The 62,287-nt window shown below is 46.1% G+C and overlaps 1 protein-coding gene across 1 annotated transcript; it reads right to left on the bottom strand.

The window, feature by feature from the left end:
• Positions 1–2,135: 2,135 nt before the first annotated feature.
• Positions 2,136–47,568, bottom strand: PLCD1 (phospholipase C delta 1). The gene is made up of 15 exons (XM_026072288.1): positions 47,469–47,568; positions 42,176–42,340; positions 30,134–30,362; positions 26,073–26,202; positions 22,525–22,753; positions 21,184–21,385; positions 19,260–19,404; positions 18,023–18,172; positions 10,475–10,642; positions 8,488–8,644; positions 8,061–8,177; positions 6,061–6,239; positions 5,381–5,513; positions 2,981–3,130; positions 2,136–2,567 (listed from the first exon to the last, which is right to left on the bottom strand). Exons 1-15 carry the CDS (start codon positions 47,566–47,568, stop codon positions 2,476–2,478), a joined length of 2,346 nt encoding a protein of 781 aa, XP_025928073.1. The 3' UTR covers positions 2,136–2,475.
• Between the last annotated feature and the right edge of the window lie 14,719 nt (positions 47,569–62,287).

The following is a 62,287-nucleotide window of genomic DNA, read 5'->3' as shown; positions in this document are numbered from 1 at the left end:
ATGCACAGAGCATCCTTTCAGCAGGGACCAAACTCAGTCTGTCCCCTTCCAACCGGTGTGCCCTGCTTCGGGCTGCAGAGCCATTACGTGACTTCTGGTCCCATTGCACTCCTACTCTCAGGTCACTGAACGATCCCCAGCAGGAGCTGACCAACTGCATGCCCTGCTGTAATTTGTCAATAAATGCCCTTCCCTTTAGAGCCAGGAGCAGTGGGCTCATCTCTGGTTAAGCCTCTCCCTGCCTGGACAAGTGCTGTAACCATTAGGCTATGGTAAAGAAGATGAGAGTTGCAGTTAGGAAACCCCTGGGCTTAGCGGGATAGCCAATTTCTGCATCTCAGTGCACTTTGATGGGAGGTAGGACCCTGATCATATGACGTGGGGCTGAGCGCAGAAGCAATGATGTGTGGACATTTGGGAGACAACTCTGGGGACACCATCACCCAGCTCCAGCATCCAGGGTAACAGGCTTTGGTTAAAACTCAGTTTTGTAGTTAAGCTGAGCAGAGACACATTTCAGCCCTCCTCTGAAAGACTTCCCCTGGGGAGCAGGGCATTAGCACTCCTCATACTTACTGTACAAAAATCGCATCTTTCCCAGAGGCCAGCTGTGCCTCAGCCACACGGGGATGCTGCAAAACCCGGGGAGGCAGTGAGGGAGCAAGAATAACAGCTAAGGCCCTGCACATAGGAGCATCACCAGRTGGGACCTTCACGGCAATATGAGCGTGCATGTGACCATATGACACTGCATGTGYGATATGATGACTGGGTGACAGTATGACACTCAGTATGTCAAGAATGCTCCAACCTTGGCTTTCGTGTGTGATGATTGATGCATGATGCATCAATCACAATTGCTCAATGATGCATCATGATGCAACCTGCCCCATCTTAGAGGTGAGCTGAGAGACAGCCCATGTCACTGCAGGACAGCTGTTTCTGCCTTGGTAATGTCTGCAGCTCTTGAGCTCTTTTAACCACTGGTAATTAATTCAGTTTGACCCTCTGAGGTGTGGATATAATTCACATTTAATCTGGCAATGGTTTACAACATCATACAGTATTTTAGTGAGGAGGAAAAGTCAATATGTCCAGCAGTGATTACTGCAGCATGACAGACTCTGAGTTGGACTAAATGAAGCCCAGTTTACAGTGTGCCCAAGGGTTACTAAATCCAGGCTATTTTGGACTAGGAAAAAGATGGGGGAGGGAGCAGGCTGGAATTTATTCAAAAGGACATTAACCTCTTTGGTAGCAGCATGCCAGTCCTCTCCACCATTAGGCTTTAGAGAAATTAAGCAGGTCTATCTCCACATTCATGTGTGTTGCATTCAAGTAAGCCAAGGAGGCAAGTAGCGACAAGTAACTGGACTTTTTCAATTTTTTTCTATTTTTAATAGTCTAACATATTGTTAGTATCACAGCTGGCACTTTGAAAATATATTATTTTATTTCAACAATATTCCCTTAACTCTGCAGTTGTACTTTGAAAAAAAAAGATCTTTTCCCATAAATACTGGATTACTGTTCAAAACACTTCAGTCTGCTTGTGCTAAGTTACGCCTATAGTGCAACCGGGACCAGACTAACATTTAAAATGGTTTCTACTGCCACTTCCTCCATGGTTAAAAAAGACATTTTTTTTTTCTATAAAAACACAAACAAAAAAGATTTACGGCATTAAAAAAAAAGCCCTACTGTCAGTTCAGTGTATTTATTTCCACTGTCATCTGCAAAAGACATTCTCTGAGGTCTCTTTGAGTGGGTTTCACTTCGGGTTAGAGGGAAATCTGCCATTCGGTGGCCTCTTTCTCCTTCACAGACTCCGAGCCAGGCTTTGAATGCACAGGGACCTGGCTGAGAGCCAGGCACACAGGCAGAGTAGTGTTCATGTATTTTTTATTATAATACAAAAGGAATGTCAAGTTATATAACATGGGCCTGTGTAGTGCAGCTTTCTTTTTTAATCTGTAACAGATAAGAGGAGAATTTTTGTCCCTGTTTGGGACTTTATATAGTAAAGGATGACTGACATCTGAAGTAGTGTGAAGTCAACTGGTATCTGATCACTGGGTTTCAGGGTGTTCTTTTTTGCACAGGTGTTGGGTATTTTGTCCAGATGTCTGCCCAAACCCAATCCAAAAGCTGTAATTTGCTATCCCTATGCTCTCACTAAAAGCAGAATTAAAAATCACATGAATTAAAGTGAACTAAAAACATGCCTGGATTGGCGGAACAGGTACAAAACAATTAATCTCAACAACCCCATTAGGATGTTTCCAGAACACAAGACGGGAGAGGTTCGATGGCTATTTCACACCATGGGCCCTATGGGGCACCATGTGCTGCTCCGGAGAAGGCAATGGGGATTTGACGGGATCCTGTTGTAGGCAGATGTCGCACGAGATGCCACACGCTGAGGTCCTTCTAGGTCTGTAACGGGATTCACTGCGCCCAGAAAGAGTTGAGCCACTAATCACAGTCCTGGATATCAATATACACAAAGAGGGTGGAAGAGGAGTATGGGTCCCCATTCTTAGTTAGAAGATGGATGTGGCGGTAACCTGGAAGGAGAGACATAGATGGAAAGCAGCCTTTAGCCCTGTTGGGAAAACGTTTGCTAACATTTGCCAAGGCCCTGCAATAACATTTCCCATTTCTGTAGCTGCTGTCACCCCTGAGCGTTTTGCTCCTGGTGCCTCACAGAAAAGGTAGGTCAGACAGGCACATCTTCAGGCACCAGGAACATAACATGCCCAAGGCCACTGGCAATGGGAGATCCCCTTCCCTTGTTAGCTGCTGCTTCCCCAGAGACAGTGTTCAACAGATGCTCAATAAGCCATTTACCATCTTGTCCAGGCCACAGAGAGAGGGTCTCTTGAGACCTGCAGTGCAATGGGCTCTAAACAACTCAACTAGGACACAGGAGCTTTTTGAAGGGCTCAGGGGGTGCAAGAAACTGGGAGCAGGGCCTTACCTTGCTTCAGACTAGTGAAGGGGAGGGTGTACTGCCCGATGAAGTCATTCTTGGTTGACATGTCGAAGTCTTCCACCACAAACCGGACTAGGGCAAGCTCGGGGATCTCTATGTCAAACGTAAACTCTTCATCCCACTTCGGGTTAAAGCCTGAGCGACATAGACAAGGATGGAGATCAGAGCTGGTCGCAGACAAGGATGGAGGTTAGAGATGCTTTCAAACTGATGTAGCCTTTGCTTGACTACCAGTTCAAGCTGATTCATGCCAAAGGTCATGCAGGCGGTGCTGAGACCCTTGTTCCCAGCTCTGACACTGATTTGCTACCTGGTCTTAATAAAGCTTTCAGCTTAGGCTGCAGCACATCCTAACTTGCAGCAGACGAATCATGTGCCCACTGTGGACCTCAGCACTCGGGTCTCACCAGCTGCTACACAAGGGCATCTCAAGTAGCCATTGGACCAGCAACAAATTTTTACAGCCCCAGGCCAGGGGAGAACAGAGGGGAGAGCTGGGCCTTTATACTGTGATGGCCTTCTAGCATCTGCAAGTTTATGCCTCATTGACTGCTCGAGGTACACCCATCCATTACTACTCTGTGCCTCGGTTCCCCTGTCTGCAAAAAGGGTTAATGATGACGAGCGTCTATCTGTGAAAAACACCATCAYCTATGCGAACAAGATGCTTTACCTCTCCCCGTATAAGGGCAGTGTCTGAGAGAGCCAGACTCACTCCATTTCTGCTATGGATAAGGAACACGCAATCCAGACTTACAAAGCAAACAAAGCTAAGACTGTCAGAGGAGAGGCAAAGCGCAAGCGCTGTGCACTCTCTCTCCAGGCCACAGCGAGCGCTTTCTGAAGTTTCAATAAACCACTCCCCAGAAACACACAGGAGAAGAGGACATCCTGTTCGAAACCCTGCTGCCATCAGCATAGCCTGTCTGGAATGACAGTCCGAGGACAGCAAAACATCAGGCCAAGCCTGCTGGTCATGGAGGGTCTGTCGACGATTTGACAGGAGGCAGGGTCTTTCAGATCACCTGAAGGTGCTGAGATGGGTTCATGGAAACACCAGCTCTGAGCTGGAGCATTTTATTCTGCCATTCACAGAATTAGATCCATTGGACTGTTCAGATAACACACATCTATCCCTGAATCCCTTTATTCTTGGAAAAAAATTGCTTATCCCAAGAAGCAGGAATCATGAAATCAGCTTAAAAATTATATTTTAAATTATATTTAAAAAAAAAAGAATCAGCAGTAAGGCTTTTTTTGCCTTTTCTTTCTTAACCTTTAAGGTGCACACAGGACCCAGTCATAGGAGGGAAGCCACAGCTGTGTTTGACTGACAAGAAAGGGTCCATGGGGAGGTGAAGTATCTGAGAGATCTCTGAGAAGGTCAGTGCTGGGTAAGACTGGAGCCTGGCTCCTGAAGCCACAGCCTTGCACCCTCACCTGCCATGCTATTCTGGTATGAGTGAATTTAGCACCAATGCCACTTTGGCCGAGAGGATGCGCAAATGCAGTGTTCCTGCCTCACGCAGGGGCTGTGAGCTATGCAAAAGGTTCTCCCTTTGCACGGACCACGTTACATATGAGGAGAGGCTGGGTTTGTTCAGCCAGGAGAAGCCTAAGGGGTTGTTATTGCCATCTTCCAATACCTGCTTACAGAAAAGGAGCCGGGCTCTTCTTAGAGATGTGCAGCAAAAGCATGAGGGGTAATGGGCACAAGTTGTGACAAAGGAAATTCTGATTAATTCTGACTCTTTTTTTCATGGGGGCATTCAAAGACTGGATCAGCTGCCCAGAGAAGATGGCGAATCTCCATCCTTTGAGATATTCAAAACTCAACTGGGCAATACCCTCTGCAACTTGACAAGTGAGGCTGGTCCTGCTCTGAGCAGGGGCTGGACAAGCCACCTCCAAGGTCCCTTCCAACTTCAAACTTTTGTGAGTCTGTGACTGTTTCAGGATAAAAATCAGCCTTATAAGAAGCTTTATTTGAGTAGACCTTAGTGAGGACCAGTGCATCCCAGAGCAAAGCCAGGTGCATAGGGGTAAAGCTCTGACTCTGCAGTTTTGACAGCCAATATAAAAACAACTCAGATGGCTCAGGCTGATGTTGTTTTGTAGGGCATTTCTGCATCCAAACATCTTGGATGGACAAAAGGTGGATGAACCCCTGAAGGAGATGACCTGGAGGGACATGAATCTGTTGAGCTAGTTAATACCACTGGCAGTCTATAACCAGGGTCCCTGAACTCAAACAGGCCTACAGCATCTCATGTATCCCTTCAGTGTGGGTAGGCTTGGATGCACCCAGGGCAGCAGGTCTTGGTGAGGAACACACTGCCATGTGTGATCCTCCAAGGGAGCTCAGCATGGAAGAAATTCCCTTACCATTGTTTTCAATGACTTTGGTCTGTTTCTTGTTGTTGTCCTGTTGAATGCCATGGATCTCAACTGTTACCTTAGGATCAACGATGGAGTTTTTGCTTTTGTTCACCTTGGGCAGCTGCTGACCAGAGATGATCTGCAGAGGAAACAGAGAAAAAGGGCAGGCTGTCAGAAGGAGGGTGGCTCCCTGGCCAAACTTTCCTCTCCTTCTGCAGGAGTGTAGGACCTGTTGTGACTGGTTAGTGCTGATGTTTTAGGGTCAGCATTGTGACATCCTTCAGAGGAAGTTGTAATAAGCCAAAGCACCTAATGACCATTTCTTCAGCCCAACAGGCTGGGCATGGGACAGGGAACAAGGAATTTCTCCAACTCTTCCCTGAAATGATCAGAGGATACTTGGAAATAGCAGAGGCGACTGTTTGCTGACTGCATGTCTGTAAGATGCCTGTGTCTTCCCGTACAGTGGATACTGTCATTGACCTCTCCTGGTGTCAAACACTAAACACGTGAATGAGTCCCTAGAGGATGGAAGCCCATATAGGACTGAAGCAGAGACTCTGACTGTTGGAAATCAGTGGGGTCAGGATAACGTTGCCCAGATGGGACCAGCAGAAAGAGAAGGTACAACCTGCAGCCCCCCAGGGTGGATGCTAGTGATACAATTTTCCAAATTCTATTCTTACTTTAAGCAGAAGCTTCTTCCTTGTCCCCCATGTTCCTTCTGTGATGGATTTTGGATTGAATTTGGTTTGCTCATCCCGGAGGAATTCCGGCTTTAAGACATACCCAGAAAACCCATTGTCCTGGAACCGACCCTGGTAGACATCCATTTCTGTGCCTGCTGTCTGGAAATTTAGGGCAACTGCAACATAAATTAAAAAAACCAGTCACTTTCAAGTAAATCAATGGGAGTCTTTTTATACTCATTCTGTTCACCCAAAATGGCACTGCATGGATGTAAACATTGGCTTCTCCATCTGCACAGAGCAGTGATACACTCCAACCCTCACAGCCTGCTTCCCCGAGGATTTCTCACATTCAGCACTGTTAGAGGCAAAAGGAGCCAACACAGCCATCCCAGTCGTCCTCCCACCTGCCACTGGGTCAAAGAGCATCCTGCATTGAATTTGTATCATCCATTGAACAACCTCATCTTTCAAATAAACCCATTCATTTCTGTGCTGAAGGAATTATCTCCTGCAGTGAATTCAGACAATCCCTCTCAGATTGTTTCTCTGCTGGCTTAGCCTCACTAGGAAACCTCCTTTCCAGTCCAAACATAGTGACCTCCTTTTGCCATCCTTATGGCCATCAATGCCTCTGCTGGTTAGACTGGAGAGCGCTTCACTATCTGAACTCTTCATTCAGGAGTACAGAAACTGTGATCAGATGACATTTTTATTATCACTTGCCCAAAATAGATCAAGCCTCACTGACGTCCTAACACCAAGCAGATTTCTTGTACCTTTTCCAATTTGTCAACATCCTTTTAAAAGCATGGATGTCAAAACTGGATTCAGGCTCTGGGAATGATCTCACTAATGTCACATAGGGAGAGATATGGACTCCAGTGCCTACTCCATACTCCGCTGACATCTCAAGTGCAGTGATAACCTCTTTAGCCACCTCAAAGAAGGCTCCAGGACAGCTGACAATCTATCTTGGTCCTGGGGCCTAGGCACCCTACAGTACTTGAAGGCCATAAGCATTTTCAGCCACTCCTCTACTTCTGCACACGCTTTAGTAACTGCAGTATACTGATTTTTCTGCAAGTACTCAGGGCTTCTGAAAAAATCTTATTTTGGGTGCCCATATATAGGATTCAGGTGCCTGGTTTAAGGCATATAGATCTGGCCTCAGTGTATCCCGAAAGATGCAACATCATCTGCCAGGGACTCTCCTGAGGTCAGACTCCTTGCTGGGGGACAGGTCCATAGGTGCTACCCACAGGGCCTGCAGTACCCCACTGATTCACGCACTACCAGGCACATCCAGCCCATGCAGGTCCACATGGACGGGGGAGAGGGAGCCCTACATCTGCAGCTTCTCTCGTCCATCGGGACAGTATAGGCACAGCTGGGAGGCCTCCAGCATCCACACAGAAGAGAGCCCAGCATGCCAGCCGCTAGCCTGGCCCTTTTCACTGCACCAGGTTTCCTGGATGAGAGCTGCAACATGCTTCACTTAACAGACATCTTGGAGATATCTATATGCTGTCGGGGTTTCAATGTCCCAGGAGCAGACAAGACATGCTGCTTTGACTACAGGAAACATCTCAGACTGCAGCTTGCCCCTTATGGTTATGGTCCTGCCCTAGGGCTTGAGAGATTTAACTTTCATTTCCAGCCCTGCCACAGATTTCTGCATGCTCTTGGATAAGTCACTGTATCTCCTGGCTCCCCCCCTGCCCCTTCCATGTTACATGGCAATAACTGTGCTTCCACAGGGATGCGCTCATTAATTTGCACAAAAGGTTCTTCTAACAGTAATGAGGTAGGCCAGAAAATGGCCTATGTAAAGTCAGCGAGAACTGACTGAAGAGCTGATTTCTCCTGGTGACCACTGAGCCTCTCTGCCAGCAAGTGGCTTGAGATCACACATCTACCTCAGTTGAGGCCCCACCACACCAGGTCATGAGTGTCCTGGCTAGGTTCACCCTCTCACAGCCCCCCATTGCACCCACCGATCTGGCATCCGACGTTCCACAAATCGACAGGGTTATAGTTGGAGGAATCTGTCCTCCAGCCTGCAGGGTAGATCCGACTCAGGTGCCTGATGTTGTGATGAATAAAACTGTTTCCTATAGAAAAAAGAAGAAAATGTCCCTTTCAGTGACGAGGACTACATTTCTCTCTTCTTAATGCCGTATATACTGCTCCTTTGCCTGGCGGGTCTGGCTGTATGTGAGCTGCCTGTGTAAAATGCCCTTCTTGGTAATAGTTTCTACAACATAAAGTTATTCCCTGTTTCTCATCATGACATGCCTGGTCAAAGAGACTATGACCTATATCTTTGGGGATGCCATCTCCCCATGCTTGACTACTGCTAGCTGTCGCTTTATGGGGGACTGGGACAAAGGACAGCCTTTTGCCAGGACAGAACGTACATACCAGACTCCTGAGCTAGCTTCAGAGCTTTGCTCTCTGAGAACGATGACATCTCACAGAAAGCCCGGGGGTGACTGCGGTCTCCGAAGCCATTGAAATGAACACTCTTGCAGTAGACAACTGTGTCTGACAGCTCCTTGGCCAGCTTCAAGGTGTCACTCTAAAAACAGGAAAGCAAGAGGTCTGTGGGAAGTTTCTACAGTCCCGCTCAGAAATGCTCATCATGTCATGTCTGGGATTCCTGGGGCTTCTCTTCTCCAGCCTCTCCAGCTGAAAAGGATGCCCAGTATCAACACTCAGCAGCACCCCTGCGCAGAGGAACAGCAGAAAAGGGGCAGGCTGCCCTTGCCATATCCCTTTCCTTCCATGGAAATTGTTAATCCCTCCACTTGGAGCATCAGTTGGGAATACCACTGGCACGTTTCACCAGTCCATATATTAACCTGTCCGATGATAACACCAGCTTCCCAAGTGTTACCATCCAGAATATTTCACTGCATCTAGGTCATCATTCCTTCTGCAGTTATTTACATGTTGTTACGTGAATGGCTATTACAGCTTGGCTATTGGAGCTCACAAGTGATTAGGGCTGCAAATGTGGGAATAACCCATCTGGCCTGTATTGGTGAGCTAAGAATGGATTTCACACAGCAGATGCTTTGCTGTTCCAACGCCCTTGTTGCATGATGTCCTCTAGATGGATTTTCTCACTGTGTTGGTGGGACACCCTTTCTAGTGCTTTCTGCACAATCACTTGTATTTCAGCACCAATGGCTTCCTCCAGTAGCTAAGTTTTACAACCGAGCTTTAGCAATGACTTCCCATACTGTCACGGTGCCAAGCATGCAGACCTGAAAATAAGGGTAAGGGAATGATGCTTGGGCCTCCGTAGAGCTTGGGCCTGTTTGCCTTCAATGAAGAAGACCCAAGTTGTTTTCACAATGCTCTGGTTCCTGCTACTCCACTGCCACATTCATTCATGCAAGGATTAAGCAAGAGCTGCCAGCTCCCATCAGACAAGGAAAGAAAATAACAAACTTCAAAATAATACACGCTGTTGACTACAGATCAAAGAATGAAATAAACCCTTCAAAGAACAAGTGAGTCAGCAAGGGAAATCATAGAGCAGACCGGATCTGGAGGCAATGTCAACCAGCTTTGGCATCAGTGGGACTGAATGCATTTATGCCACCTATGAATCTGGCATATGCCATAAGGTATATGGCTTTCACAGTGACGTGCAGGCTGAAAAAATGAGCGTCCTCACATGGGGAAGTGAAACACCGGTGTGAAGGCCAGCCTTTCCCCCAAATAGTCATCCCAATTGTTTTGGTAACCTTTCACCCTTTCCTCATAGCTCTGTAGCTCTTTCCCCCACACAGGGCCAGTAAAACATGACCAGTGAGCACGCAGGTATCTCCCAAAGTGTGAGCAAATAAACACCTGCTTCTGGTAGGGAACAATATCATGATGATGCCCTGACATACGGATGTCTGAAAATGAGACAGAGATGGAGCACACATCTTCTCCCCCATTGCTTCCATAAATACTACAGGGTCCACCCCAGGCAAACAATCCTTCCACCTTGTTTCAGGACAAGAAACCAACCTTCATGCTTGGATGGCTCTGTGAGATCTCTGTGCTTGTTTCTGGGACAGAGATCGTTAAGCTGAGCAAGGACCAGGACCCTTAGCTCCAGTGCTTTCAGTGATTTGCTCTACCCTATTCCCAACTGAGGGGCTGAAACCATGCTGGAAACTGGCTTAAATGGGACCAGATTTAAAGTATATTTCAATTAATTCTTTTTTCTTAGATCATGGCACAAAGCCCACCTAGAAAGTGGTTTGCCACCATAAGGCATGAAATAGGCAAACAGGTGGGATTTCCCCAGAACTTCAAACCTTCTGCAACAGGCAAAAATCCAGTTTATAGCTCTTTCTCCCTTTCCAGGTCTCCAAAATTCAGGAACTCAGTTATGTCTTTGACTCACCTTCCCCTTCTGCTCTACTTCGGTCTTTACAGATTCATCTTCCATTTCAGCCGCTTCATCTTCATCAGAGACATCCTCAGCCTCCAGGTTATTGTTCCCATTTGTTCCAGTGGGATCCTCTTGCCTGCTCAGCTTCTTCCCTTTCACAAGGATCTTCCCTTTTAATTGCTGCACCAGGAAACATTGACAAAACAGCTGGCAGTTAGAAAAGATTCTGACCTGCTCTGAAGGAGCAAGGGATAACAACTCCTGAGCTGTAATCAGGGCCAGGGCCCTTTGGAGTTTCATCTGTCCCTGATTATTTTCCACAGATACAGGTAAAAAGTAGTTCTGTTCTTCTGCTGAAGCTTTGCCCTGCCTCTGTCCAGCCCCTGAGACCACAGCCATGAATTTGAAAACCCCAGATAGCTCATTGATCCCCCTCTGGTACAGACGGTCCATCCCATCAACACAATGACCTAAACATCAGTGCTACTAAAGGCCAGAAAAATATCTTTTTTTTTTTCAAAATTGAATGTGGCCCAGTGAACAGGGGCAAATCTGGAGGTCTGGACTCATGGGAGCTATTCATGGCACCGTTACTGACTCTTCTGTATGGATACAAATCAGCCTCTGCAATGTATGAATATAAACACTACACAACTTGGGAAGCTGTGAGATCCATGCAGGGACTGAAGCAGTACAGCCCTGTGCATCACTAGGCTGTTTAATGGGGATAGGTCCATTAAGTTCTGGACAGGTGCCTTGTACCTAGCACACAAGGCATTTTAATATGTATGGGAGCTTGTAGGTAAAATCTGAGAGTGTTGACAACCTAAGGAAACATTCCCAAACCAGACCCCTCCCAAAGATAACTCCTCTTCTGTGAGGGACTCCTCCATCACTGCTACCATGGTGTGACACAAACAATAACCCTGACAACACTTAGGGGCTTAAAAGGCATTTTAGAAGCAACGGTCCTGGAGATCAGCTGCTGAGAAGTGGTATTAAGCCGTAAGCAACAGGAGGCCTGTGAGCGAGTGTGAATCCCTGGTACCCTACTGGAGAGGAGCTGCAGGGGATTCACTTTCTCCTCGCCCACTTCCATAAGTTCAAGGGTAGCACTGAAGCTTTTGCACAGCTCGGCCAGGCTGCCTTTAAACAAAACAAAACCTTGGGTGGTGGGTGCTCAGCCTGCATAGATCAGCATATGCCAGTGTAACACAGCTGGCTGCTTGCCTAATCCAAGGAGCACATTTCTTGTGCTGAATCAGCTCTCTCCAGCCTCTTTCAATATCTACATGAAACCTCCAGGTGAAGTGGAAAAACAGCATGACTCCAGTGCCAGGAACATGCTGATAGCACATGATGCTCTCATACAAACATACCACCACCGTGACCCAGCACTTGCACCAGATCTGACTGCTGAAGCAAGGCTGAACCCTTGAGAGGGCTGACTCTGAACCCAAATGAGGCAGCAGGGAGCAATATTGAAAAGGGTGACTGCCCAGAGGCTGTCTCCAGGGGAATGAGGTATGCCTCAAAACCAGTTAATTCAGCCCAGGAGCCCTCCTTCAGCTTCCTGTGATTCCCACTGGCACATGGATACTTTTGGTACTCCTGGCTATGGACAGTGTTGCTTACTCCAGCAAAATGCAATCTCAGAATTAGCCAATACAATCCCTCAGTCTATATGTAACACGTTCTCCCTTCTCTCAGTGACATCCTATATTTGCCCCTTCCACCGCAGCAAAAGAAACAGGCCTCATTGTTCTCAAATGACAGGGCTGTGGAAAACCAAGGATCTTCGTTAAAGCAACACAGATTTTTGAAGAACGCTATTCCCTCTTGGCGTGTGCAAGCAAACGGCATCATGTCTCAGCAGATCAGCCTGACTCCTCACTGCCCAGCCAAGCTATGCATAAAGTTTGGTTTGGGCTGAAATCTGACCCTGGCACCTGCAGAAGCAGCCAAGAGCATTTTCCTTCAGTTACCACAAATGATGTGTTTACATTGGGGCACTTTCCCTGTCACTCAAAAGCTGCACAAAGGCATCTGGGARGAGGCTACCCATTACTGGACAATGACTGACTGGAAGAAAAGGTCAAAAGCATTCAGAGTATAGCAGTGTCCTCCTCCCCACATCCAGGCAATCCTCAGCCAGCCCAACTCCTCAGCCCTCTTCTAAGCAGAGTTTTGCCTTGCTTTTTCACATGCACAGATGGGAGATATAATGGCTCATCTTCAAGTTTCACTTCAAAACTGCCAGTCTGTGGATTGCATCCACATCCCATCTTTCCTGCTCTCAGGATCCAGCTCTTCTCTGTCCTTCCACAACACCCACTGGCAGCCAGTGAAATCCAGCTCTCTGCAAATTTCCAGGCTCCATTCAACACTTTGGGTAGACTGGCCTGGGGGGGCTGAGTTGGTGGGGGGACGCAGAGAAGCACTGCTACTCCTTTATGGGCTGTAGACAGCACCATGCTATACATTATTATTCTCTGCTTCTGCTTTCTAATGTCCCCTAAGGGGTTTCAATAACTTTACCAGTCTTCATTTCACAGTCCAGCACTAGAAAACTAGGGATAAAAGGTGTTTGGGGCAGGTTGTTTGATTCACTATTACCAAATGGAATACTAACCCTTTTTAAGCTATTACAATTTAGGACAGACTATCTGTCCAGCAAGTGGGAGGTGTAATTTCTGGCACAGACCTACCCTAGGTGGCTGAGTAACATCAGCAGGGACGGCACAGCAAGGTGGCCTTCACCTCGGCCCCTAACCACAGCCCATACCAGGACTGCCAGCAGTGGGTCTGTTGTCCCAAATCACTCAGATAACAGGTCCTCAGTGCTGCTCTTACCCACGGACACCGGTCAGCCTGGGCTGTTAGACAGGATGCTCAATATGGTGATTACAGTGGTCCCCTCTGGCCTTGAAACCTAAGGCAGTCCTGTTGCATCGCAAAGGTTTAATATACCCTAGTGCAGGTGACTTCCACCATGCCTATGAGGGAGAGCAGTCCATGTGCCACCAGACCCAAGATAAGATGCATTAGCTTACTGGTTCCCATGCAATCTCCTTTCAGAGGGGTGAGATTCACCCCAAAACAGATTGTTTTCATCTCCATTTCCTGCAGAAGGTGCTGTTCTATAGCAGCATTGCACCAAATTCACCCTGCAGAAGCTGCCAGTGCTAAGCATTATCCTCCCTCATTTAATAGGGGTAGCAGGAAGCAAAGTCCTAAATTTCAGAGCTTATCTCCTTTAACGAGGTTTTAAATCAATAAATATACACAGGCAGAAGCACACACACACACACTCATTTTAGCTCTCTTGGTTTTCCTTCATGTGATATTAAGTACTTCTGGCCTAACTTAGCCTGAGGGGAAAGACAGTCAGTTCATCAGTTCAGCTCTGTTGAGCAGATCCTTTGTCTCAGGGAGAAGCACGAGCATTCCCGAAGTACTCAGCAAATATTCTCCAAGTAGACCATAAAGCTATTCCAACTGCCTGTGGCAAGCACTAGGTCAAATACAACCTAAGACAATGGTAATGGCTACAAGGACACTGAACCAGGAACGTATAGTATGGTCGTTGCTGGAACAGGGGCATCTCTTGCCCTTTCTTATATGGCCTGTAAGTCTTATTGCCTTAGTTCTCCGCAAGCAAAGCTCCCTTGCTTGCCCACCTGCTCACCAAGCAAGCTCAGCTCTGCAAGGGCAATGATTCTGACACCTGGCTTTGCTCCCTTTGGGAGTCTGGGATTTGAGGCATGGCAACCATCTTAAATCAAAACTCTGTTTATTTTATCAGAAGCAGCAAAGCTGCTACGAGCAGAGTATTTTAAAAGATCTGCACACATGTGTTTCTCCTACCTGAAAGTATCTGACCCCTAGCAGCAACCTGTAAGCCATGTTCCCATGGCAAGGCCCTGATTTCCAACTTTAATCTTGGTGGGAGTGGAGGTTTGTTTGTTAAAGGGATCCACCTCATCAAACTTTCTGTTCTTTCAACACCTCCTTTAGAGTCAACAGACAGAACTAAATACTTCTGGGGTGTGATTCATCTGGCCTATTTAGACAACCACTTAGGAGGAGGTGAATCACACCTCAGACTCCCCTGGTTATATTAACTAGTTCTCAAAGGGATCCCAAAGTGACTTGCTCAAGTACAGGGATATACAGGGTCTGAGCAGTGCTACCTTACACCCCACTCTCAGGAAAAAAAAATACGTCTCCCTAGATTTCAGAGAAGCTGTGAGGATTAACAAGTTCATGTTCATAAGGAGATATGTAGACCAGATGCATAATTCATACCACAGCTCTATCAGCTCTAGGCCTGAAAGCCACACTCTGAACGAGGACAGCATATGTCTTACTGGGGGGGTTCCACTCAACAGCCTCAGTCTATGGTGTAAAAGTAGACTGGGTATATGGCTCTTGGGGCCAGCTGCTGACTTAGAGACCTGCTGCTGAAGCTGGCTGGGACTTTGCTGAACCAAATCTAGAGGCATTTGCTCCACTGCCATGAGCGCAGTGCAGGGCAGGGCACCAACCCGGTATTCAGGTCAGTTGTGCCGAGCCCTGTGATGCCACTGCTACACTGGAAATAGCTCAAAGATAAGTGGCTCAAAGCGATGCTGAATGGGGGCACCAGAAGCAGCAATGGACATGATCAATGGGACGGCTGGTGGGATGGTGGAGGTATGGGATGGCGGAGTCTGCAGCCACAAGCCTTTCTACAGGGGGATGGGGAGACAGAGCCCTTCTGAGGTCACTGCACTGGGGTTCCAGAGTGGGGAGCTCAAGGTCGCCCTACCAAAGCAAGTCTGTTAAGTCCAAGAGCCACCCTCATTGTGAACAAGGAAGTCCAACACAAAGAGTATAGAGGGCTCTTGGACTTCCATTGTGCTGGAAGCTGCATGCAATGCTGGCAGCTGTTTTAATCTCATTCCAGTGTTGTTTTCTGTCTCATTTCTAGCTAGAAGGCAAGGATGTGGGGAAAGGGCCCTGGCAGACCTCTGTGCAGAGCAGGGATGGGCAGAAGGACCTGCAACAAGCAGTCAGCAGCAGAGATCGGAGCAGCTCTCCCCCAGGACCCTGGTGCTGCCCCAAAGCTTTCCTGTAGCTTTTCTGTGGCTTTTGATCTTTCATCATATAGGTCTCAAATTTGTTATTGGGACTTAAAGACAGTGATTTAAGGGGGATATTTAGATATCTCTGTGTAGCCCAGCCATCTGTTCATGCACAGACCCTAATAAATCAGATGCCTGCCCTGGGCTGCAGTGAGAGTCATTAGTGTGAATACAAACTGTGTCGATCTTCCTTTAATTACTGATACTGTCCTGCTAACATACTCTGCAGCAATGCTTTGCCTGCTTCTATTTACAGCTTTATAGCCCTCTTCCCAGTGGCAGATCCCACCCTTTTTCTAAAAAAAAAAAAAAAAWWTWMMWTYYYYYMRKYYTYYYCCMWKSCMRSYTTWMMARGRARKKGRAAAMCCMARRRKTTTTTTKTTGTTTTTTTTTCCATAGTGTTTCAGGTTCAAAGTACTTTCCACAAACAGTCAGCAATTTAACCCTTCACACTCTTCTGCTTCACATGGCAGTCAGGCAGAGGAAAAGTACCAGAGGAAAAAGTATTGTTCACTGCATTGGCAACTCTTCTCTTTTTAAACTAAATGGATCAATCCCTCCACTGGAGCATATTAGCCCAGATCCATTCACTAAGGTAGATCCAGGCCCTTTTGTTCCAGCTGGAGCCACATGTCCATCTGGGCAAGCAGAGCAGCAGGTTAGTTGAGCACAAGAATGAGAAAAACATCTTTGGGAGGCTGGGGTCATTCCTGTACACACATCACACGTTTCTCTTTGATGTTTTTCTCCTTTCTTTTTTTATATTAYTCCCCTGACCTACAAAGCATTAACAGTGCATTGAAAAGTTGTCAGCAGCTTTCCTGCACTTATCCTGCACTGAGGATAAATAACAAGCCAGGAAGTGACACTTAATGCTTTGATTTTCCAACTCAGTAATAGCCTGCAGAGACCTGTCTCCATGCTGGGTGTATCCTCACCCTGGGACAATCACTGCTTAAAAGGAGGCAACTTGTCTGTGTCAGTGTAAAGCTCCTGCTGAAGCAACAGCATCAAAAATTATGATTCATCCTATTTATTGCACTGGTGCCTAGGGACCAACACAGATCAGCTKCCCTCTGTGCTAGGCATTGTATCAAGTGGGGTGCAACACTCCCAAACAAAAGGGGAAAGTCAGAAAGGGAAAAGAGAAAAAGGGAGAGGGAGAACAGGCTGTTTTCCCTCCCTTTTCTCCCCTGCTGACTGCCAGCTTTATCCCACCCACAAACTCCTTCCAGCTCCAGCTAAGCATTCTTGTCTATTTTTTGGCAAATCATTTCTCTAATAAAGAAATGCAATTTAAAGGGAACCGCAACTACTTTCACACAAGCCTGATTCTGCAAAGTGCCTAGGAGAGAACAAAGGAAAAAAAAAAAAAGGGTGGAAACAGGCACACAGTACATTGTGGGGTTTTTTTTAAACAATTGTTTTTTCATATCAAGATTCCATTTCCAATTTCTCTCTAATTGTCAGGYAATAATTTTATAGTGGTGGAACCCTGTTGAGGGCTATATCTCTCCTTCCACCCGCAGGGTCCGAGCTCGGCTTCTCAGCTTCATGGCCACCCTGGTTCACCGGGATCATGGGGGCATCTGACCTCCATGCAACCTCCTGCCTCCCCTTGTCCTCCAAGGACATCTCCACAGGCAGCACAGCTCTGCTGCCATACCCACCACTGTCCCACTCCAGGCCATTCTCAGTGGGATGATGTTCTGCTCTTGATGCAGTTTGAGACCACCTGTGTTTTTTTCCCTKGGGCTTTGAGGGACAAGCAATCATAGCTGTCCTTGCACTCCTTACCGCTCCCTAATTACCAGTCCGGGTCTTCACAGCAGAGTATCCAAGGCATTAAAGGAAGAGGGGAGCATATGCTGCGTCCATTAGCACAGAGCAAAACTGCTCACCCACCAGGGAATCAGGCAGTGTCCAGTCTCATCACATCAGAAACACAGAGACAACTTGTATCCACTTAGGTTGTATCCACAGTTAATCTTCCCTGCACGTGCAGTAACCTAACCGTGCTTCAGATGATTAGCCTGAAGAAGGTCCTATTCAGCTTTGTGGTGATCCAAGACAGATCCTCAGTACTCAGCTGCCCTGGGACAACCCACAAAAGCAACCTCCTCAAGGGACTAAGTGCATTGCCTGGCCTCGGTAAATGGACCAGAAATGTCCTCAGTCCCTCAGGGATGTCTCCTCTGAAACCTTATACAGCAAGCAAAGAGCAACATGGCTTGATGTGTGCCAGCTATTTCTAGATACTCCTATTTCTTGTTCCACTGCTACCCTCAGCAAGCTTTGTTCTTCTGCAAGGGCACCTCCCTCCAGCCTCAGGCATATTCTCCCCAACTTGGTGACCCAAAGGCCCAGCAAGAAGATGTACCTGTCTCTTGTCCCACCCTCAGCAGGCAGAAAGTGCTAGAGYGGCCTCGCTCACCTCTGGGGAGGGGAAGTGGGATTTGTTTCCATCAACTGGTGCGACCAAGAGCATGTCCTGCAGGATTGTCGTCATGTGCTGAGCCATGACCTTCTGCTGGTCAAGGCTGCAGTGGTTCTCCAGGGAGATGATGACAGGGTATGGAGAGGTCTAGAACAAGACAGCAACATCCACCATCAGTGAAATCTGCAATTTCATCAATCTATAGCAATTGTTATAAACCCCAGTGCTTCTAGAAGTTTTAAAAGGTACATTTTCTCTGGAAAAGTGTCAATAGCAGTGTCTAGAATTCTGCTAAAATGAGCATTTATTAAAAATGATATATTTAGCTGCAGTGTAGCTACTCAGATCTCTGTTGATGCCTTCCAAAAATGACAATCTTACGGACAGGGCAGTGGGTTGGGATGAGCTGCCTGCCACAGACTTCCCAGGGCACTTTGACGAAGCTCCCTGTGCCACCGTTCTCCACCTGCACCACGGATATGAGCACCTCCCTACCTCAGAGCAAGGACTGGAAGGGAGGCTTTGTAAATCACTAGGTTTGCTCAGATCCTTAGGTGGCCAAGATTTCACTCCACTGAATCCTTCCTCCTTTCATGCATAGGCCTGATCTAGTTCCCTGTAACCCCCTAGACATTTGCTGAAGACATTGTCATTGTCATTGCAGCCCTGAAGGAAACTTGGTGTAGGTCTCAACTCAATTGTACTGAAGAAAAATAGCAGAAAACCCAGAGAGTCTGGGCAGACCCAAAGTTTTGTGAAGGCTGCCACCCAGCGCTGCCATATAAGACTCCAGGCCTGCTTGTTTATTTTAATGCAGGATAGAAGCAGTCATTCATATCTATCCCTCCAATGAAGATGCACCTAAACTAGGGACATACTCTGAGATATAAAARCCAAGCAAACCACAGGCCTGTTTGCACTTCCCACCACATAAGTAGTTGTTCAAGATATTGGGCATTATTTTCATTGCTGTGGGGTCCAGGGTCCAGCTAGTGCTGGTACAGATTCACACTCAGACCCAGACAATGCGCTGCCTAACCAGTAACTCCCAGAAATGGATCTCCGAAGAAGGCAGAACATGGATGCCCAGACAGGACACATCTTCTACCCATGAGAAATGCTAAGGTGCAGACTTATTTTTTTATGGTCTCTGCTTCAAGGGCAGAGACATGCTATCAGTCTTGAACAGTGCAACATGAGAAATCTTAGAGGGTCTGAGTTCCCTCATCCTTACTTTGAAAGCATAGTTCTTGATGGCCTTAATGACATCACTGAAGAGGATCTTGGAGGTGAGAGTGTAGCCATGATAAATGATGGGCTCTGAGTTAGGGCCGTCCCAGCAATCCAGTTCCACACAGCGGCAGCCTTTGGTGAGGGCTCTGGAAACAAAGAACGGAAGTGGTTGGGTTTTAAACCTTCCCCTCCRTTTCAAAATGAGACTGTATCGGCAGAGGTATTTCCTGGGAAGCCTGACGAGGAGCTTGGGGATCCAGGGAGAAAAGAGGAGCTTGGAAAAATGGAAAAGCAGATGGAGAAAGGGTGGAATCAGGAGAGTTCAGAGTCAGTGAAGAGAGCTCAAGGCCAAGCAAGGAAAGCATACAAGGGATCTGAGAACAGAGGTCATGGAAGTCCAAGGTAATTGGCAGTGAAGGAGACATAGTGAGTGCCAGGTGAGAAAGGACACTCATATCTGTGCTCAAAGACTGTGCCCAAAGATCATGAAGAGAAAATGAAGAAATGATGCATTGGAAGAAAGACAGCAGGTCAAAGTCAGCCTTAGAAGCCAGCTCAAAGAGCCTGGATGATGTGCCTTCTTCATCTAGATCTGATAAGACATGGGGGATGAATCCTCGGAGCTGTCAGGGAGGGAGCTGTGGGAATTCTGCAATGACACCTGGGAAGATTGCTGAGAGCCAGTGTGCTGAATTGAGTCTACAGACTGAATTTCCCTTTGGAAAGTCCTGCCTGTAAATATCCACACTTGCATTTTCATTTCCTTTCAAATGTAATTCCCCCTATATGGACCTCTCTCTCTAGAAGGTCATTTTGTCTCTTTTACAGCAACTCCTTGTACATTTCAGATAACACATCTCCTTTGACTCATTGCAATAAGAGTCATGGGATCTTTTTTTATAGCCAAAACATAATTCCATAATTTTCAGATACTGCAAGATGAATTCATACAGCTAACGAAAAAGCAACTGGTGTCAGATTTCACTCTCTATTCTTTAAGCTTATGACTCTAGATAGTCGTCATTTCCTGAGAATCAGATAAGTAATAAGCAAAGGAAGAACTGCAGTCACCAGCTTGCTTATAAGGAAACTTTGTCTCACTAAATAACAGTGAAGAGTATAGATCATAGCAGTAGGAAGATAAGGTAGTTGCGCAAGTTAATGGAAGCCACCGCAAACCTCTGGCCACAAGTTGTCAGACACAGCATTCATCATTAAGGTCAGAAGTAGGCAACACCTAATATTCTGTCCAGGGATGCTGTGGGAGCATCTAAACTGCTAAAGAGGAATCATGCAGGAGCTTCTTGATCACCCACACTGTCTCATTAGCTCACATCCCAGCCCTTTTTGTGGACCACTCCAGCTAGTTTTCTCCAAGATAAACCTCAGCAGGGTTCTAGGGATGGTTCATGCCAGGAACTACTCCCAAAAGGCAATATGGATCATTAACATTATAGTAGTATGCATCATTTTTGGCTCCTTCCATTCCCTACACAGTCCTCCAGCTCTATCCCAGAAGTCTTTGCATCCTATAAACCCTTAGCACACATGATCTCATGCCATATTCTGTGGCATACAATAGACTCCCTCAGCTTCACACTTGGAAAACACCACGCTACAGGGCTGCAATCCAACCCCCATATTATTGCAGATATTTTAAAATGAAAAAAAAAAAGACACAAAGAATGTAGTAATTGTATGCTTTATAGTCAGGACACCACATGGGGCCCAGCAGAGATGTAAGATAAAGTGTTATGTAATGCAGACATGGCCAACCTGGTCTAGAAACAGCTCACTCTAATATGAACACAAACCAGTGTACACTGCTTCATCTCAGGGTTAGAGATTGCTTCTTGGTCCTCTTGCACCTATAGTATAATTGCATCTTGTGTCCACACACATACACACACACACACACACGTTACCTGATATAGGCTTCTGTGCTGCTTGGACCTGTCAGCTGGTCTTCCATGAGATAGGTATTGTGTGAGGATGACACCAAGTAGTGACTGAGAGGTTGAGTCATGTCCTGGTAAACTTTACTGTGAGACGAGTTGAATATATTCCCATCATCGGACAGCAGGTACATCAGGAAACCATCCTTGGTCATGGCATTACCTCTCTTGGCTGCCAGATAAATAGACACAAACCCCACAATGAAAATCTGACACCTCCAGGTTGTGCCATCTTCACCAGGTTTATAACTCTGCCTACAAATGCCTGTTGATCTCCAGAGGACCTCAGAGGCAAAATGTGCTCCCTAGACATTCAGCTGTTACTAAAGATGTTGATGCTGTTCAGGTGATGATGACAGCTTCATCAGACTGAAAATGCTTTTAAAACCCCTTTACAAGCATAGCTCTTTATGACACTTACTATCCTTGATAAGACCTAAAAAATGCCAAGAACAGCACTTACCCAAACCATCTCTAGAGATCTACAGTACAAACATCTCATTTTGAGCACCTCGAGTTCCCTTCATGTCCACACAGAGAAATTGTCAGATGTCTAAACACTGCCAGATAAATCACATCTAGATCCAATGAATATATGTTTTGCAAAGAGTAAATGCTAAAATGAACCCATTTTGAGGGGAAAGTGGAGTATTCCCATCTTGAGGGATGGAACTAGATCCCAGTCCAGTCTCCATATCTGACATCTATAAAGCAGCATTGTCCCTCTCCTGAAGTTGTATTAGGACAATACAGAAAGAACCTATGATCGTGGGATCATTTCTTGAACATGTCCTCCAACGTTCTTCACACTGGCTACTCAATTTTTGAGCACAAAGACAGTTCTGTGTTTGTTCTCCTAAACAGAAGTCACTTTCTCGGCCATCTACACAGAGACCTCAGCACCTGACAGCTTTTAGGTGTTCGCATTCAGAAAGACTGGCCTCCATTCCTGCTTCTGGAGAACAGAAACATTGCTATCTACTTAACCTTGCAAAGCCATCTGAGATCTTGGCTTTTAAATAGGTCATCAGAACCTTTCCCACAGGAATTTCAGTGCCCTCTAACCATCTCCTTATCAACCCCTTTCCTGCTGATCAATGTACCTAAGCTGAAGGAGAACAGAGAAATTTCCTTGGCTTTCCTGTGCACCCCTCTTCTGGAGCTGCTAATGTTTCCCTRTAAGACTGGTGTTTCAGAAACAGCTTCTAGCAGAGAAAGATACAAGGCTGCAGAAGAAAGCAACAGGAAAGCAATTCAGAGCTCATCAAGCAAGTAAGTTTTTGACTCAAGCCAGGCAGGGTTCCAGCCTACCTCTTTCATTGGGCTCGTATCTCTGAATTAAGGCAGGGGCAGCAACAACAGCGTCTTCTTCTTGCTGCGTCTCATAGAGGAACCTTACCAGATTCTGGCAGGACATGAACCCTTCAGCATCTGCGTATTTTTGGAAGATTTTGTCTATTTCCTTCCTCTCTGTCAGTATCTTGTAAAATTCCTCTATCTCCTCATCCTCCAGAGCCTCTGTTTTGGACTTGTCACAGTGCTGTAAACGTAGAGGGGAGAAGGAGTGAAAACCTTCTTTCCTTCTGGCATATGCCAGCCGTAATCTGCACCAGGGCTACACAACGCAGAACACAAAATAATTAGACAAAGTTACCGGCCAGTGAATGAGAAGCAACTGGTCAATGGTTCTCACGGATAAGCCCAAGTCATAGAACAGTTACAATTATTATTATTATTTACTCATATTATCAGTTTCAAGGAGCACCAGGCATGGTCCCAGCTCCACTACACCAGGTGCTGCGCAAACAAAAAGTTAAGAGGAAAGCTTCTGACAACCTAAGCACAAAGCAATGGTCAAGAGAAATGCATAGACCAAGAGATCGAGGAATACAGGGAAACACTTAACTCAGTGCATCTTAAACTATTGATAGAGACCCTGGTCTAAAATCTAGTAAGTAAAATTAAAAGAGCCTTAATCTTTGATCTATCATGACAGATGGAGCTATAGCCCTGGGTTTTATGTACAAAATGCATGTCTTGGTTTAACCAGTCTTCATACTAATCTCAGCCCAACTCTGCTGATGACCTCACTGATGGTCACAGTGGCCTTGTCAGTTCCTCAAGCAAGATGATAATGAGAGAATATTTCTCCCTCTGGAATGCCACCACTGGAATGCTTCAGTGACAGTTTATGGCCCACTTATAAAACCAAGTAAACTGATCACGATGCATTGTGTCCCACTGGCTGAACTAATGGCAAAGATTTTCACTTGTTCTTATGATTTCAGGATCTGCTAGGTAAAAGCTATGGGTTCCTCTCAGCGATGAGACAACCTGTGAAATGCTCAGTGCTATGGGCACCTTCAAAATAGGTTTGAGCACTCCTGGAACCATCCTTTCCTTGTTGCCTTCCGTGACCGTACCATCCTATACTGTAGATTTGGCAGATCTCACAGCCTAAGCAGAGCATGATATATAGTGACTGAAGAAGGAATGGAAAGAGGGAAACAGACTGGCAGAGACTGCAGGGATCCAGTGAATGACAGATTTTCTTTTCTTTAAGACAGGACTGAGTAAATAACATGATTTACTCCTCGGAAGCTGGCATTGTAAATGATGGGCCTGGGAATTTTGGTCATTAGTGACCATTAAAGGTCCTGATGACAATAGGACAATTGCATTGCCATCATAGTCACATTCCAGGACAGATCAGATGTAGTATGTAAAACTGGACTGTTTCTGCTTGGGTTACAAGAGCTCCAACTTAGAAAGAGAACCTCAGACCAAAATCTTGTTTCACTTCATTTGCGTGTGTCATGAACCATGAGTCCTCAATTAGGCATGGCTTGCCAGAAGGAGCCAGAACCTTTCTGATGCACGAGAATGAACATCCAGTTTGAAATGAGTGAGCAACTAGAAAAGATCTGTGTAGTGTCTGTTTGCACTGCATATGTCTTACTCAGGTGTGACTAAAACCTATACATGGACACAAAGTTATATGATGGAAAGCAAGAATAATGTATGACATGCCCTATAGCTCTCTCTCAAATACTTGATCACCCTTCCTTCCTGTGCCTAAATGAAGAAAAAACTYACTAATACAGAAAAGAAGATCACCCTCATAAGACACTGTAATGTCTCTCATCCCATCTAAGTTTAGGCAGTACGTAAACGAGGAACATAATTGCTGTAGGCCAACTCAGTGGTCAAACGGAGCAAGGCAGACACTCCCTGGAGGCAATTCAGACAACAAGAGATCTGAATTAATCTCCAAAAAAACCTCTGTTTCCACTGGCTGTACAGGAAGATTAGAACAACTACATGTCTAATGAGGGTACTTCAGTTAGCTGCCTGCATTTAGATGGGATGAGTCAGGGCTTAGTAACTCTTTGGACTTCTAGAGAAAAAAAAAAAAGAAGAGGAAGAACCTCATCAAGTTTCCACTCCTAGAGCTTCCCTCTAACTATTGAAACAGCAAAAGAGATTTGCTGAATGAAGAGGAGACTGTGCTTCCAAGACAAAGGTGTATTTTCAGATGCTTGATGTTTGAAGATATAGGGAGGGATCCATCTGTTGTATGATAGAATGAGATGAACCATGCCCCAGTCTCACTGAGCTTTATTGGCTTGATCTACATGGACTGAAAAGGAAGCATAAAGTGACTACTTCCAACATAGACATCTGCACTGGAGACATCTAACTCAATCAGAGGAATCCCAACCTTATTGCTGTTCTTTCAGGGTCTCCTGAGTAGGGAAGAAAGGACAAGATACACCAGCCAAAGCCAGCAGTTCATCTGGAGGATTTTGCAAGGAAAAAATTCTTAAAGATCTGCTGGCCACCTTCCCCCTAAATCCTTGCAGAGTTACCAGAGAGAGAGAGAGAGAGAGAGACCTCCATAGAGCAAGGATTATGGAACTAGTTCCTCCCTTGGGAGGAGGTCTTAGTGAAACCTTCCCAACCTCCCCTATTACCTGCTTGCAGGAAGGAGCAGAACTACCGCCTGGTGCCCACAACCACCCACATGCTTACCACTGATTAGAAAAAGCATCTTGGAAACTGTCTACCCATGAATTCAAATCCTCCTTCAGACGTGGTGAAAATTTGGAATTTATCCAGATAGTTTATCTCCCCTTGGCAGGAAGGCTCATTTAGAGAGACACTAAAAACTTAACAGCTGAGAAACTGTCATCCCTTCCATTATCTTCCCGTAGGCTCAGCCAGCGACTGAATCTCGAGAAATTAGAAGTATATGTCCCTGAGCAGATTAAATATGCCTTGGGCTATTAGAGCAACCAGACTGATCCAGGCCTGTGTGCAATGCCACATATCTATCATAATTCTGTTTCGTTTTTTTTCTGATTCACAGTTTCCTTCTGTTTACACCAGTCACTTGGCACCTTCCTTCTCTGAGAATGTAAAGATCTGGGTTCACAACTGTAACCCYGCTGATTTCAGATGGGTTTAAGCATTGTCATGTGCTCATGACATGCAAAACTACCAAAACACCTGTTACTCAATGTCCATTTGCACTTCGCTTTTTTCTTTTTCTCACATTATCCATGTTGGTATCCCATCTCTTTCTCAATCCTGGTAAAAAGGGACTTCAATGGTAAAGAGAGAAGACCTTCATTAAAGATATCGGCATCAGAAAAGAAAGATATCTTCATCAGAAGTGCTGTGCTAGCCTAACAATTGTCAGTGGGAACCTACTGAGCACCAAAAAGCCTGAGTCCTTCCTTGGTACAAAAAAAGATGCGAAGAGTTCATTTTAGCTTAGATCTCCAACCAAAGCTGAAAGCTGTGGGAAACCATGACCTCAGCCAAAAGCAAGTACTTTATCTGCTTGTTGTCTTTACCTGGAAAATCCTCTTGGCATGATAGTCATCAACTTCAATGTTCACTTCTTTCAGGAAGTTCTTGAGCTCCTTCAAGCTCATCTTGTTGTCTTTGTTTTTATCAGCTTTCCGCAGGCAACTATGAATCCAGCTGCAGGATGATGTAAGGAAATCTTTCCAGGCCAGTGCCTAGTCTAAATGCCTCCCGCTTAACCCATGAGGGGAAAAAATCCCTTCTGAAGTCTCTGAACCATCTCTCCAGCTGCTGTAAATCAGCATGGTACCACTGAACATCTTGCATCATCTTGCCTTCTGCTTTGAAAGGGCAAAATGGTGCTTTGGCAGCAGCAACACACTCTGTAATATGAGTGATCCTGACCCCGGAGAAGCTTTTCACCATCTGGCCAAAGCTGGATCAACTCTGTTTATCCTGTAGGAGTTTTTGGCCACAGCCAAATCACAAAGCAGTCTTATTTCTCTTTTATGACAGAAAGCGTATTTTGTTCCAGACTGTTAAAAGGGGATAGATGAAGGATGAAAAGAGCCCCCAGGAAGGGAAAACAGATTGTTACGGATTTGACCAATATTCAGTATATTAAGTTGAGCACTGAACAGAGATTCTCCAAAAGAAGCACTCACATTAATTTTTGGACTCACCTTCAACTTCTGTATTTATTTAAGGATTTCTACCTATATTTCTTAAGATTTTTTTTTTTTTGTGAGCATAATCAAACAAAACTTTGTGGATCTTGGCTTCGTAAAATGCATAAGATCTATTATTGTATTGTACTGTGACAATAATTCCTAAGAGCTTGGTTTATAGTATACTCAAGTTATTATGGATCTGGCTCAATTGCTATGAAAAATGAGCTTTTTTTGTGTGATGCCTGTTAAACTGAACTGGGTTTCCCATGTTCTTTTAGTTTCTTGGGAAAATAATATTTCAGCCAGTCAAGATACATTGGAGTTTTAACAAACATAAAAGATTCTTTTTGCCGCAAGGAACTGCATTTCTTTAATTTGCTTTAACTGTTGAATGAGTAAGGTCTTCCAGAAAAGCCTCCTATTTTTAATATAGAAAAATCATCCAAGTAACAATTAGATCTCCACAGATGTAAGCTTCTATGTCTTTCATAGGAGGCATTGCTTCAAACTCATTCCAAAAAGTCATTTAAAAAAGTGCCCAATCTCGATGTTGACCAAAAAACCCACTCAGAATTTCCAAATACCAGCTGATGCATATAGTACCATAAGCAGGCACTTCAAAATTCCCTGAGAAGAAACATTAACTGACAGCCTTAGTGGGTGCAGATGTAACCTTCAAACCAAGTATTCACCACAGACACCACTGCATTCACAGTATTTCTGTGAACTTAGAAATATGTGTAAACTGTTTGTAAATGGGACTATCAGATTTCTACTAGAAACCAAATAGGGATGACTAAAAATATTTGGTGGATATTCCATGAACTTGCTCACAACAGAAAAGCACACAAAACTTGGGATGAATGACTCCCAGCCAGAAGGAAAACTCATACATAAAACCCAGAATCAACGCAGACAATTTCACACAGCTCAGATGAAAAGTCCCCTGTATTTTCTGGTCTCAAATCATCCTTGGCACACATACCTGCAATATTTGCTAAATAACCTATGCCAACTTGTTGCAGGATTGAATTTGATGCTTAGTAAGATGCTACTGTATGTAGAAGAACAGTAGAAGTACTTTTTAAATATCAGGAGGTTTTATCCTTTATAGGAACGTAGGACTGGAAAGGACACATAAGCCGCTAAGCCCAGTCCCTTGCTACCACAGGCAATTCCATCATATCATAAGCTGAACAAACTCCACCTGAAACTAGTAACAGTTTTGCTCTCAATACTTCTAAATCTAACATTATTTCTAAATAATTTCTATATATAATTTCTATAAATTTCTATATATAATTTCTATAATTCTATATAATTTCTATATATAATTTCTAAATAATTTCTATATATAATTTTATATAATTCTATATAATTTCTATATGATAATTTTTATAATTTCTAAATAAAATACTTTTAAAATCTTGCTCATTCTTTACTTGCTCTAACCAAGGTTTCAGCGACTGGAAAAGATACAATGCACAGCAATTCTCTACTGCGGGGGGACAGGGTAGGGACTCAGCACTTCTTCCTCATCTATTTACTCTTCTCTTTCTGTGCTCACAGATGTGGAGAATGTTTCTGAGGTTTAAGGAAGTTCTGAGTAAGCCCAGGCTGCCAAGCAAACCCAGTGAAGAAAAGACTAAATTTAAAATCCCAGGCTTTAATTAAATATCATCAAATTGGAAATGAGAAATCGTGCTGTTCTGTAATTCCAGGTTACGTTAAACGGCCTGAGACAAGCCCAGATTGGAAGGCAGCACTGCACTGTAATTACTCTTCCAGAAATATGGCTTGTCTGCCCGCCCCGGTTAGCTTTGATTCTGCTTTCCAAAGAGACAGAGGTCCATTTCCATGCTGGAAATTTACAGCCTTCTTCCCTTGCAAATGTCATTGTTATCTGCCCCCCCCCCCCCAAGCAATCACTTCTTATGAGGAAGTTTTTCAGCAATATACTCAATTTGACATGCCCCAAGGACAACTCTCTGTAGCCCATATTTTCCCCACATATTGTGGGGTGGGGGCAGTCTTCACATTTAAAAGAAAAACTGCCAGGGTGTAACATTTGGTGCTGGCAGCACCAAATCTTTAAGATTTCAGCTTGTCTAGAGTCTACTCCCTGCCACCCCAGACACTCAACTGCTGACGCAGCTGAGGAATGACTTTAGAGCCTGGAGTCTGAAAAAGCATCTGAAAAGATACTCATAATCCAGGAGAGAAATGCACCATCCCACGCACAGCAGAACTGTTGGAGCCTGATTCCTCTGARCAAATTGCACTAAGGTTGTGCCAGGTGCTTATTAGACATCAGAGAACCCACAGAAGAGTAAGGCCTGATGAAAGCTCAGCCTTTATGTGCCCTTTCCTTCACATCTGGTACATTATTACCCAGCAGGCAACCCACATGGAGAGAAGCCCTGGCCGAGGGCAAGACTCCCTGATGCCCGCTACAGGCTCAAACTCCACCTTTGTGATTTTCCCTCGGCTGAGGAAGTCACACCACCTCGCTGCTGTGCAGGCGCTTTGATGTCTAGCAAGGCATTAAGCTCACACAGCCTTCCTCACTGCGAGCACTATCTGGTTTCCTCTCTGATAGCTGGACGCCTGTTTTTTTGGAGCTTACAGGAATTTCATATTTTATGACCACTGCTGTTCTGTCAAACGAGGGTGAAATCAGCCAGCGGGTTCAGATGTTACTGCCAGGACCTCAGACACAGAAGGACTGCAGAAAACTAGGCAAAAACTGCACCCATGGATAGTGTCTCTTTTTATATGGAGGTGAGACCTGTGATCGCAAAGGACCTTACTGAGTGAAACCCCAGGGAAAACTCCCCGTGAACTCAGCAGAGCCAGGATTTCACCCAGATAACTCACTCTCCTTTTCCGCTTCACTCCTTTTCCATTCTAATGTCTGCATTATTYCTAGAGCATTTGCAAACTCTTTCAGAGAAGCATTTCTTCTCATGCTGAGGCAAATAAGGAACAATTTCACTAAAATCAGTACAGCTACCCCAGGGTAAAGTTGGCAAATGGAAGAGAAGAATTGGTTYCCTTGCCTTATATTACTGAGAAACATGATAAACAGTACAGGCTTTTCATGCCTTGCCAAGAAGTGCCTGTCCTGGAGTTTACTGCAATGCAAGTGAAACGGACTCCTGAAGAATACGAAAAATAATGATTGTTTTATCTAAAGCTCCCTGAAAAGGGCAATTCTTTGCTATGTGAAGCCTGAATCCACTCTTGCTTGCACCACTGTAAATCAGGAAAAAAAGCACTGGAAACCAGGAAGTTTTCCCAGGTGTAAAATCAGTGCGAGAGAAAATTCAGTSCCCAGGGCCAATAGGGAAAAAGAGGTTTAGTCTACTATCTCCACCCACAGAGAAAGACAAGTGCATCTTTGTGTGTGATTAATCACTTTACAAGGCAAAGGATACTGCTGGAGTTTCTGTTTCTGGTTCATAGAGTTGCTGTGGGTTATGATTTTCCCAAGGCCGGTGATCCAGTGGTTGGCATCGTCCTCTGAATTTGCAATGAGGTCCAGGTTTTTCCGCTGGCCTTTGAAAATGATGGAAAAGCAGAGATGCTCTGGGACATTCTTGGCGTATTTTTCCATACCTTCTGTTTTATGGCCTGACCTCACATCCCGAATATCTTCAATGGAGACTGTGGAAAGAAAGCAGAGTCTGCTGTCAGCAGGGGTTCAGTCAACCTTATCTCCACTTGGTGATGGATATTAAAAAATTACTCTTTTTCCTTTTCCTGAAACCTCTCCCTCCCATTGCTGGAGGATTTCCTTCCTTTCCCCCCTTCCCTAAACTTGGGTACTAAAGAAAGCTCAAATCAAAAGGAGCAGAAAGAGCAAGCAAGAAAAAAAAAATTCTCCTTTGTTCTTTTCCCATGTCCTTTATTTAACAAACAAGCAAAATCAGCACTGGATGCCATAYTGTGTTATCACATTTAGCAGACATAAATCACTGCAAAGACCTTGGCTCCAACCCGTAGAGCATCGCTGACTTGATCTCAGCCTGCATCCGCAAGCAGGGATAGCAAAGCAGTGCCTCTCCATGAGCATCAGGACATGCAACTCATTATGTCTATCCACTCTACTCTGTAAATCTTTACCCGGATCTGTCACTAAGACCATGATTTTTCAACTGTCCAGCCTGAGATGCTGATGTTCAGAGACAGGATCTACCAATTTCAGAAATCTTTGTCCCTTTCCATGCTTTCAGTGGCACCACCCAAAAGGGACACGAGACATTGGTTGCTTGTTTCACCTGTCTGTGCCTTTCTTACCCACCTGTAAACACAGACAGAAAAAACACTGATCTTTCTTTGGAAACTGCTTGGACACTTTTGGTTCYTTAGGATGCCTCAGTGACCAGGATGCCTCAACAGTGGCATAATAAGAGATGCTGATAATCAATAAGCATTTGAAAGGCCCTAGAACAGTGTGTAACAGGACCTCACACCATCAGTCAAATCACCTTGAGCTAATCTCTTCTCAGACTTGGAAATAAATAATTCTAAAGGCCCACAGGAAAATGGGAGGTGACTCCAGTAAGAGCAGGGCAGGGGCTACCATGGTGGTCCTTCAGTTTGCGAAAAGTGAGAAGGGAARATTTACAAGCTCGTGTAGTGTTCTCAGTCATACCCATGCAAACTGGGGATGCAAAGACCAGYGTTTCAAAGCAGTTCAGTCTCACCCATGCTCTAGCCTCACCTCCACCAGGGGTACATTTGATCCTCTTTCCTGTAGGGGAGCACAGCACCTTCTTCAAAACCATCCCTCCCCATTTGCATCTCTGTCCCTCAGCTGGTGGAAAYGAGCCTTGACTCTGCACCACGAGTTTGCAAAGTTCACACATGAGGCAACCCAGAAACTCAGCAGTGCATTCGTCCCATGGGAAGAACCAGGTTATTAAACAAATGTAAGTAATTGTGACCTCCCTATGCTGCTCTGAGAGCATCACGGGTGCCCTCAGACTGTGCTGCACAGAAAGTGACTCTTCTTCACAGCTTCTTCTTGTCTTTCATGGAGGTACTGGGACATTTCAGACATCTACAAAGGACTGAGTGGAAAGGGCAGAAACTGCTTAGWCACATCTGGCTGCTGAGAAGCAAAACACCAAAGCAGGGATGAGACCTGCGGACGCAAAATGGCAAAACTGTCTGTGCCTGATGTTGGAGTTAGTAACTSAGAGCAGGGGAAAGTTAACGTTTCGCAAACCTCTACCCCTACGATTCATCTCAGGACACATGTAGAAAAGGCAACACACCTGAGAGGTGTCCAGACACCTTCAAAAACCAAATATGCCTAAAAATAGATATAATCACAGAAATGGAACAAAAAAAAACGTGGCTGTAACCTCTCCCAACTTCARACTGTAAATCAGGGGTAAAAATGATTTCCTGTGTCACAGACTTGTGAGATCAATTTTGTTTGCGCTTGTCTTGAAGGAACTTTGATGAAAAATAGTATGCAAGTGCAAAATATCCCCACTGTTCGGCTGAAGAGGAGAAACTTGCCTTTAAGCATCCATTCCACCTGCTACTTCATTTAAATTGGCTCAGTTTCATTTTTAAAGTGTTTAATTATTTCAAAGTCAACACTGCAGAAAGACAMAACTCAGCATCTACCCAACACAATGCTAGCATGACTGCCCCGGGATCATCCAAAATTCATGGGATGTGCATATGCGCATATATCTCCCTTTTTCCCCATGGCATTCACAACATGCTCAGCTGTGTAAAATATGCTCAGTTTAAAAAAAAAAAAACTAAAAAAACTTCAGTTTTGAAAAATCATTGACTGTCCAAAACCAACACTTGACATTTGCTTTGAATTCCCACCACATGCTGGGGTGGCCAAACATCTTCCATAACACTTTGCTGGTGTGGTCTGTATACAAGAACTTGCCAGGGAACAGGAAAGTGCTTCCTGGAGTTGGCAAAAGCCCCTCCCTGACGATGAGCAATTATCTTTGTGTGGCCTTTTATTATCACTCGATAAAAGGCCAACAGTCAACAGTGGATCTGTCTGAGGGGAGAAGGGGAGAGAGTTGGGTTGGGCTGGGCTGTTGTGGAATTATGTTATCTGGCCAGCTTACTGTCGAGTGAAAGCTTATGGCTTTGAGTGCTAAAACTCTCTTTGAAAGAAAAGGGTTGCAATTCCCCCACAGCTAGGCTGCTGATGGTGAGTTTTCCCACTAACTAGCCACAGGGAAAATAAAAGAGATTGTGCTTTAAGTTACAAAACTACAGATCCTGCACCCTTATTGTAAAGGACGCTGTCATGTTTGGAGGCATTCGTCTCAGTTAAAATGTCTAAAGTTTAGTTAGGCTCCTTTTATAACCAATGAAAAAAAAAAAAACACGTTTGGAATATGACCTTTCTGTCCTATTTAGAGATACTCTTTATGGTGAGATAAACCACACCCTTAACTACAAGGCTACAGTGGACTATCTACCAGAAAGGAAGCCCAGGGTGAATAGAACAGATGCGGACATGCACAGTGCAGATGGCTCATAGGTAGGAGATACTTCTCCAAACCCATTCTGCTCTGGTTATGACTATCCATGTGGAAGTATTGTTCTGTTGTTCCTAATCACCTGCCAACTGYTCATCACTGCTTTGCTCTTAAGAGCTATTTTCCCCTCAGACTGGCTAGCTAATCTGCTTGTGCAATCAATCCCTAAACTTGGGGTTGGCAGAGACCTAGTGTTTCCTAGACTAGAAAATCTGATGTTAAATGTTGGAAATTTAGAATAGATTTTTGGAAACCATTATCTGGCAAAGTGAACCCGCTGGAAAAAAGAGAGAGCTGTGTGGGAGGAAAGAAGATTGAAAATCTGTGTCTGGAAAGGCTGCCTTGTTCTTTGTGGGGTACACTGCTAGAGGAAGATGATGGGGGGCACAGGGCTCCTTCATGCAGAAAAAGTGCAAGGAAAGTTGAGGAACAGGATCAGTGTCTAGCATAGTCATGCAAGAGACAAGGAGAGACACTATCAGTGCAGGAACTGTTGAAAAAACAAGGTAGGGAGGACACTTTTTAAAGGTTTCCATAGCCTGGTCATGTGTACTGTTTTCATCTATCAATAAAGAGCTGAAGCCAAAGGAGCTGGCCCAAGCCATCTGCAAATGTTATCTCTTTCCTACTCTCGGAAAATCTGAACCCAGCATGAATACATTATCAGTTGCTCCAGGACAGTGAGTGTACTGTACTAGCAGTCCTGCGATGCCGTTCCAAACTAACTGTGTGCTCAGCTGAGCTATCTGCAAGGAGAAATCAGAAACAACTGATCCCTGAGGGACAGGGATGCATTTTAAAGCAGATGATCACTTACAGCAAACACCCATCTATCACATATCACTGCAACCTCCCTGCCCTTCCCCATCACGTCACAGCAGGGAGGCAACCAAGAGCAGAAGAGAAGCTGGAAAGTTTGCATCTGCTTCTCCTGAATGTTTATATCTGCTGAAGAGGTGGTTTGTGTAAAGCCCAAAAGATGAAGCAGACACAAGGAAGATTGTGCCCTTCCAGGCCTCCAGTCATTAGGTCAAACAGGTCACACCCAAGTCAGCCTGCCCAGCTGCTGTGGATGCAGCTCAGCTAGAGCCACAGCTGACGGCAGGGCTTCTCCCCTCTGCATGTAGGCTCACAGGGACATACAGCAGCATTCCCTGGAGTCAGTGGAGTTACTCATGTCTGAACAAGTCAGAGGGAGACAAGAGACCCTTGTTTTTATTCCTCCTTTCAATGTTCATTATTGGATGCTGCCCTTCTGCACCTCCCTCGTCAATTCTCTGCTCAGCACCCTCCTCCTGTTTCAATGTGGCATTAAAAGCCAGGTGAGGAGCCAGGCCCACAGAAGCCGGAGACCATCTTTGACAGCCACGACATTTTCCAACAACCAGCATGTATCTTTTGGGTGTCTGTTTTGACTGGATATCTGCTCCTGTGGCTTTCCAGCTGTTCAGTGTTCCACTTGCAAGCTTGTCACCTCCTGCAGAAGGTCAAGGAGCATCCCTCTTTCAAAGGAAATCAAAATCCGTAATTCACACTGATGTGAATCTAACCAGACTGAAGAGTCTGCAAGTGCCTAAGTCCAAAACTGTGACTCACAAAACCTTGCTGAGCAGGTGCAGAGCCTCACCTGTGCCTCTCCCTGACCTGAAAGCGCCCCCAGTCACCAGAAGTTGCGTGCTCCCCTAGAACAGCCCCCTCAGGAAAGGCTCCCTGCCTCACTCCTGGCAGGACCCAAGCTGGCCTGACCGTCCTCCACGAGGTGCACCCAAACTCACCCCTGYGCACCAATTTCAGCCCTACATGTCCGTGCAGAAGGGATGGCCATTCACGTAGGAATCAATCCTGGAGGAAGCAGTTGGAAGAGGGACAAAAGTTCAATCCCCRTGTCAGCCTGAAAGCTGTAACCACAGAGCTGTCAGGCTTCAGGAGYGAGTCCCAGACACATGTATGCACAGCAAGCCATTGGGCAGCCAAAAATACAAGGGTTGAAGAGCCAGAAGGATCCTGTCAAGGTGCCTAATGGTTATAGCACTTGTTTGAGAGATGAGCCCTGGCCACTGGCCTCTGCTCCAGGAACAATATTCATCTCTTCTCTAGCCATTGCTCCTATGGTAAAGTGCCCAGGCTGTGCTTGGAGCATGGACAGTAAAAGACTTTGTTAATCTCAAAGAATACAGAAAAAGGAGGACTGGAGAGAGAAAGTGACCTTCTCTCAGACTTCCTCCTGTTGGACAGGCAGCCCTTCAAGAGGAAATGCTTCATCAAGAGTCTTACAGAGAAGACAGAGAACRAGGAACTGAACCCACGACTCCAGCAAACCACTGAACCTACGAAGGACAAAGACCAAAAGTGCTTCTCCATTCTTGTGGTGAGAAGCCATTGCTGATAAGGAGGGACAGGGGGGTCAATGCATAGGCACTTGGAGGCCCAGCTGGTCTTGAGTTACTCATGAGGGGAGGGGGGCAGTTTTTCACTGTGGGGGAAATAATCCTCAGATCCCTCCCTTTCATTATCCTACTTCCCCTCCGATAATGAGTGATCTCTGCAGTGTAGCATTGAGTCACATTGACCTCGTCCACCCCACTCTAATTGTCTCAGTAAGTCATTTCTGTTTACTGGCAGGAAATGTAGATGAGAAACGTACCCAGCTGGTAATAGCTTGCACCATACTTGCCCACAATACTGCATGTCTGCGGAGAGATCAGACCCTCTCCAGCCACATCTTAAGCAGAGCTTGCCAAGACTGGCTCAGTGTCGTGTCAGGAGCAGATAAAAGCTGCTATCTGACCACAGGACTGCTCTGCCAGCTAGGAGGGATGCAACAAGACTGCACAGATTTCACAATACACAAATCAAACTGGGCAAACTGGCTGCATCTCTGTTTGGTTTCCCTCCTCAAAAATCATTTTAGCTGCTTTCATTTGCACCTGATGCTAATGGCTGAATGTAGTTGGGATYGGGACCTTTACAATCAACAGGTGTTGAAGTACCGTAAACTCCCTGGACTGGGAACACCAAAGGTTATCCATCACCTGAGGAATGCTTTCCCATGACGGTCCAGGGGTGTTTTTAGCACAAGCCCCTCTGTGCTGCCTTCTTCTTAACCCTTTGCCACTTTGCTCTCTCTTCTCCCTGCCTGCTGCAGTGCCTCAAGTCTCGTCTGCTGGTTCCTCATCCATTCACTGCTCCTCTGCCTTCCTCTGACTTGCCCAGCATGGTGTTTTAACTTGAGATCTGCTGCATGGCAGCCTGCCCTCAGTGCTAGCACATGTCACCAGCTGACCACCAGTAATCTAACGGGCATGCAGTTTTACAGGTCTGTTTGGAAGTACCTTTTCATATAAGGTCTTTACCCATTCTTTCCATATACCCATCAGCRCGGGGTGGTGATGTAAATAGAGTGACCTCTATTTACATTCCTCCCAGACAGCACAGTCAGGGCCCCACAAACTATTTCTGCAACTGGTTTTACTTCTCCTGCCATTACAGTGCCACTAAATTTGGATCTAAGGCTCTCAGATCATCCWCCTTTGCATTTAACATATGCTGTGAAGAATAAGGTCAATATCTGTCAGCATACTGCCTGTGATGAAAATYGTCCCAGTAATGCATGCAGTGGCCTGATTCAAAATTAAATTAAAAAAACAAAAAACAAAAAAACAGGCAGCTCTGCATTTGAAATGACTTGTTTAATAGGTTGAGTGATTTTGATAAAAACTAACGAGACCCACAGAGAGACGGTTTTGTTTTCACAGCTGAGGTCCACCTTGCATAACACGTTCACATCAGCAAATATCTTTCCAGGGACAAATACACGCCTGACGGTGAAGCACTGATTCCTAAAGAAACTGCCCAACCAGCTCCAGAAAGAAGCTGTCGGCGCAATCAGCTCCCTGTTGTGTGTATACAGGTTGCTGAGAGTTTCTGTTGACTTTCAGCACTTACAGATSCACAGAAATAACGAAAAGTTTTCACTTCTTGACTTAAGCAAGCATGGGACAATACTACATCCCTTCTGCTCTTTTGAAAGCAAGTCCAGTGYATTAATTCGATGGAGACAATCTTTCATTCCTCCACAAAAATGGCATGGTATGTTCATCRTGGGGTATTTTAAGCAATTTAAGGGCATTCCTAAATTTCACAAGAACTCAAGAATGAAGGGAAAAGTTTTCTGCTGAGCACTGGTAGCAGGCCATAAACATAAAGSTTTTGTACTGTGTTTAACCCATACRGAAATATCCTATTATATAGTTGGAAGTCAAAGGCGATAACACTAACTGGAATGAATTCAGTGCATTTTTAATAGGGAGGGTAATTAATCATTAGATCCAAATATCAATTTCATGTCTTCAAATATTCACAACATCTTGATTTTGTGCAACAGTTGTGCCACTGAATTTAGCCCACCTCTTTCAGCTGCTTCAAAAACAGATTCTTTTAAACAAAGTACAGAATAAAATTACAAAAACAGGAGTTGTCCTGTAAAGCTTTTGGCCAGAAATTGAAATATTTCAGCCAAAACTCCTAAATTTGTTTCATGATTACACAGCTCGTGACTGAGCCCCAGCACTCTCTGTGCAGGAGGTAGCAAAGCCCCAGCTCCTCCGAGGCCCCGTGGTAGTAGCCCTAGGTCTAAATCAATCATTCAGGCTTTTTCTTCCAGTTTTGAATACTCGGCTTTTCCACCAAAAGCTCAGAATGCCATTTCACTGGAAAGTTTTCAACCCTCTCTACAAAGCCTTAAGTTCAGATGATTTTTAAAGGGATTAATGCTGGCTTAAGTGAGCTCACACTAGGGATTTCAGCTTGTTTAAGAAAAGACTTTCAAAAATCAATTTCACTGAAAACAGCACGTGGCTTTTTGCTCTTTCTTCCATGTGGATGAGACCTGATATTTGACCAGAGCTAAACAAGCTAAACAAGGGCTGGTGACAGTTGCCGCTCCTTGAACACGAGCCCTTGCACCCCGTTGGCTCCCCTCCCTCTGTGATGGGTGCAGAGAGATGCTCAGGAGGGAACTGGCTGTCACTAAACTGGCTGCCTCCCAGCCCCTTGCACAGACCTTTCCTTTTTTTCTGAAAACTGTTAACCTGCAGCTTGAACTCTGTTCTCTCAGGCCCAAGCCAATCTCTTTTTTTTTCTCCCCAAGGAAAAACATCGCGTTCAAAGCTTTCTTTCCATTTCCCACGGAGAAAGCTGTATGATGCATAAAAGCYTCACGGGCCAGAGAAGCATCGGCCCAACTGCAGCTCCACACTACATTTAAAATAACAGAGAGCACCAGAGTCTTTATGGGACTGGCATTGCTGCGATGACTGCAGGGCAGGAGGAGCCACAGCCACATGACCGGTGAGGAAGACCTCAATGCTTTGGGAGTGGCAGGAGCTGCTTGAATACATGGTCCATACTGGACCTGTATTTGGACCTCACACCATGCAAGAGACACAACATCACTTCTGTGATGCTTAATGGGGTAGTTTGCAACAGGGGCTGCTGCAAAACGACGCAGGGACGGATGGCATTGCCTGCGGGCAGCCATCGCCACAAGGCGATGCAAGAGGCTACAGCACCTTACTGGTGCTTTTGGAAAATCTGGTCCCTTGGGCCTAAAAGGAACATAATGAAAAATAATGGATTATGGATAGTAGGGAGAAAAATGAATCATGCTCTACCTGTATAGGAACTGCATCGTAATGGCAGCCTAGTCCCCTCAAAAGCCCTGTGGGTAATACAGCTATCCAGACAACAGCCAATCTAAAGTTCCAGTTGTTTAAAATAAAGGCATAGCAAGGTAAGGATTGTATCCCTTTGAGTCTGATCCAAGCAACATCTGTGCCTGTGACACCCCTGATATGTTTTTTTTGTTGTTGTTTTAGTTCAAACTGCTGAGATTCTTCTGCCTAGCCCTGGAGATCCTCAGTTTTATCTTCTACAGACACCACCACACAGTGGTTTACAAACAGCATTTCTGTATGATTGTATGCAGTAACAGGAATAACAGGAAACTGTCCAAATAAAAATATAACCCTTGCCCTATCCAGAGTTCACTCCTCTGAGCCGCCTCCATCTGCCTGTTCTCAGCTCTGCTGCAGATAAGATTAGACCTGCTACCCAGATCTTCCAGTTTCCATTCTACTCATTCTTTTTCCTTCCTAAAAAAGGTAGTTTATCAGCAGTTTTAGAAAGGTTTTGCACTGGAAGGCAAAGTTACRGTCTGTTAGCAAGGAAGTGTGACCCTCTGGAGAAACTCACCCTGAAGTCACTGATCCTGCGTATCAAATCACAACCCCACACTCTTCCTTTGCCTTTCAACTGTCTACACACACAGGGCCCAGTAAAAAGGCAGCCGTAGCGATAGAGCCTGCCAGAGGACCCAGTGTCAGCCAGGGCAATTCTCTCCATACCGAAACCCAGAGCAGCCAACGCCTGGTGAACTTGAAAGCCCAAGAATCAAACTCAAAACCAGCGGTTGCTCTGAAAACTTGGGGGTGGAAGGACTCAGAGGACAAACAGAGCAGATGACAGCTGTGGGGAAATGGATTGCCTGGGGACTGGGCAGGTGTTGGTCCAGTAGTCATCTCTACCATTGACTTCTAGGCTGAGGCATGTCCACAAAGTCTGTTAAAAGCATCCCCAAGGTGGTCGAGTGAAAGAAAGMTAAGCAGAGAAAGTCATCAAGTCCAAGAAAGTCAACAGAACTGGGGCCTTGCCAGAGGTTGCTTCTTCAAAGTGGCAGAGACCTGCTCAGCCTTGACTGCCTGGTCTGTTTTCTTGCTATCCCAGTGATAAAAGGGACTTTCTCTTGGGAGGGATTTATTCCCGTTGGGTTGTTACGGAGCAGTATGTATGGGGGCGAGCTGGTAGGCAATATTACTCCACCTTCCTTCTGCACTGAGGACACTCCCAGGGCACAGCAAGTTCTCCTTCCCGCAGCGTCATTGACTCCAACTCCAGTAATGCAGCAACCTACATCTACAMTAGTTGCCACCAGCTAACAAAATATCTTGGGTTTCTTGAGTGCTATAAATCCACACCCTTGCTGACCATGCAGTAACTTCCCACGTACACACATATCCAGCTTGTGCACAACACCCAGCTCAAAGGATTTGATCTCACTGCAGGGCTTATTGTAACTCGATATATAATAAATTATAGTTGGTGCAATTCTCTGTGCCACTGCCCTGGAGAAGGAGGCAATGGGTTCGAACAGCGCTTCTCCAAGCAAGCCTCAAGGTCCCCRCAGCCACGTTGCAAGGACTTGCTAGCTGTGCATTTATTTCAGAGGACTGGAGGTGGGGGCAAGGTTGTTGCTGGAGGAGCTCTCAGCCCCTGTAATTTGGAAATGGCTGGCACAGGAAAGAAAGCTTAGAAAGTCCTTCCTTCTCAGCTCACACCCTTGTTTGTTTTGTAACAAGACATTATCTGGGCAAGGACTTCRGTTGCAAACAGAACAGAGCTCAACAGAGCAGGCGCTCACAGGGAGCAAACATTCACTGTGGTCTTCGCATTTGCTGTTGCTATTATGGATTATCACGTTAGTACTTAAATGGCCCAGCTGAGCTCACGGCCCTGCTGTGCTGGACATGCAAACACACAAAAAGGAACAGCCTCTCATCCAAAGCCTTTTACCATATAGGTAGGTAGTGGAGGAGAAAGGCAATGGTGTTAAGTTTGGGGAAAGATGCACCAAGAGATTAAATGACCTGCCCAAGGTCACAGGAGAAAAATGCGGCAAAGTCAAGGTTATAAACCAAATATATTTTGCCCTGCTACCTTAATCCTCCTGCTGAAGATCTCACACACCTCAGCAACACTGATTGTAGCAGYAGGAGTCATTTGGAAGACCCACCCCTTATTTAGGTAAATTTAATTGTTGCAAAAAAAATTGTGTAAATAACTAAGACAGGGTGTTCTCACATTTCAGAATATATCCAGCATTATTCATTTATCTCCTGGTTTTACAAGCCCTTGATGATCAGTGACAGAGAAATATGGCAGAAAAATACTAAATGAGGAGAACRAACAGATACAAACAGATACACAACTTGCCTGATCCCGCTGTTGTAATGAGTGTCCTCCTTTCCCTCTGCCACTGTTGATGTTTGACACTCTTCCATTTTGACTCTACAGCAGGGACCAGAAGTCCCTGGGTAATAACGGTCCCAAGCTGGGTGATGCTGACACTAAATGTTTTTTCCCCGTGTTCATGCAACAGTGACTGTTGTATCTGGACTTTTTGCCATGGACAACAGTGGGGCAGGTTTTGAGTTTCCAGGATAAGGATGAGAACAGGCTTTGCTTTCTGCAAGCCCTTGGATCTCCACATCAGTGTGGTTTCCTTGTGAGGCTTCAGTAGCAGCCTATACCTTGTCCTGCTTTCCTAGGGGCTGCAGGACAGGTAAGAGGTGTCCTGTCAGAGTCCAGACCAACAGCCAAAATTCACTGTACAACACTGCAGACACTCAAGCCAAGTCTCACACCTAGCATGATGGCTGTACCGCCACGGGGACACCTGAGTAACCTGAACTCTTGCATTGGGGAGGAAATGAGRCAGTGCTGCTGAGCCCAGCATCCCCCAGTGGCCCAGTGTGACACTTCCTCAACAGTTGGTCCCACCTGCCATTGGTGTGGTCTTTCCTCCACAYGCCATGCCACGCCACACCACATCACACCATGCAGCCCCTGTGGTTCCTACTCTTTCGCCCCATGAYATCTTTGAGTGGTAGCTCATGAGCTTGGGAAATGTGGCCAATCCTGACTCGGCAGATTCCTCCCAGCTGTCTCGGAGCYGACACCATCTCTCAGCTTGTGTGGTACCAAGGTGTGAAGGATCTGGCCCCATTGCTCCAACCCCTGCCTCCCCACTGCAAGGGTGAAGGCCCTGGTCCACCCCAGCCTCCTCTGTAGACGGTGCCCAAGGCCTGTGGTGAAGGGAATGATACTTACAGGTCTGTGACTCCGGAGTCCTCAGCATCTTCTTTGATTCCTGCCATATGGTTTTGCAGTCCTCCTGTAGCTTATAAAACCTCTGCTTTTTCCAAGAACCTGACTTCACTTTGATCAGCTGGCTGCCTTTCAGAAGGAACTTCAGATCCTTGTCATCTTTCAGGCCTGTGGAAAAAACATTGATAAGGTTACAGGAATCAACACAAGAAATAATGTACACAGGGTTTTTCCTTCATAGGATATTACAGGTAAATACATAGACAGACCACTGCAAGGCAGCCAGCTCTGGAGAGGACAGCAGAACAGAGAGACCCAGAAATCTGCTACACAACGTTTCTTGCTCACAATAGACACAGACTCCTTGTGTATTCTTAGATGGAGGTAACCAAAGGATTTCCATGCTAGAATTCCCAGCTGGTCTACAAACATAAAATATCTTCTTCCCAGCAAACACAATGTAACCTTAGGACACAACAAAAACAACAACATAATAACAATAAAAGCAGACAAAGGAAAGACGTGAAATTTGTAATTAAAGTGCTGCCAGGAAATTCAAGAGATATCAGCTTTATTCTGTCACGGATTTCCTTTGGCAGTCACACAGGTATACATACAGATCCCTCTCGTCCTTCTCTGGGAAACAGCCCCCTCCACTCCACCCAGGGAATTTCAAAGATCAATGTCATGAAGATTACGACATACATAGACAAGGGTGGTGACAGGCAGCATCACATCTACAAAGCAGCAACTGTCTTCTCCTCTTTGTCCAGCTAGTATCCAAGAGATCCTTTATATTTATTACCCTACTGGGCACCACAATGCAAAGTAATAATAACCAGACCTTCTGATCCCAGGAACTTCAGAGATTTCTCATTTTAGGCTAGATTCAGGAAGGCACTTAGACATCTAAACAGGCATCAGGCATCTACCACGACTTTCAAAACAGAGAACTAGACTCCTACAATTTTGAATATCTCAGTGGTATATGACTTCTACATGCCTAACTACCTTGGAGAATTTGTCCCTTAAACCAACCATTAATTAGAGATCTGGAGTGTGTGGGCTGGGGAGGGCAAGAGAATGAAACATGAGAAACACGTTCTAGGTTCTCAGTAATAGGCACCTTGCCTCTCCGACATTGCATGAAGGGCTGTTTCAGAGCTGGTGCAACACCATTTAACTCTGTAGCACTTGCCAAACGTGTCCTGATTCAATGGGATTTTTGCTAACCTTATCTTGATGATGCAAACAACTGTCATTAATAATCACTCGGCCACTTGCAGCCACCTGCCACTCACTTCCTGGGATATTTCCCAGTGCTGTGTAAACATAATGCAGGGTCACACAAAACAGAAATCCAAATTAGCCGATTTAAAAAACATTTGTATCACAGTGCAATCTTCCCCTGAGTCATTGGCTTTTTCCTCTTTGGAAGACACAGCTGCCTTGAGTTACTGCTATCTGAGCAGGGCAAAGTAATAAACCACCAAGCATCACTTCAGGCCTACTTAAAAAACAAGACCCAGCATGAGGCCCAAGAGTTGTCCTTAACCCCAGACACCCACCACTGAGCTGGATCCCAGAGGTGGGGTAGTTGGTGGGCTGCAGAGTACCAAGGTGGGTCATGGCTGCAGCAGTAAAAGAGCAGCGCCATGTGCTTGTAGCTGGGATAGCCTGGCTTAAAGAGAGAATTTTAGACTGCCAAAAAAAGCCTGAGAGCTCTGTCACAGATCACTGTTAGGGGTCTCTAGTGCTCACCCACTGAGGAGCTCAGGCCACTTTCCTGGTTTTGAAGTTGCCACAGAGCAGGCCTGGAGCTGAGCCTGGCTGAGGCGTCAAGAGTTAAAAAGCAGCACAGTAGGAGCTGGAGATCCTGAAAAGGCAGCTGTGGCCTCTCTTTCCTCTACATTCAATTAGCTATCTCATTAATTAAACACCTGCCTGAGCTACAGTATCCCCTGGGCCTCTCAACTCCAGTGTCTGGTCTGGAGGGGATGTGAGAGGGAGATATGAACACTTCTGGAAACTTCAGAAAGAAAGTCACAGACAGAAAGAAAAATATGACTTCCTGCAAGCACAGAAGGGTAAAAGATTCACCCCAGCCATGGGATCTGGGACCCCCTTGGTTTTGCCGAGGTTCAAGCAAACCCACAGGTCTACAAGAGGCCAGACCACCCAGGAGAAGAGCAGACACCATAGCAGCATCTCAGGGCCTTGGGTCCCTTGAGCTGCCATGTCGAGGCTTCCTCTGCCAAGGCAAAGGTCTTCTGAGTGGAGAAGGTAACACAGATTTAGGCTTAGTTAATGCTACTCTGGTATCCCTCAAGGTTAAGGGGATAAATTTCTTCCTTGTCTGTATTCACTCACAAAATTTCTGTTCTGATTCCTGGCCTCTTTCTCTCTCTCTCCTCAGATCCCAGACATGCGAGACATCATTACAGGACTAGGAGGAGGATGAGCCATTCTAGGGTGATGTGAGCAGGAAAGTAGGAAAGCCATCAATTCCTTTGGGTGCCTATGCACGTAARTGTGTAATGAGAAATCCCCGTTAACTGTGAAATGGTTTGTTACACAGATATTCCACACAGCATGTGTGAYGTGCCACACTGAACATGCCGAAGAGCTGCATCGACGATGGGCTATGCTGTCAGCGTTTGGTGCTACAGGAAACATGGAGGGCCTTTGCTGTAGGGACTTGCAGCATAAAGGCGTGATCCAGTAGGCTTATCATGGACATAAAGGMCACACTTTCTCTGTGAGAAGATCAGGTAATACAGGCAAAGCTGGACGGCCACAGGCAGTGGTCAAGGGCAGGTTCCTCTCCTCCTGGCCAGATCCACACAGGAAGGACACCAGCAGGAGCTGAGAGCCCCTCATCCTGCTAACCAGCACAGCTCAGTCAGTGCATTAGCATGGATTGAAGCTCCCCTTCTTCTTCAGAGGATCCAGCCATGGGCTGGGAGCAGCCCTCTCACCCGTCCTTGGCTGACATGCCTATGGACCAGGCCAGCAGGAAGGCACACTGGGGCATCCAGCTTCTTCTTGAACCAGCTACTCGTCCTCCAGTGCCAGCCTCAGGGCTCTCCATGAGAGAGAAGAATTAAATGACAATAATACACCCCGGACCCTTCACAGCCAGCTAGGACCATCCTCCTGGGTGCTTAAAACACATCACTGCTCAAGAAAGGGCTTGACAGCTTCATGCTTTTGTTTTCCTGAGCCTCCCACTGCAGTCAAACTCTAACACTGAGACACCACTCAGGTAAAATGACCTAGCAAAGGAGGCCACAGCATTTTGCAAGAGTGCAAGAGAAAGATGAAGAAAGAAGGTGTGTGGTGAAAGCATGGCAAAGATCAAAATTGCAGGGAGTCTGAATCAGAGGGCATATGGAGAAGCCAAGGAGGGAATGGAGACATGATGACCTCCAGGAGATGACGGGTTTGGCCAGGAGAGGACATGATGGGTGTCAGCAGCTCCATCATTCCCTTCATGTGGGAAGCTGGTACCCCAGCAGGGCCTTTCGGATAGGCAGCAGTCACCCAGAGATGACCTCTGCTGGCAGTGACCCAATATACAGACTAAACCACCCACAGGTGTGCCCAGAAGACAGTGGGGGTCCTGTGGGCAAGGCACGTCTCAGGCCTGCTCAGTGTCCACCCAGTGAGAGTTCAAGTTCAGACGACTAAAGCAGCCTGCAAGGATGGCTACTGTTTTGGACCCTGCCTCATACACCAAGATCCTAGCAGACTCTTTAAATGACCTTGGGCAAGTCACTTCACCTCTCTGTTCCAGTCTAAAAGGCAGATAATAATGACTTGGTTAGGTCAGAGATGAAATAGGAGGCTCTGATCTGGTAATATGGGAATCACAAACACCCCTGAGAAATCAGTGGCACAGTACTCTCAGGTGGTCATTTGAACTGCTTTCCCCAAAAAACATCTTTTCCCAGTTCTCATTTTAGTCTTTACTCCTGAGTCRCCCCCTAACGCTCCACTGAGCGGATGAGGTTTGCTCTGCCGAGCTATGTTTCACAGATGTAGAAACTTTTGTTTGAGAGAAACCTGAGTTGTCATACACATCTAAAGATCCAAAAACACTGTGCAGTGGGACAAGGATTTTGATTTCCAATTATAAAACAACACTGGGCATGAGAAGGGCAATCGGCACACTGAACTAGATGTCCAAATCCTGCCTGAAACTTGTGGAAGGGCTGCATCTTGCTTAGCTCCCTCTACGATATACAAAATACATATTTGCACCCAAAACTGCAATGTACATTTCAAGAGCCACTCCGCCTCCCCCAAATATCAGTCACRCACTTTGCAAACAGAATATATTTCATGTACCATAAAGTTCAGAGTGAAGATTGCCTTTGACAAAGACAAGAGAGCCTTAAGCACACAGCACTGCAGTGAGCGTGAAATTAATATCCTGCACAAAGAAGCTTTAGACACTAAGACACTAAAAATTTTAGCACTTGCAATATCCATCCCAGCTTTACAGCAAGCAGGAAACAGAATAAAACACTAGCTGTCACAGTAGCAGGTAGACTCTGAGTTCTTAGGGAGATACTCGGACCATGTTTATAAGAGACAGGGATAGTCTGTATTTCTGCATTGCTCACTCACAGATCTGCAGGTCTGGTATAAACGCATTAATTTACAGCTGCTATAAAACAAGCCTCTTCCTGCCTGCTCCCCCTCTCTCACCAAGTGTTTAAGACCAGGCATAACTCAGGCTGGCTGGTTTTAAAGTCAGCGAGCCTTTCGGATAAAATCCAAAGAACTGCCATGGGCAAAGGGAGATTTTTCCATTTCCAACCGCCCACTTGGGCCGTCACTCCAGTGAGCAGGACCCAGTTCAGAGCCAGGCGCAGAAGTTATGAAACTCCCTGGATTTCCTGTTTCTTTTCATCCGCTGACTGCAGCCCTCTGAGTGGTTCCTCAGGCTCTAAAAACAATTGGCAACACACCACCAAGAAGTCCGAAAATCAGCCCAGAAAAGGGCACTGCCGTATCCAAACACCCTGCCATCAGCAGCAGCTCAGAAAGCCCAGCAGGAGATTTGGAAAATGACCCTTTGCCAGAAAGGTCCCACCTTCTTTGATGCCTCAAACACAGTGGTTTGCGCATCTGGAGGGTGGTAAAGAAAAGGAAAAGAAACCTCAGGAGTTTAAAAATAACCTTGGAGCTGCCTTTAGGGTGGAGCAGTGCCTCTGCAGAGAAAAGCGACAGAAACGAAGCGGCTGCCAGCGCGTGGGAGCGCTGAGGACCTGGCCGCCTTGCCCCTTACCCAGCCTGGTGCCGTTCAGCGCGGCCACTCTGCGGCTCTGCTCCCACAGGATGTCCTCCTGGGAGACGCTGCGCTTCGGCTGCCTCCGGAAGCACTGCATGGTCCAGCGCGGGCGTCGGGGAAAGGCACCGGGTGCCGGCAGGGACCGGGGCCCAAACAGCCCCTGAGGGGTTCCCACGCATCCAGGAGACCCGGCGTGCGCGCCGTCAAGCAAGGCTTGGGAGCAGGAGCYGCGGAGGGAGGGCAGAGGCCGGCGGGGGTGGGACCGTGGGAAGTCTCGCCTCCCACTTGCTCACCGGCCGCACACGCTGGCTGCAAAATTACACCCAGGCGCCTGCTGGCAGCTGCCCAGGTAGAAGGAGCAAGCTTTCCTACAGCCATACAACTTTTGTGCATCATTTCCAGGGGTTGGAGGGTTCCCAAATGTCACTCGTGCCCCTCATCAGCACCTAGGGCTTGTCAGCTGTCACCGTCTGCCCAGAGAGACCTTGGCTGCTCTGTTGTGCAGCTCGTAGCCTCTGAAATGTGAAGAAGAGGCTGAAAGCACCTTTTAGCCAGGGTTGRTGTAGCCCGAAAGTTGTTTGTAAACGGTGTTTTAATTTTCTTTCGTCCAGCTAGAGAAGAGCGTTTTCCTAAGGCACTTGCGAGCCTGTTCTCTGCCACCGATTTCCTGCGTGACTCGGGTGAGTCACCCTGCATTTCAGCCCAGCTCTGAGGTTATGCTTGTAGTCCAAATTTATACTGCAGTTTGGCACAGGGAAAAGTCTCCATCAGTGGTTGTAACAAGCCACTGAATGCACAGAATAACTCAGGTTGGAAGGGGCCTCTGGACGTCTCTAGCCGAACCCATCTTCCCCTTCTTTCTACCCGCTTTGCAGGAAGCCCTACCAATGCTCACAGATCAGCACTCAGCACTGGGTTATTTGACCAGCACAAGGACGGGATCAAAAAATTTATCCCTGACATATGCCTCATATACAAATCTCCTTGGGGATGAGGCAGGGCCCCTTCATGGTCTTGGCACAGCAGTACAAGGCAGTCATGCCTTATTTACACAGAGCAACTACAAACCAYAGTCAGAACAGGAGACTAAGGGTGCTTTCTGGATGCTTTCTTGCCAAACATGCTAACCAGACAGTGGGCAGGCCTTTGAGGAAACGCCGCCCATCTCTTCTGACCCCTCTACACATACAAGGGTTGGATGTTGGAGCTGTAATTTCTGCAGAGCTCCCCTGGGAGCTGCGGGCTTCGCTCGTGCCCTGGCGAGGAGGTGAGCAGCATGATGCAATGGCAAGATGATATTTATTAGCTAGTAGTCTCCAAGCACTTTCCATATTTCACATTGTGCTGGAGACAACTGATCTATTTAAGGAGTGGGGAAGAGAGTCATCTCCTGTACTTGCATTCTGGCAAAATAGTTTGCTTCTGTGCATCCAGCTCTCCAGCCCGGCAGCAGCTAATCTCCCATAGGGATCCATTCGGGAGCACRCTGAGCCCCTCTGCTTCATTTTCCTATTAGTTCCTATAAACAGTGCCAGCAGCACGGCTGCTCAAAGCCTCCAAGGCTCTCAGAGAACATTTTGCTGTACTTATCCCCGAAGTCTGCGCACACACAAAGCACAGGTTGGGCGCTTACTGACTTTGGGGAGGTCTCCAGAATAGAAAGTGGTGCTGTTATTAGGACTTTGGAGAGTGAAGGCAGGAACATCAGTTTTTAAACCAAAGATGACAGCATCAGGCTAAAAATGCCCTGCTTTGGGAAACAACGGATTGGGATTTATTATGGTCTTGAGGTCATTTAAAGACATTGGAATATCTCATAAACGAAGCCTGGTGGATATGTGTAACRTTGCATGTTACAGGCCATTCTCTGCTATTGCTACATGTTACATGACATGGTGTCACACGCCTGTGCTGAAGGAAGTGATTCCTGCAAATGGCTTTGGGATAAATTCTCCCACCCTTACTCACATAACACCTCACTAGGTCTGAAGCCTGCAAGGACTCAAGCATGCAATTTTATCCATATGACCAACCTCACTGAGATCAATGGTACCAGTCACATGAGCAGAGTTATTCACGTCCAYGTACTGAGATCAGGGCTTTGCTAATCATCCTATTGATTCCAGAGGGGTAACTCATGAAGCAAACAMAAATCAATGCCAGAACATGGTCACAAAGTTAGTGAAGTGCTTTGAAATCAAGGAATCAGGCACTTGAGAGAGAAAGAAAGGCTGGAGAGCTTGGTAGGAAATGGGCTGTGTGAGAAAACTAATAACRCTCAGGCTTCTTTTCAGATAATTTTCCAGAAAAGCCATGAATTAATCTCCATCACTTCCCTATGCAAAGGAGCTCAGGAAGCTCTATTACCACTTCACAGAGGAAGAAGCAGATTGATTTGGAGCTCTTTAGGGCTGGAACCGGTCTCCCCACTGCCACCACCTTTAGGCAACCCCAAACACGACTCAGTCCTAAGGCTGACTGGAGTCTCTTCACACCACAAATGACATGGCAGAAGGCAGAAGTCAGCTGCTGATTTGCCCAAACCTGTGATAGTTTGGGGTTGGAATGAAAACACTCATGCTGGTGGTGACCTCACCACTTCCCCATTGCATCAGGCACATGATGTAAATTACTGCACAGTGATTAATAATGCCTCTGGTGGTTTACGTAACACACACACATCTCATTTTAGGGGGAGATTTTTCCATTAAAGAGACCTAAGGTTGTACGTTGCTCTCTATGTGTCACCAAGAAGAAATGATGTCTATTTTACATGACACTTTTTTCTGAAGAAGCGCTGCAGTTTCACCTTCCCTCCCATGCTCCTCCACAGTGAAATTCCATACGATTATTTACAAAAGAGCAGTAGTGTTCAGTACCTGAACTGCAGTGTCTGGCCCTATGTATCCCCAGCCCTCAGCAAGCACGAGACCACTTGATCCAGCTGCACCCAGAATTAACGACAATTTGGAAAAGTCATGGTCCAGCTGGTCTGTAGTAACGTAACAACCTGCCATCGCTCRTTAGGGTGATGGGGTGTTACTCCCTGATGGAAAATAAAATCTGACGATCATTACATCTGCAGCATTGCACATGGAGGACGAGTGGTACCTTCGGTGCACTGGCTGCTTGGAAACAAGCACAACCAGCTGCAGCGTTGGGCAGTGGTGGCTGTTAGGAAATGTACAAAAYCTCTCAAGCAAAGAGAAATTGGTTGGTTTGTCCTGTGCTTTTCCAAATCACTGGTATAATTAGCCAGTTTCTACCTACCACCAAGAAATGCCACTGGCTCTTCTGCACCAGCTTTGCCCTTCTCGCTACCTCTGCAGGAGCTGGGAGCAGGGAGTGGGTGCTGGGACCATAAATGTTGGGGCATCTCAGGCCAAAGATGCTTCTGCTTGTTTATCATGGATGCATCTTCAGTCTATGTGATATGTACCAAGTTCCACCTTGTGGTGACACTGAGAATGGGCTTCTCCACAAAGCAGGCAGCCACATCAACAAGCCTGTCTCTTCCTTACGCTGGCTCTTCTTGCCTGCTAGTTACCCTTGCAGGGTGCTTGAGAGGTCCAGCCAAGTGATAGCAGGGTGAAACTTGCTATTTCACATAGGAGGAGTTCCCTGCAAGCAGCATGTCGTGGCTGTTCTTCAAATCAGTGCCTAAAACGTTCCTCTGCTGGGATGCTGGCAAAAAGCCACATGATGGATAGGTTTCTGGTGCACTGAGACCAGACCAATATTTCTCAGGCCCTTTATGCTTCGGTTGTCTTGCCTAGTTTGTAAGGTCTCTGGGAAGTGAAGCCTGTTCTCTAGCTCTGCTCAGATCAGTCCACACGGCTATGTCGTCTTTCCTCAAAATAGGCTGGCCAAATCCAGACTGCCTACTGGGAAGAGTCCCTAGCCCATGCCATCAGCATCCAGGAGCATGCTAGCTTGCATGGGCCAAACCCATGCCAGGGAGTACGCTGACATGGTGCAGAGCCCTGGCCCTGTCYATTAGAAACAGAGCCAGGTTGCCTGTTCAGATGTTTCACTGCCAGTTTGAAGTGTGACCTTTATTTGTGAAAATCTACATAAATATTTCTGCCACTCTAGGTCATTCCAAAGATGCCTGTATCCACACACAGCACTGGCTGTGACCCATCCAAAGCCAGCGCTGTCTCCGTGTGCTCCTGATGAAATCCAGGCAAAACTCCTAACTAAAGTTCATAGCACTCAGGAGCTCAAAACCAGACCGAAGGGCACTGATCCTTCCACCACGGCACACAGGGAGACTTGGTGCAGAGCRAGAGGCACCAGAAATTACACGGGCCGCAGTACCTTACAGCTTTTCCAGCCATTGGTGTGAAAAGGGTGGGAGGAAAGTAATTTAATAGGAGAATGCCACCTTGATAGATAGGACCAGTACCAACAGCGAGGAGCACYTGTGCAGTTTTGTTGCATAACTTCTAGCTATGCGTTAAGTCATGTTTCTGGACATGTGTTAACGAAGATCTTCTCTTCATAAAACTGAAGTCAATTTTAGGTGGGTTCCAGTTTCCATTTTTTAGGTCACTTACAGCTTTTCTCAACTTTTCCATCAGGAGCTAAAATTTTCTCAGCAACCCAAATGCAGGTTACTCTTGCCATTCAGTACCAGTGGGRCAGGGGGAGGGTGAGAGGTTAATTAAATTATGCAAAATTAGGAAGAAATCTTTTTTGTTTTTCCTGACTGATTTATCTGGAATTTCAGCACTCTAAATTTAACTAGTAATAGCCAGTGAGACTCGCTGCRTGTATCTCCACRAAGGGCTTTAAAGGCATCCATGTRAGGGGCAGTCCAAGGCGTGAGAATTTCTGCAGACACATTTTCTATATTGGCTCATTTAAGGATGTTGACGGATCTCAGTTTAGAAGAAACTGTGGCAAAATCTTMTCTGTCTGAATAAAGTAAAAGTGAAATCTCCCTGTTTAACTCAAGGTCTGCAGCCTTCCATCCTAGTGGGCTTGAGTAAGGACTGAGACCCTCGGCCTACAGTAAGGACCTAGRAGACACATGGGCTAGGGGTTAGTCTCACCTATATTCAGATGTCTACAACACACTGAAAACAGGCTAGCAGAAAGATGGAGTGCAATTCACCTGTCTCAGTCCCTATAAGCCTAAGATTTTGCACAGACACCTKCATTTAGCCAGCTGAATCTGCCCTGGGTGTTGCAGTGTTTAGCCCAGCGGTAGTGCCATGATAGTCCTTCAGAAGAGCTTCTTGAAGGTCCTGCAGCCCCTGACCTGCTATTTCACAAATACCTATGTGCTTGTCTGCGGCTTTCTCTCATAAATACCTGTTTATATATTTCTACCTCCATGTGAGGGAAACTATACTTTGCTCCCACATCATGGACACTTTTGGCTCCCAGAGCTGCCCATCCAGTCAGCAGAGTTTCAGATCTTCCCAAGCCACCTCTTCCCCACACACCTCTCCTTGCTTCTTCCGGCACTTGGCTTTATCCTTTCATCCCAGCTATCTCCAGTAGTTTTCCAAGTGACTGCATCTCCTTCTTCTCCCTCTCTCAGTTCCTCATTGTAATCTGTTTTTCCGAAGCATCTATTTGCCCCTACTCATCTGTGTTTGAGCCTTGCACACTGGCAAGAGGGCCTTAAAACCAACCGTGTGCTTCAGTTTTACTAAAAACAGCGCTCAGACTGGAAGTCTAGCAGTCTTTGTGTAAAAACAGAAAAGTCCCAAGATAACTTTTACTTGTCCTGACTGAAAATAGGGCCAACTTGCACAGTTAACGTACTGCTAAGTGTCACTATGGCAAACTCTCCTGCACTAGTAGTAATCCTGTGGTTCAAAAGCCTCCCATGTAATGCATCGGTAACATCATCTGCCAAGCGGGGTGTGCAAGGAGCTTTTTGTTCAGTGGGTATGAGAGCAGCAATGTTCCCAGCTTCATCAAAGCAGATCCCAGCTGATCCCCAGCAGCAGCATCTCCACCCACGGGTGCAGGTCCCAGAAGGAGACTCCTCCGGACTCCCGGCTAAGGGCAGGTGGAGATGACTCATTTGGAAATTTAAATCAAGCAGAAGTCAGTCCTTGGGACTGGCTGACAGGAGGAATGAGGAAGTGGACAGCTCTGTAGGATTCTACAGATTTCTTTGCTGATGCTCGCGCCGGGCTCCGGGCTGCCGCAGAGCGCGTCCCCTTTGCAGGGCTCTGGCTCTCCCGGCACAATGTACGCAGTGTCTGAGATGAAGAGGGCAGTGTATAAGAATAAGGCATAGTGCAAATTAGCCTTTCTATAATCTCTGTGAGCACAAGGGCTCACAGTTCAGGGTCGTGCCAGCTTCACGAGTCAAGATAAAGCTTATTAATTGCCTACAGAGCCCAGCAGACTTATTGTATAATAAATGTAGATGATTCTCTATTAAAAAAAAAAAAGCAACAAGAAGCTCATGTGGTTGATTCAAACACATTCAAAATAAAAGGCACAGACCACTAAACTAAAGTAGCTGCATTGACTCTATGGAAAACGGACGGGATCAGGCTTAGTTTTCATCCCAGGTCTCAGATCTTCATCCAAATGCAGAGTCAACAAAAGCTCTGTAAACTTTTCACACACTCCCATCTACAGTAAAACCCACTTTYGCTACCCGAGGATATCTCAAGAAGTCTTTTGCTCACTGTCAAATATTTTACTGAGACAGAATTTTGGGTATGTGGTTAGTTCTGACATAGAAAATACAGCTATTAAYGTTATAGCTTCACTGGACGGAAAGAAAGGGAGTCTCAGCATACAGCCATAGCCACATCCATAAACCATAGCAGCCAAGTAATTTCAGAGAAATTAGACAGCACAAGTCTGATCGTGCTAACAAATAAAGATGTGAGCAACTTTTTTGTCTACATAGTTGGGCATCCAAAATTACTTTGGCACTTGTGAGCCTATGTGTCAAAGAATTTCAGTAAATAATTTTTTTTAAAGCTTAGCTCATCCAACACTTGTATATTTTTCTGCTTCAGACAGGAAAACGGAATAACAAACAGCCACTGAATTCCTGTTGGTTCCTAACCCCAGAAGACTTAATAATACTCACTGAAAAATGACCTACAAGCCAGAATAGGAAAGATTCTAATAGTTCCAGATGTATTTCTAGCTTTCTTTCCCCAGTGGTTGTATAATGAATGATATACCTACAAAAAGGTTAACATTAACCTCTGCTTCACCTTCCTCTCAGATTTCTAGCATCTGGTGAAATCAGAGGGAAGAGTTCTTGAGCCTGGAGGAGTCTTTCCACATTTCTCCTGGTAATGCTCACTGATTATATTTAAGGCCAAGCACTTATTGCTCTATTAATTTAATTATTTTTATTTTTGTTTATAGCACATCTACACTAAGAAAATGACAATCTCATAAAATAAAAAATAAGCACTGTCGAGTTTTCCTATTTCTGTAGGATCACAGTATTCCATTTCAACCCGTTTGTGATAGCTGTGTACAGCCCTGGATTGTTTCTGCTCATCAGAGTGAGTAAAATACAAGAAAGATGTAATAAATCAATATATTAAAGTCAGACCAAGGAATAAGGGATGTTTGATTGCCCTGTCTATGAGACAAGCCTCCCAGTCTCAGCACTGATTGAGACTAAGTCTCACTCGCTGGAAGGGCAGGAAGGATTCCTTCCTTTTAGAAACAGTATTTGGCTTTTATTGAGTATTATAGAGTCTTGGAGGCAGCTCCTGAGCTGGGGTGATTTGTCTGAGCCCTGCTGTCTTCCCCCGAGCCCCAAGAGTTTACCCAGCTGAGCATCCGTCCCACTCTCAGTCTCACCAAAAAGGGGAGGAGATTTGGATCAACTTTTCGGGACTCACACACTTTCATCAGACAACGCACCCTTGCTACCAACACAGCTAACCCTAATAACAAAGAAAAATCACTTATCATCCTCCTGTAACATTGGTTGCATGCTGCATGGGGGGACTGGGGTGGCAAGGAGGACAAGGGGGAGGGAGGAGGAAAAAGAAAGTTCTGGGATGAGATAGAAGAGAGCTGAAATATAAAAACATTTCTTTGACTTACTGTTGCAAGCGAGGAAGCTGCCATTCGACTCCATTGCTGCAAAATAATGTACAGCTGCAGAAGGGCTGCAGGAAACAGCTGTGCCCAGATGTGAGCGCGGGGGCAGGGGGGAGCCAGACCCGCGAGGCTCCCTCTGCTTTCTGCTCCAGTAATCCCCGCTGTCAGCTCCCTTCAGAGGCCGGTTCCTTCCCCTTGGCTGGAAATGCCTCTCTGCTATGACTCCTCCCGCATTTCCCTCCCGCACGGACACGCCGCCGCCTGCCCAGCGCCTCGACTGGGGCCAAGCGCCCGAGCCCCGGCGCCGCGCCGGCCCGGGCTCCTCCCCGCTGAAATCTGTCCGTCTGCACCGCGCTCGCCCGCGCTCCTCCCCGCTGAAATCTGTCCGTCCGCACCGCGCTCGCCCGCGCTCCCGCTTCTGCCCCCGCCGCTGCCCGGCGCGGTGCCTCTTTTCCTGCCGCTGGCACAGGCGCCTGCTCGGCCGCGCTCCGCTCCCTTCCTGCGAGAAGACACCGAGCGCTGCAGATTAATCCCGAGCGGCGATAGTCCCCCAAATCAAGGGAAAAGCCCTAAACAGAAGCCAGTGCCCGAGGGCTAGGTCTAAAAGGCTTTTAGGGACCGAGATGGAAGGGGAATATTTCTTTTCATTAAAAAAAAAAAAAAAAAAGTAGGTCAAAAGTTGCCAGCATAGAAATAGAAGCTGTAACCACAAATGCTCACAGAGGCAGGAGCTCAAAACAGAAGAAAAGTTACGAGCTTTGCAATTGAGACAGCAAGACAGAAATCAGAAAAAAAACCTCGCCCTGTCCCCAGGCTCTGACTGAGTTGAGCTGATTCTCTACAGCCTTTCTCCTACGCTTAAATTAGATATTTTTTAAAAGTAGAAGGGTGATGCTGGCAAAGGGGGAGAAAGAGAGGAAATCCAGTGAGGGAAAATAAAGTTTCCCTCTACTTGAACATTTGGGGGAAGTTTGCAGTTATTGTTCTGTTTGGTTTTGTTTCCAGTGATTTAGGGTGGTCTTGATGCAAACACTTGGTGGAGTGGTTGGAGGACTCAAAGCACCTCATCCCTCTGCAGGTGTAAACCAGGCAGCTCCACAGACAGACAGGAAAAGTCCCAGTGTGACAGTAACATATCTGGGAGACATATGGAGAAAAACAATTTAGTACTAGGACTGTTAGTGCCTCCATGCCAGGAGCCTGGCTGTTCCTTCACATCCCAGTGGCAGACCCACGGACAAGAGATGTCCACTTGGACGGGGCACCATCCCAGGGGATGTGTTCATGAGTGAGGTCAGTTCCCAGCAGGCAGGACACTTAAGATTCCTCTTAAAAGCCCCAAGGCAGGGGGATTTCCGGAGGAGGCCAGCAAAACCTGTAACCCTTTCAGCCCAGAGAACGGAGTGCAGAATTGAGGGTGCAAGAGGCCGGATGGATGAGTCAAACTGGAAACTCCAGTGAAGCGGTGGTGATGAGGACAGGATAGTTTTTGCCTGGGAGGAAAGGTAGAGAAGGGCAAAGAGTCTGAAAGTGGTGATGGGAAATGGCATTATAGCAACTCCTTTGCCCTCCTCAACTAGTCTATAGCCCCCACTGCAGGCAGGCATCCCACATGCCCAACACAAGCCCCTCGGTGTCCCACCCTGCCCAACACAAGCCCCTCAGCATCCCACATGCCCAACACAAGCCCTTCGGTGTCCTGCATGCCCAACACAAGCTCCTAGGTGTCCCACACTGCCCAACCTAAGCCCCTCTCTTAGACACCTGCAGGTGCCAATCCACCTGTGCCCTCTGTAGCACAGGGGAGACGTAAGAGGAGCTACGTTTTTCCCAGAAATAGAGAATACAGTGGTCTGGACGTAGTCCCTTCACTGCAGCTCTGGGCATGATTGCAACAAGACAGGACCAACGGTACTCTGTAGCACTGTGAACACCACCATTATTGCACTGTCTCCAGCTGGAGACTGAGACTGAGTTTCTCTGACATCATCTCTTGAGATTAGAAGATGATCCTCTGCATTTGAAACCGCTCCATGGTGATTCATAGCATCTACATGTGCTTCCTTCTTGCTATGTTGTCATCTCCATGGCAAGACATAGTGGTACCAGAAATGGTGCCTGTCAGAAGGATTCACAAAACCTTGCCCAACTCTTTCACCTTTAACAGTTACACTTACTTAGGTAACCCTCTTCTTGCTTCTCTAGTTGGCCAGAAGCATTGCTATTTGGGCTGCTTTGTGCACTTCAGCACCTTTCTGCCACCCAAGCTAAGGCATCACCATTGCTAAGCCCATGATGGGCTCGACCCCACATGTGGGCTCAGAGCAAGCCTGGTGCTCGCAGACTGCCTTGCATTCCTTGCATTCATCAGAAACCACAGCAGCTGCTGTCAGAGCTGGGGACGCCTTGCAACAAACACCTGAAAGCCAAGACCACATAGCACGGGTCGTATCAGAGCCTTGTTTCAGAAGGCAACAGTCCTTTTAGCTATACTACTACAGACATGCCATATGCACTTGGTTTCCTTTGCCTTTGCATGGCTGAAACCCACATACGTCTGGAAGAACAATGAAACCAAGGTGGYATGAGGCACTACTGGGTTCCTGTAAACAGCAAAAATCCCACTAATAAACAATATTCTAAGAATAATAGAACAATTTAAGAATCCCATATGAATTAAGTCTCTGATCCTCATTTTGGTTCACTTTGCTCCCTGCATTCCAGGTTTGGGCTTTGGCAGATGCAGAAGGTACAGTGTGTTAAGGTGAGTCCTTCTCTGCCTAGTTAAACCAGCATCACAGCTGGGTGACAAGTTTAAAATTACTGATAAAAATGCAGAAGGTCATCATTCATCCTGAAACACTGAGAAAGTGATTCRCTTCACAATAAAACGTGTAGTTAAGGTAGGCTGTCACTGGTTGTTTCTTTATCTTCACTTACCTTTTAAAAGCTGTCTGAATTTCTGATTGCTTCTACCCTCTTCTGAGCACAGATCCAGTTTGCTCCTAAGCTATATCCAMCAACTTGTTCACAGCCAGCTTTATGGCTTTTCATCTTCAAGGTCAAACCATGACTTGGAAGGGAAGAGCTYGGTATCATTTAAATTAAAAAGCATGGCTTTGTGCATATTGTCTCTACTCACGGAAGCAATACTGATGACAGGCATCAAATTTAAATAAGTGCAATTTAGTCTGAGCAGTTTGGTCTTGGCATCTGTAAGGTGCCGTTTCAATTCATGAAGGCTACTGAAGGTTAGCCTTCTCTGCTTTAAAAATGTGACTTTTACAGTAAGATAACAACAGAGCTGTAAAACCTTGCAGGTTTTACTGCAATGTAAGTGGGTGAGGTGAATGCATATCTTCTGCCCATTGCTGACTTAACCTTATTTACCCCATGAAAAGATTACAGTGCTTTGCCTCCCCCAGGATTTTACAGCAGGTGAGTTACCGTGCACTGATTGGGTTAGAGGAAGAGCACACCYTTTTAGCAGCAAAGGCAAAATCTGACAGAAAAAAACTATTTTCCTGAATTCCACAAATACTTTATTACAGCAAGAGCTGGATTTATTCCCTTGGGACACCCTGTGCATGCCACACACCAGTAGCAACTTCACAGCCGAGCCCACCTTGGTGTCTCCCAGCTTTCAGGGCACTGAAGGTTATTACATTTAATGGCTCTCAGAAACCTGGGAAGTGCCTTTATTCCCCTGCCTTTGTTGTCACAGGTTTTATTCTCTGAATCATGCTGCCAGGCCAGAGAGGAATGTGAGGAATTCACTACAACCTCCCAGCCACACATCTCTGGCAGCCTTCTCCCCAGGCTCCTTGGAGTGGGGATCCAAATTCCTGAGCGCGTCGGTCCCAGGCTGCCCATGGTTGTACCTGGACCTAAGCTCCTCCTCACTTCAGAAGGAGAGCAAGGTTGGGGATCAAGGAGTAGAGTAATGCTAAAAATGAGAATGAGAGGAGAACGGCACCTCGATCAGGGAGAGGAGCAGGCAGCTGCTACATGGCTCCTCAGCCTCTGTGCGCAGGGTGCGCTGCCTGGGTTTACTGGGTGGGAGCTACTGGATGGGACCCGGCTGCCAAATGCAGCATTAAAGGGAACTTCTCCAAGTGCTGGCGAAACAGGGAGAGGGGAGGAAAGGACCCAAAGCTCCAAAACCCAAGTTTCAGCCCCAGAATTTTCTTGGGGCTGGCAAGAAACACAGACTTGGCCATGACTCAAGAAATGAAATTTGCTCCTTTCTCTTCAGTACTTCCCCTCCCGATTAAAGAAGGCACAAAGGCCTCACACAGCTGGTTTTGCTCCATGTCACCTTTAGCTTGGCTCAGCCACAGCCTGGCCTCGGGCTGAAAGACCCCCCCACCCCCCAGCAAAGACAGCAAAAACCGAGATGAACCCAGCGGTTTGCTGCATCTGTTTAAGACAGGCCTTTTCTTCACACCAATTCATCTTGCAGCCAAAGATACTCCAACACCAATGTACACACCAACAAACAAAAACAATCACATTTAATTCGATCAAAAAAAAATTGCAAAGCCCACTTTGAGCACTCTGCTCTTTTCTTACCCATACTATCATTTTCTGAGCTCACTAAGAGGCATTTCTAGGCCTGGAGACACCCGGTAGAGTTGGTGGCACCTTCCCAAAGGAAAGCTGCCACTTTTCTGATGCCTGCAGTGCCATGACATTTTACCAAGGGCCAAGTCCTAAACCCAGGGCACACCTTGATTAACCCACTTGCTCTCTAGCCGTAAATATGAACTTGGAAGGAGYTCAGTGTCAGCACGGGGACAAACCTGCATCCTTCTCCAACCCACCCTCCAACACAGCCATGCGCAGCAGCGCCAAGGTTGCCTGCTGAACCTGTGCCATGCAAGGCCAGCAAGCTCCCTCTTGGTCTTGCAAGTGCCTACGCCCTGTTGCCGTCTCCTGCAATGTTTGTGCACGCACAACCCAGCCCAGGGCACACAGAGCATTTGCAGGGTTCAAAGCCAAAACCTTCTCCTGGTTTCGATTCAGTGGCRAGCCATAAATCACAGCAAACCCTGAGCGAAGCAGAGGTTTACCTGCTGGGCAGCCCCACTCTGCAAGCCTGATTCAAGTGTTTGTTTAATTGTGGAAGAAGTACCTTTTCATCTCAGAGGAATGCTACGCAGCCCGATCACCAAGTATTTCTTAAGAAGAAGATGCCTCCTGGCTCCCTTTGCTTTTTGGACTCTCACACACACCCTCCTCATCACACAGAAACATTCCCAACCGCCATTCCCAAAGATAATAAGAAGGTGCTTTATTTGCTTTGAAAAAAGGAGGCAGGATTTCTGCTGCTGTGACGAGGCAGGAGCATAAGAAGTATTTTGCAGTTATAYGCCCAGCAGGGAGCTTTAGTAGCTACATATTGTTTTCCCCATGATTGTCAGCAGAAGTATTACTGAAACCAGCACAAAGAAAAATGTCACATGAGTGTTCGTATTACTGCAGAAGTGGGATCTGAATTTTTCAGACATTTCTGTTATAGTCCAGCTGCTCACTGAACCACTTTTTTTCTGCCTTTTCCCATTCTATTTACTGTTTTAGGCCATTGCTTGGTTGTTAGGGGGGTCTCTTGCCATGCTCAGATCAGCTGATCTCTCTGTGTCCAACTCTGATGTAAATTAGAGTATGCTAGAGCTGCTAATAGATRTACGGGAAAATGTAAAATTCTCAGCTGTCTTACATTTTGGGAATTGCTCAGAGTCTGAAAATCAATTTGGGATGCCAGTTCCCATCACCCAGATGATTCACATCTTGTAATGGCATCATTATTCTTTTTTTTTTTTATCAGCGCTGTCTTTCCTTAGATGGACACAGTTCTTGTGATAACATGTTGCCTTCCCTGCCTGGAAAAGGTCTGGGAATCAGAGGACTGATCCTGCCACTGAATCTGCTCCACCCAGCGTTTCCCTATGGGCTGATTTTCCTGCCAGGCTCCTGGCAGGTCTCGGCACTCCACCTCCAAGAAACGAATTGCAGGCTCACAGCCCCATGGGAGCTGGCAGAGCTCAGCACCTTTGAGGATCAGGTTCTCTTAGGAGATAAACTTGGAAAAGCTCAGGAATGGGATTTACAACCCTGCAAGGACAGTGAGATTATTTGGGTATGTGGAGGACTCACTGGACATAACAATTTTGCTTGCAAAGTAGTTTGCTGTAGTTTATAGGCAAGACTGAACTGTAATTAACACTGAACACAGTATCATAAAGTTCAGAGAGAGAGGAGGACAGCCATATTCCTCATTTATCACCATGGATAACCGTGCCAGAGTATCTTCAGGCTGAATGATGTTGATGTATACATCTGAATTTAAACCTTTAATTGCAACGGTTACTCCCATTCAGGAGACCAGCACCGGAAAACGAAGCAATAGATGCCGGGGATGTATAAAGCAGCTAAACCAGTCCAACAAGCCTCACACTGAYTTCAGACTGAAAACTTTTATGAAGAAGGAGGAAGGATTGAGATTATGAGATAACTTGAGATTTTGAGATAGAAGATCTGGGATTCTCTATTTATTCGAAACTACTCATCATAAATGTAGGAATTTCAGCATAAAGAWGACACTTAAATAATCTGAACTCTGACCAATGGTACTAGGTACGATTTCAGCATCTCACTAACTGCGTCTTTAGGTTAATTTTAATTTACGTTGAAAGGTTTGTTTCATATTTGTTCACTTCAATTGTGTTAMTACAAGACAGATTTAAGAGTGTTTGAGGTTC

The sequence above is a fragment of the Apteryx rowi genome, unplaced genomic scaffold (genome assembly GCF_003343035.1).
Source record: "Apteryx rowi isolate R43461 unplaced genomic scaffold, aptRow1 scaffold_109, whole genome shotgun sequence".
Lineage (NCBI taxonomy): Eukaryota > Metazoa > Chordata > Aves > Apterygiformes > Apterygidae > Apteryx > Apteryx rowi.
Note: the sequence above shows the minus strand (reverse complement) of the source record. Positions and strands in the feature narration are given on the sequence as shown.

Coding starts and splice junctions, on each gene's coding strand:
- PLCD1 (XM_026072288.1), bottom strand. CDS start 47,568: ATGCAGTGCTTCCGGAGGCAGCCGAAGCGCAGCGTCTCCCAGGAGGAC. Junction 30,363..42,175: donor GACTCCGGAGTCACAGACCT/GTAAGTATCATT, acceptor TTCTTTCCACAG/TCTCCATTGAAGATATTCGG. Junction 22,754..26,072: donor ATGCCAAGAGGATTTTCCAG/GTAAAGACAACA, acceptor CTACGTTTACAG/CACTGTGACAAGTCCAAAAC.